Here is a 70,206-nt window from a genome sequence, read left to right as displayed (position 1 = left end):
ATCCCCATCCGTGCCCCGGAACACCAGGCGTCCCGGTACGTCAACAGAAAGGGGTACTTCTCCGTGATCCTGCAGGCCATGTGTGACCACCGGGGACAGTTCACGGACATTAATGTGGGCTGGTCCGGCAAAGCACACGACGCCTGGGTGTACCGCAACTCCTCCGTGTGCCAGCGGCTGCAGGACGGGACCTTCTTCCCCGACCGCCACATCAGGGTCAGGGACGTGGACATGCCCGTGTGCCTGGTGGGGGATGCTGCCTACCCACTGCAGCCCTGGCTCATGAAGCCCTACACGGGGCACCTCAATCCCTCCCGCCAGGCCTTCAATGCCAGGCTGACCAGGTCCCGCATCGTGGTGGAGGGGGCCTTTGGGCGATTGAAAGCCCGCTTTCGATGCCTCCTCACCCGTCTGGACCTGGCCGAGCACAACATCCCTCCCATGGTGGCAGCATGTTGTGTGCTCCACAATTTGTGTGAGCAAAAGGGGAAGGCTTTCCTGCCAGCCTGGATGGCTGAGGCTGACCGCATGGCTGGACACTACTGTCAGCCCCGCACCGCCGCCGTCCGGGAAGCCCAGCAGGGGGCCGTCCGGATCCGGGAAGCCCTGCGGGAAAGCTTCCTGGTGGAGGAGGAGGACTGACCTCTCCCTTGCATGCCCCACTGGGGCCTTCTTCCACCCTACCCCCCTTCTCCTTTCCCCTCCCTACCTACTCTAAAATAAAGATACCTGTTTTTCAACCAAAAACGTCTGTTTATTTCACATAACTGGGGTGGGGGAAGGGAGGAATGAGGGTGGGAGAGGGGAGGGGAAAACCTGGGACGAGGGAGCTGGAAGGGGAGGGAAGGAAGGAAGGGAAAGTAAAGCTCAGGGGTGGGAGTCCAGCTGCCTCTCCCATCTCGCCACACTGCGGGTCCGGGGGCATCGGTGGAAAATGGTTGTGGAGGGGGGGGCAGGAGGGACGGGGGTTGTGGAGGAAGCAGGAGCGGGAGCAGGAGGGGGAGGAGGAGGAGTAGGGGGAGCAGCAGGGGGAGCAGGAGCAGGAGGAATTGGGAAGCGGTCGAGCAGGCTCTGGAGGTGGCCTCGCAGGGCACGGCCCTGCTCCTCCAGGGCCTCCAGACTCCTCCAGCGCAGCCTCAGGTCCTCCTGGACCCAGTGGTCCTGGGTGCGGAGCTGGTGATCCATGAACCGGAGGTGCCACCTCTGGTAGTCCTCCTCATTTATGGCTCTCCTGCTTGCCCGGGCACGGGCAGCTGCTGCAGGCGGTGTGGTGCGCCCTGCAGGCCCAGGTGCTGCGGCTGTGGTACAACAAGACCAGTGGTCAATTACCCCAGGGGCCCAGATGTGTGAAACCCAGCCCCCCTCTGCAAGGCCAGGGCCCCTGCAGGATCCCCAGCTGCTGCTCCGTGGTGGGCAAGGCCCAGGCGCACGGTACCGGGGCTCCCTCTCGCCCCAGCCCCCCGTACACATAAGGGGAGCACGATGATACTCACAGGTGGACGCCTCCCCGGCCCCGGACGACACAGGCGAGCGGCTCTGTGGGGTGCCTCGGGGGTCCCGGGTCCTGGGCAGGCTGCCGGCAGGCTCCTGGCTCTCGGATCCCTCCTCCTCCTCCTCCGTCTCCTGAAGTGGTCCTTCTGCCCCGGGGTCTATCACGTCCCGGGGGGCAGGGACGGCATGAGCCCCCAGGAGGCGGTCCAGGGCGTGGAAGTGGGGGCAGGCCTCCAGGTCGGCCCCTGGCTGGCAAGCCCGGGAGTAGGACTGCCGCAGATCTTTGATCTTGCAGCGCACCTGCTCCCGGCTGCGCTGGTGGCCCCTGGCGGCCAGGCTGGCAGCCATGCAGCCGTAGATGGCCGCGTTCCTGTGGCTAGTGCGGAGATCGTGGACATTGGAGGCTTCCCCCCAAACCTCGATGAGGTCCACGATCTCCGCACTTGACCAAGCGGGCGCCCGCCTCTTGCATCTCCGGGCAGCCTCCTGGGAGCCGCCAGGCTGGTCCTGGGGAGCAGTGGAGGGCTAGGTGTCCTCGGGTGGCTGGCTCATGTTTTGGCAGGTGCAGGGTGTGCTGGCACGGGTGCTGGCAGCCTTGCAACTGGCACATACTGTGTAGCCGGCCCGTGGCCCTTTAAGGGCTCCAGAGCCGGGAGGGGGGCATACATAAGAACGGCCGTACTGGGTCAGACCAAAGGTCCATCTAGCCCAGTATCCTGTCTACCGACAGTGGCCAGCACCAGGTGCCCCAGAGAGGGTGGACCGAAGACAATGATCAAGCGATTTGTCTCCTGCCATCCCTCTCCAGCCTCTGACAAACAGAGGCCAAGGACACCATTTTATCCCCTGGCTAATAGCCTTTTATGGACCTAACCTCCATGAATTTATCCAGCTTCTCTTTAAATTCTATTATAGTCCTAGCCTTCACAGCCTCCTCTGGCAAGGAGTTCCACAGGTTGACTACACGCTGTGTGAAGAAGAACTTTCTTTTATTAGTTTTAAACCTGCTACCCATTAATTTCATTTGGTGTCCTCTAGTTCTTCTATTATGGGAACTAATAAATAACTTTTCTTTATCAGCCCTCTCCACACCACTCATGATTTTATAGACCTCTATCATATCCCCCCTCAGTCTCCTCTTTTCTAAACTGAAAAGTCCCAGTCGCTTTAACCTCTGCTCATATGGGACCCGTTCCAAACCCCTAATCATTTTAGTTGCCCTTTTCTGAACCCTTTCCAAGGCCAAAATATCTTTTTTGAGGTGAGGAGACCACATCTGTACACAGTATTCAAGATATGGGCGTACCATAGTTTTATACAGGGGCAGTAAGATATTCTGGGTCTTATTTTCTATCCCTTTCTTAATAATTCCCAGCATCCTATTTGCCTTTTTGACCGCCGCTGCACACTGCGTGGAAGTTTTCAGAGAACTGTCCACGATAACTCCAAGATCCCTTTCCTGATTTGTCGTAGCCAAATTAGCAATAGAGTTTCCCTGGTGTTGGCCAGAGTGGCCACCAGGGAAACCTGGGAAGGGCTATCCTCCCACTAGTTTGAATTAAGGGTCTACACAGCCCTTAATTCGAACTAGCTAGTTCGAACTAGGCTTAATCCTCGTAAAATGAGGTTTACCTAGTCCGAACTAAGCGCTCCGTTAGTTCGAATTAAATTCGAACTAACGGAGCGCTAGTGTAGCGCCTATGAAAGTTAGTTCGAAATAACGTCCGTTAGTTCAAACTAACTTTGTAGTGTAGACATACCCTTACACAGTTGCAGGAGGTCTGCTTCAGAGGATTCATAGACATTGCACACTAGCAAACATTCCTCTGCAAATTTGGTAGGGTTTCCTGGGGCTTTGGAAAACCTTTTACAATTGAGTGAAGCTCCGTGTGGGTCCAGGGTTTATAGCTTCAAGTGGGACCGGTCTGAGTCTTCTTGGAGGACGGGGTAAAGGGAAGTGCTCAGTCTGGTGGTGGGAGAGGAGGTTTCCAATAAAGCTTTTTACTTATAATTAGAATTTTTAAGGGAGGCGAGCTTTGATTCAGTCCATTTAAGATTTGCCTCGTCCCACCACTGCATGAAGCAATCTACCTCTCCTCTAGCCAATTTACTTTTGGGAAGGCCAAGTTTGTCTTTTAAGACGTCCACTTGGTCTTTGTTACAAGATCCTAACAGTGGCCACTGAGTTTTGGCATCCCCCCAGAGTCAATCTAGATCATTTTTCCAGAAATTTACAGGAGTCCGGACCCTTTCTAAAATATATAAACTGAGCCGGGGTCCCTTTAGAGAACTATCCCTGTTTAGACGTCTAGTTACCCATACAGGAGGACTTCACACACCAATCACGCAAGGAAGAAATTCGGGTTCGTCAGAGCGGTGCCCAGTGCAACACACAAAAGAAGCCCACAGGCTACTGCTTTAATCGCCCTTGCGTTCACTCCAAGGATTTTATCCAAGGTGCGGTGCGGCTGTGATTGTGCAGATTCCAGTCACACAGACCGCGGGGACAGGAGCCCTTTGGTCAGCCAGTCCCCGGACAGGGATGGCTCCCAGACTCACTCACACCACAGGGAAGACAGATAGACACAGAGACAAGACAGTCCTCAGTCCGGACAAAACATAGAAATAATTACCTGACCAGAGTCCTGATGTTAGATCCCGGGATCCCTACCAGAACAGAGCGGGAACCAACATTTCACGAGGAGTAACGGTAGTTCATGCCCCGTGTAGCTGCGCTGCACGGGGTTCGAACCAGCGGGGTTTTAAAAATGGCGGCGCCCCGCTTATGCAAATGAAGCCCGGGAAATTCAAATCCCAGGCTTCATTTGCAAGTGCGGTATGCCTACATTACCCCGCTAGTTCGAACTAGCGGGGTAGTGTAGACATACCCTCAGGGATCACACAGCCTCAGAGAAGATGGTTGCCATCTTGGTGGAACCTCCAAATTGTCAAAGTCAGACAGGACTCACAGATTTGACAGACCGCTCTGTTTATTTAGCAAAGCTCTGCTAAATGCAACCAGAAAATGTGAGCACCATACAAGATTCAAACCCCTTGATTTATACATTCAAAAGAAAGCCAAATTAACAGGATTAAAAGGAGGGGCAAAACTTCACATGATTAGTGTGAGACTTAGTCAAGTACCTTCATTTCCACATCAAGCACACAGCAATCTCTGGTCCATATCTCCCTGGTTATTTTAATCGCTTTCTGCTTAACACTTAATGTTCCTTTTCCTGTTAACTCAGGCCCACCTGGCTAGCACATTGATCTGCATACCTACAATCAGCATTAACATACTTTTCTTCTTCCTGTTCAGAGACAATCAGTATTCCTTCAACTTATTCAATTATTACAGCACAATTCATCTTTCTCTTACATTATAATTCTTTCTACTTTCACACTGGTTACTCCTTAGTTGGTATTATCTTTTGATGTTAACATCCAAAACACCTCCTAGAGGGTCATCCTGTCCTGGATTGAGTTAATCAATTGTCTTCAGGGTTGCCAACCTCCATCTTAGGGTTATCGATCTGCCCTTCCTTAATCATGGATGCGCGTTGATGGTTCTCTGGCATTGATAAGTCTCGTTAAATTTCTTCACCCCTCCTCTCTTGACTGTCTGGTTTTAACAACCGCCTTCACACCTTATCTTTTTCTGATGCATACATTGCCCATTCGCACCAATGGTCTTTTACAGATACCTTCAAAGGTATACAAACAGCAGTGTTTTATATTGAGCAGTAAAAAAGCATTGTAAATTAAACCTTACTAAATCTTGTAATCAAAACAGTTCCCATTGTGGCTTGGCCTTCAACATTCCTCTAATCTTATTAACATAGACACAATGCAAGATCCTGCCTCTTACTTACTAAACCTTAAAACAAAGAAATGTATATTTAACTAAAGGGCCTAATGGCCTGTCCCTGCCTTAACATCAGTACAGACACTGGCAGTCTGTCAGATGCATTCCTACCAATACCCCAGGGTGCCTGGCAGGATGAAATTAAGTCATACATTACTACATTATTAAACCTGAAATATAAATATGAAATCCTACTCCTACAACCACAGGTGGAGGGGAGGATGGTTGGGAGCCACTTAATGATCAGAGTGAGGGAGAAGGGTTGGGATCCGGGACCTCTGGGTTCTATTTCAGCCCAAGGAGGGAAGTGGTGTCTAATAGTTAGAGCAAGCTGGCTGGGAGGCAGAACTCCTCAGCTCTAGGAGGCTACATCTAGACTGCAAGCCTCTTTCGAAAGAGACTTTTTCAAAACATACTTTCAAAAAGCCTCTTTCAAAAAAGAGCATCTAGACTACAACCAGTACTTTTGAAAAAGCAAGCCTCTCTTTCGAAAGAGAGCACCCAGGCAGTCTGGATGCTCTCTTTTGAAAAAGCACATTTTGCATTACATAGCACCTTTATTCAAAAGAGCACATTCGGAAAAAGGCATTATTCCTCATAAAACGAGGTTTCCCATGGTTGAAAAAAATGCTGCTTTCTTTCGATTTACTTTTGAAACAACATGGCAGCAGTCTAGACACAGAGGACTTTTTTCAAAAAATACCTGTAGTCTAGACACACCTGGAGAGGAATAGAGTCTACAGGATTGTGGGGGCTTTAGGGTTGGGAAGGAGGACTCCTGGTTTCTGTACATAGGAGAACGTTGCTCCGTCTCTATCTCCTGGCACGTCTCAGGGCTCAATGATGAGGTTGTTTTACACCCACTTCACCTTCCCTTGCAGAGCCCTACTACTTGCAGGGCCTACAGACCTGTGAGATGGACAATGCCACCAGTGCTGTCCAAGTCATTGCCAGATATGTGCTCAACAGGGAGGATGTGCTGCGGTACCAGTCAGACCAGAACCACTGGTTCGCGGTGCACTGAGCAGCCTGGCCAGTGGCAAAGCGCTGGAACCGTAAAGGGGACAGTTTTGGTGTGAGGAATGTCCACACTCTGCAGCAATGCCGCACCTTCATCGGGCTCACCTCACCCTTCACCACTCAGAAGACAGGTGAGCGCTCTGTTGGTGCCCCTCAGTCCCAACCCGCAGCCCCCCTGCTCTCCCAGACCCAGTGATAAGTAACCTTTTCTCCCCCACCAGCCCAGCCTACAGTCCATGTGACCCTTGTTCCAGGGACCCAGACCCAGCCATGCCACCTCATCTGCCATGTGACAAGGTTCTACCCCTGTGACATCGAGGTGACCTGGGAGCAGGGCAGCTAGGGGGCCCAGGGGAAGCAACTGAGCAGCGGGATCCTGCCCAACGCTGACCCCACTTTCCAGATCCTGGTGTCCATCGAGCTGGGGCAGGAGAGGGACAGCCCTGCAGAGCACATGTGTGTAGTGAGACACATCAGCCTTGGGGATGACATCCTGAGAGTGACCTTGGGTGAGTACTGGGGGACAGGGCAGGGTGAAGCAATGAGGTGAGGACGGGAATGGGGCACCTACTCATGGGAGGAGCATGGACTCAAGGGGTGGGAGGATGAGAGAGGCTGGAAATGCAGGGAGCAAGTTTGCAGGGCACCAGGGATGGATGGACAGAGAGTGGCACTAGCGGGAGGCAGAAGTGGATTACAGTGCAGTGAGGACCCCTGCTGACCCCTTCTGCCTGCAGGTCCCCCCACTCCTGCTAGGCAGTAGGGTTAGGGCACAGGGGCTTGCACCTCTCCACTATACTCAGAAAGAGCTCTGGGCAAGCAGTGGGGTGAGCCCCTGCACTCTGACCCTGGTCCCAAGGGGTACCCAGTTTTCTAGGGAGCCCCAATTGCCTAGTGCTGCTAGGGGTAGGTGCCGGTGACCCAGTGGAAAATCCACCACTGGGGGAAGGGGAGGTGGCGAGGGTCTTTGCTTGGCTCAGAGGGGGAGGAAAGCAGAGAGCAGGTTGAGGGGTGGCAGAAAAGAGGGGGTAGAGTTGCAGGACATCCACATGGATTACTGGATAGAGCAGACCAGTGGCGGGTAGTGGATGCTGGCCCAGGGCGCAGGCTGGCAGGGGAGGGGCAGTAGTCTCTTCAGCAGGGAAGGACACAAAGTTTTGGAGGGCTCCATGGCTCAGTCTGTCTCAGGGTATTTCCAGATTCCCAGCCCATGGGCTGCGCTGTTACCATGGTTATCGTAGCTGGCTGCCTCCTTGCTGCCCTGAGTGTTGGGGGCTTGGGCTGGTACCTGATGAGGAATCCAGGTAAGTGATGCCCCCTTCTCATGTCTGGTATCTGCACCGCCTACGGTTCCACCAGCTGGCCGGTTCCTGTTCCCCACCCGCTGGGGGAATGTCTGCCCTGGGCTTTGTGGCCAGGCACCAGGGTCCTACAACAGGGCCTCGTCCTAACCCCTGGGTCTCACCCCATCCTGAACCTCACACTGACCCCAGAGCCTGCACCCCTAGCTGGAGCACTCACCCCACCCTATGCCCCAACCCCACACCCTAACCCTGATCTCCCTCTTGCCTTCTGAATCCCTGGGCTCCAGCCTGGAGCACTGTCCTGTACCCCAAAGCCCTCATGTATGTCACAGCTTACCGGTTGTGCCCTCACTGGGGCTGTCTGTCCCCAGGCAAGACCCCCCCCTCCAGTGTGGCAGCCCCTTCATGGGGAGCCCCCTCCACTCCAGCAGCAGTGAGACAACTCCAGTGTGGCAACCCTCTCTAGGGGGACCCACTCTCACCTGGAGGGTCCTCCCCTCTGCCTCCGGGATGGCACCTCTCAGAGCCTCTAGCTGCCTGCCTCTGCCATGAGCCCCCTTGAGGGGGTCCACTCCCTCTGGATCCCCAAGGCCTCCACTCCCAGAGGGAATAGTGTCACCCTGTTCTCTAGACCAGAGCGACTACCAGCCAGCACCCAACAGGAGGGTCTATTGAGCTTTGAACCCAGCAAAGGATCCGTCAGGACAGTAGGCCTGGGCCCCCAGCCCCACATCGGTCTCCCTGCAGCCAGCTGAGCCTTGCCTGCTCTGCCCTGTCCCCCCAAACAACCCCCAGTCTCCCAGCAGAGCCTCCAAGAATCCCAGCAACAGCTCCTCCTCCATTCATTGTCTTCCCCCAGGTAACAGGGTTGCCCGCGCCCCTCTTCTCCGCCCCCTCCCCATCCAATGTTCTCCTCTTGCTGGGACCAATTGGGCCAGTTGCCAGGGTCCCTCTTTGCAGCCCATTGTCTGTCATCTGGCCAGAACCGGCTGCGTCCTTTAAGCAGGGTTGGGGTCACCAGGATCCCAGAAACCACGGCTCCAACTCTGGACTGTTCTCTGAAACAACAAACTCCCCTCCTTTGTCACATTAAACCAGTAACTTCCAAGCACTGAGAGCCCCTCTGCATGCAACCCCCCCCTTTGAACCTCCAGCCTGGAACCCCCCTCCCATACCTCAAATCCCTCATTCCTGACCCCAACCCAGAACCTGTACTGCCTCCCACACCGCAGCCCCCTCAACCCAGAGTGTGGGTGGGGCAGCGAACACTGAGAGAGAAAGAAATGGAGTACGCGGGGAGCAAGGCCTCAGAGGAGGGGGGTAGAGGGTTAAGTTTTGGGTCAGTGGATTGTTGGATATCCCACCACTCAGCTGACCACACCCCTCTATCCTGCCAGCACCTCTGTGGGCTGGGTGACTTGGGGGCCACTTGTGCTTCCTTTTTTAAATTTCCTGGCCATGCTGCTGATTGGTTGTCCTGACTCTCTGGACATGCCCAGAGAGGAGGAGGTGTTCCGACGAATACACACCCATCTATACAGTGGAGAGCCAGGGAGGAGAGACATCAGAGACACAGCGGCCGGGCGTAGTTCACAGGCAAACCCGGAGAGCAGGTGAGATCCACAATGGAGGAACCTCAGCTCACATGGGGGTGGATCTGGATGCTTCCCTGTGGCTACACCCCGGCCCCTCCTGTCAGCAGCCTGACATTGAGGTTTCTGAGGGCCCCTTATGGTCCCAGCTCCCCAGGTGAGCTGTGGTTTGCTGCTGGTGCTAGGAATCCCAGAGGGCCGAGTCACAAGCCCAGGCTCTTTCCCCAGATACTGATGATGCTGAACCTGGTCCTGATGCCGATAACCACCACCTTTCTCCTGTCCCTTGGTACCAGGATTGGTGAGTACACAGGGACTGGGTCCCATAGGGAACAGCTAGGAGCAATCTGGGCTGGCTGCAAATCCTGGCTCCTCCCCAGAGTCAGAGGCTTCTGCCTGAGTGTTCACTGGCTCCCAGGACCCAGGCAAGGCAGGTTTGGAGATGGAGGTGAGGGGGCCTAGGTGGTGGAGCTGTCCTGGTCTAGTCTGGGATGAAGTGGACAACCTAGGCCACAAATTCAGTACAATTCTTAGCTCACACCAGGGGCTTTTGACATCACTTCCCCCTGCAAGATCAAAGCTATAGATTCAGTCCTCAGTCCCATTGGGTATCCAGTGTGGGGCAGAGAGGAGCAGGAGGAGGGATTCAGGCACAGGGCTCTCCCAGGGAAAGCATTACAGGGGTTCTCAGAGCTCCTCTTTTGGATGCAGTGCTTGGTCCCAATTTGGCCAGGGAGATGATGGGACTATTTGTGTGAACCTGGTTTCTCCCCTAAAGTGGGATCATTGGGGGAAGGGAAGCCCGGCCCCACTCAAGACCCCACATGGCCTATCTGAAAATACAAGATGGAGACAAGACTTTTCACTGCGGCGGGTTCCTGGTGTCGAAGAACTTTGTGCTGACGACTGCTCACTGCCAGGGAGAGTAAGTGTCTTTGGGCTGGGATGTGGGGGTGGGTGGGGTCAGTGGGGGAGGGGGAGCTGGGATAGCTGGTGCTGGTGCTGGTGCTGGTGCTGGTGCTGGTGCTGGTGCTGGTGTGGGGGGTAGGGGGTGGCCAGGCTGGGGGAGCAGAACCCAGGGATCTCATCAGCCCAGGGAGTGTCAGCGAATCTCTAGTGGCTGCTGAAACCCACAGCCCAGCCCCAGTGCTGAGTACATCAATGGGGCTACAGCTGGGTCTGGACCATGGCCCACTGTGGGGCAGGCAGAAGTAACAGCCGCAAGGCAGCTGTGCAGGGCACTGGGCTGGGGGTAGCTCGGTACACACCCCAATCTGCGTCAAGCTGGAAGGGCTGTACATGTGGGATGCTGGGACCATGGGGGACAAGGGGAATGAAGGAATCTGAGCCCCAGGCTGCCGTGTCCCCACAAGATCAGATTTTATGAGACAAACCAACACAAGTCCGTCCTTAGCCCCTAACGCCCAAGTGCTGCTCTTGGCTTTTACAGCAGCATCACGGTCACCCTGGGAGCCCATAACATCAACCAATGGGAACCAAGCCAACAACGGATCCATGTGCTCCAGCAGATCCCCCATCCAAAATACAACAGGGAGTCGTTAAACAATGACATCATGCTGCTGCAGGTACCGCCCCCATCCCATCCCCCCCAGCCCCAGTGACCTTACAATGAAGCAGGTACCTCTCCCTTCTCATCCCCCACCCCTAGTGACCTCACCCTGCTGCAGGTATTAAGGATTTTAAAATATGATTAATTGACTAGTCAGCTAGTTGATGGAGCCAGGCGGGCTCTTGTGCATTTCAAAGCCATGAAGCATCAGGTCGGCAGGGGAATCCCCAGGTCATCCCGTTTTGGGGAAATGCAGTGGTGAGCCCAGAATCAGATAGGGAGTCCACAGCTGATCCTAGTCTCCATGGCTGCTCCTTTGAAAGGTGCAGAGGCAGTTTTTAAAGGCGCAGCCACCCCACAGCTGCCCCTTTGAAACACCACTTTTAAGTACCCCTTCCCTGCCCTTTGTTGCCTCTGTCTCATACTTATCAGATAGTTGACTAGTCAACTAGTCTTTTATATCCCTGGCAGGTACCGCCTCATCCCATCCCCCGCCTCCTCTGATCTAGGACTGCTGCATGGCCTTGCCTTGGCTCTAACTTGTCTCCTTGGATTCTGTCTCTTCCATCAGCTCTGAGCTGCATATTGACCTGGAGCTTTTGCTTTTCTGTAGCTAGAGAAGCCCGCACACCTCAACAGCACAGTTGGACTTCTCTGCTTGCCCCAAGCCAACCAGCGAGTGCTACCTTGCACCTTGTGCAGCATTGCTGGCTGGGGTTCATCAACGCTCCGAGAGGTGACATTGACAGTGCAGAATGATTGGGTGTGTCGGAATATTCCTGGAGTGATATGTCACAGATCCACCATGATATGTGTGGGGGACCCAAAGAACAGGAAGTCCTGTTTAAAGGTAAAACTCACCAGCCTCCTTGATAAACTCTTATTACTAGTGAGGTTCTGTCTTTTGCAGTCAGGACCAAGTGCCAAAATCAGAGATCAGGTCCGACTGCACTAGGTGCTGTACCAATGAATTAGAAATACTTGCTCTTCTTACCAGGGGAGACAGAGATCAGTTTGGGGCTGGAGCACATGACCTATGAGGAGAGGCTGAGGGATTTAGGCTTGTTGAGTCTGCAGAAGAGAAGAGGGAGGGGGGATTTGAGAGCAGCATTCAACTTCCTGAAGGGGGGTTCTGAAGAGGCTGGAGAGAGGCTGATCTCAGTGGCGGCAGATGGCAGAATGAGGAGCAATGGTCTCAAGTTGCAGTGGGGGAAGTCTAGCTTAGATAGTATGGAAAACAATTTCCCTAGGTGGGTGGAGAAGCCGTGGGCTGGGTTCTCTAGTGAGGGGGTGGAATCTCCATCCCTAGAGGTGTTTAAGTCTAGGTTGGACAAAGCCCTGGCTGGGATGATTGAGTTAGGGTTGGTCTTGCTTTGGCCAGGGGACTGGACTCAGAGACTCCTGAGGTCTCTGCCAGCCCTGGGATTCAAGGGTTCTACGAAGGGTTCAGGTGTTGCTGAGACAGGCTGGATTGAGCAGACACAGCAGGGGCAGAGGGAAGTGCTCCTCAGTGTTTGAAGAACACGACTGGCTGAGCTGTCCTGCATTGGTGGCTTGTTTTGTGTTGCAGGGTGTCATTGGGGGGCCAGTGGCGTGCGGGAAAGTAGCCCAGGGCATCCTCGCCTGGGTATCTCCCTCTGGGAAGCCACCTGGAGTGTACATCAGAGTCTCTGCCTTCGTCCCCTGGATTTACAAAACAATGAAGGGGCTGAAGTCCCACTGAGAATCGCTGCCAAGGCTGGAGCAGCCCCTCTTCTGTCCTATAGGGCCTACTGAGCTGCCCCTTCTCCCCCCTAAACACCCCACCCATTCAGCACCTAACCAAGGAGCACTAGGCCAAGGAGCCTAGGGGAGTTAGGAGCCAGTTTCAATCCCATTGCTGTTCACTTCCCTGGCAATCCCAAAGCAGACTTTTCTCCAGGGTCAGACATGAGCCCCGGGCTGCCAACTCTCCCGACTGGACAGAACAGATGCCCTTTGTGGCATATGAGTCTGGGGGTATGTCTACACTACAGCACTAATTTGAACTAATTTAGTTCGAATTAGTTAATTCGAACTAAGCTAATTCGAACTAACGCATCTAGACTTAAAAACTAGTTTGAATTAGCATTTTGATAATTCGAACTAGCATGTCCACACTGAGTGGACCCTGAACCAGGCTTAAGGATAGCCGGAAGCAGTGCCGGCAGGGCATCAGAATAGGACTTAGAGCGTGGAGCTGCTGTCTCAGGCTAGCCGAGGGCTGTGCTTAAAGGGTCCCGACCCCCACCCCGGACAGACAGTTCTCACAGGTTCCCCACTTGCAAAGCAGTCCTGGCTTGGAGTGCCCTGAGTGCCCACACTCGGCACATCACAGCACTCGGCCATCAGCCAGGCTGCACTTGCTGCAGGCTGCCATCTGGGGGGGGGGGGTTAATCGGGGGGGCTGCAGGAGAGCTTCCACCCCGAGGAGCCTGCACAGCCACCCCAGTCCTCCCCATTGGGGGCTCGTACCCCATTCCTCCCTCACCTCCTTCCACTTACCCCTCCCTATCCCCCCCTTCCTGATGTACAAAATAAAGGACACGTGTGTTCAAAAATAGAAACTCTCTTTATTGAACAAAACTGGATGAGACTGGGAAAAGGAGGTGGGAGAGGGGAAGAGAAAGGGTGGAAGAGGGGAGGGAAACTAAAATGATCAGAGGTTTGGAACAGGTCCCATATGAAGAGAGGATAAAGAGACTGGGATTTTTCAGTTTAGAAAAGAGGAGACTGAGGGGGGATATGACAGAGGTCTAAAAAGCACGAGTGGTGTGGAGAGGGTGCATAAAGAAAAGTTCTTCATTAGTTCCAATAATAGAAGGACTAGAGGACACCAAAGGAAAGGAATGGGTAGCAGGCTTCAAACTAAGAACAGAAAATTGTTCTTCACAAAGCAAAGAGTCAACCTGTGGAACTCCTTGCTGCAGGAGGCTGTGAAGGCTACAACTAGAACAGAGTTTAAAGAGAAGTTAGATAAAGTCATGGAGGTTGGGTCCATGGAGTGCTATTAGCCAGGGCATAGGAGTGGTGTCCCTGGCCTCTGTTTGTGGAAGGCTGGAGATGGATGGCACGAGACAAATGGCTTGGTCACTGTCTTCGGTCCATTCCCTCCAGGGTACCTAGTGTTGGCCGCTGTCAGCAGACAGGGTACGGGGCTACTGGGCTAGATGGACCTTTGTTCTGACCCAGTACGTCCATTCTAAGCTCAGGGCTCAGGGTCGGGGGTCTCAGTGGACCACCTTGATTTTCATGCAAACCTGCTCCTGTGTGGCCAGGCTGGCAACTGTTCTGCCCTAGACGGCCACTTTTCTGTGCCTAGTGCAGAGGTCGTGGATGAGGTCCACGATGTCCGCACTAGACCAGGCGGGCACCCGCCTCTTGCAGACCTGGGCAGGCTCCCGGGAGCCGCCAGCCTGGTCCCGGGAAGAGGGGGAGGGCTGGGGGGCAGTGGGTGGCTGGCTCGAGCCATGCCAGGTGCAGGGTCTGCTGGCTGGGTGCTGGCAGGCTTGCACCTGGCACGGGCACCGTAGCTAGACCGTGGCCCTTTAAGGGCTCCGGGGCCGGGATGGGGGCAGAAGAGTTTCCCTGGTGGTGCCCAGAGTGGCCACCAGGGCAAGCTGGGGAGGGCTAGCCTCCCACTAGTTCGAATTAAGTGGCTACACAGCCCTTAATTCGAACTAGTTAATTCGAACTAGGCGTTAGTCCTCGTAGAATGAGGTTTACCTAGTTCGAATTAAGCGCTCCGCTAGTTCTAATTAAGTTCGAACTAGCAGTTTGTATGTGTAGCACCTATCAAAGTTAATTCGAACTAACGTTTGATAGATCGAATTAACTTTGTAGTGTAGACATACCCTGGGAGAGTTGCAAACCCTGGGCAGGCCTGTTGGTGTGTAGCTCTCCCCCTGTCTCAGCCTGTTGAGTGGGTGTTAGTGGAGATCCTCCTCATTTCCCATCCTGCTGAGATGTGTGAAACATGCCCCCTGCCCTGTGCTCAAGGGGGCTGTTCTGCCTCTCTATCCCCCCAGGGCAGTCCCGGCCCAATCCGAACAGAGTGGTTCCCTGGAGGCCCTGGGAGCTAATCTACAGGAAATGAATTGAGCCAGGGATGCACTCAACTGATTTCAGGTGCCATGATCTTTCCAAGGATCCCCTTCTGCCTTGCCCTGCTGCGCTTGCTACTTCAGAGCCAACAAGGAATAAAAATTGAATTGCAAAACAGTAAACTTGTGTCTGTCTGCGAGGTGAATGAACAATGCCAGACTTGGAGTCCCCTAGGAGTGGGGGGTCCCACCCCATCCCCCACCCCCAGTGATCTCACACTGCTGCAGGTACCACCCACATTCCATCTTCTGCCCCCAGTGACCTCATACTGCAGGAGGTACCACCCCATCCCATCCCCCCATCCCCAGTGACCTCACACTGCTGCAGTTACCATCCCCTATCCCCAGTGCTCTATAGCTTTCATCACCCTGTTGTTTTGACAGGTGCCCCACTCCTACCCCTCCAATGAGTCCCCAGCCCCACCACTATCCTAGTAGGCCCTCCCCCAACCCCAGTCCTCCCCTCCTCCAACCTGTACAAGGTGTCTAAAAGGGCAGAGCCATCTTGAACGTCTCATAGTAGGCAGGACCCTCTTGGCTGCTAGCTTTCAAGGTGAAGGAAAATGGTATAAAAGATAAGAAATGGAACAAAACAGGAGAAAACTGGGGGGAAAGAAATCGGTGGGAAGAGAAAAAGGAGAGAGAAATGTGGAGGAATGGGGAAACTGGAATAAGTGTGGCAAGAATATTGGGAGGAGAGAAATCGGTGGGAAATTGGGGGAGGGGAGAAATCAGGGGAGAAAAAAGGGCAAATAGGAATAAATGTGGCTAGAAAATTGGGGTAATATAGAATCAAATGAAGCAAAAATCCTAAATGAATCAAAATGTTCCATAGAATCGTTATGGATAACAATTCATTCCTCTAATATGAATATGGCATTAAGAACATATTACCGACCACTATCAGGACAGTAATAGTGATGCTGAAATGTTAAGGGAGATTAGAGAGGCTATCAAACTAAAAAACATAGTAATAATAGGGGATTTCAATTATCCCTATATTGACTGGGTGCATGTCACCTCAGGACGAGATTCAGAAATAATATTTCTTGATGCCTTAAATGACTGCTTCTTGGAGCAGCTGGTACAGGAATCCACAAGGGGAGAGTCAGTTCTCGATCTAGTCCTGACTGGAACGCAGGATCTGGTCCAAGAGGTAACTATTACTGGACCACTTGGAAATAGTGACCATAATATTATAACTTTTAATATTCCTGTGGTGGGAAGAACACCGCAGCAGTCCAGCACTCTGGCATTTAATTTTAAAAAGGGGAATTACACAAAAATGAGAAGCTAGTTAAACAGAAACTAAAAGGTAGAGTAACTAAATTAAAATCCCTGGAAACTGCATGGAAAATTTTTAAAGACACCATACTAGAGGCTCAACTTAAATGTATATTCCAAATAAAGAAACACAGTAAGGGTATGTCTACACTACAATGTTAGTTCGAACTAACGGACGTTAGTTCGAACTAACATTCATAGCCGCTACACTAGCGCTCCGCTAGTTCGAATTTGAATCGAACTAGCGGAGCGCTTAGTTCGAACTAGGTAATCCTCATTTTACGAGGATTAAACCTAGTTCGAACTAGCTAGTTCGAATTAAGGGGTGTGTAGCCCCTTAATTCAAACTAGTGGGAGGCTAGCCCTCCCCAGGTTTCCCTGGTGGCCACTCTGGCCAACACCAGGGAAACTCTATGCCCCCCTCCCAGCCCCGGACCCCTTAAAGGGGCACGGGCTGGCTACGGTGCCCATGCCAGGTGCAAGCCTGCCAGCACCCAGCCAGCAGACCCTGCACCTGGCACGGATCGAGCCACCCACCCGATGTCCCCCAGCCCACCCCCTCTTCCCGGGACCAGGCTGGCGGCTCCCGGGAGCTTGCCCTGGACCGCAAGAGGCGGGCACCTTCCTGGGCTAGTGCGGACATCGTGGACCTCGTCCACGATCTCCGCACTAGGCACAGGAAAGTGGCTGTCTAGGGCAGGAGAGCTGCCAGCCTGGCCACCCAGGAGCAGGTTTGCATGAAAATCAAGGGGGTCCACTGAGACCCCCGACCCTGAGCCCTGAGCTTAGAATGGCCGTCCTGGGTCAGACCAAAGGTCCATCTAGCCCAGTAGCCTGTCTGCCGACAGCGGCCAACCCTAGGGACCCTGGAGGGGATGGACCGAAGACAGTGACCAAGCCATTTGTCTCGTGCCATCCCTCTCCAGCCTTCCACAAACTTTGGCCAGGGACACCACTCCTACCCCCTGGCTAAGACTACTCCATGGAGCCAACCTCCATGACTTGATCTCACTTCCCTTTAAACTCTGTTCTAGTTGTAGCCTTCACATCCTCCTGCAGCAAGGAGTTCCACAGGTTGACTATTTGCTTTCTGAACAACAACTTTCTCTTACTAGTTTGAAGCCTGCTACCCATTCCTTTCCTTTGGTGTCCTCTAGTCCTTTTTTAGGGGAACTCATGAAGAACTTTTCTGAATGCACCCTCTCCACCCAACCCCTGCTTTTAGAGACCTCTATCCTGTCCCCGCTCCATCTCCTCTTTTCTAAGCTGAACAGTCCCAGTCTCTGTAGCCTCTCTTCATCTGGGACCTGTTCCCAACCCCTGATCATGTTAGTTGCCCTCCCCTCTCCCAGCCTTTCTCTTCCCCTCTCCCACCTCCTTTTCCCAGTCTCCCCCAGTTTTGTTCAATAAAGACAGAGTCAATGTTGGAAGAAACGTTATCTTTATTTTGTACATCAATAAGAAGGGGGGCTAGGGAGAGGTAAGTGGAAGGAGGTGAGGGAGGAATGGGGTACGAGCCCCCGATGGGGAGGACTGGGCTGGCTCTGCGGGCTTCTGGGGGTGGAAGCTCTCCTGCAGCCCCCCGATTGCCCCCTCTCTCCAGATGGCAGCCTGCGGCAAGTGCAGCCGGGCTGATGGCCGAGTGCTGTGATGTGCCCAGTGTGGGTAGTCAGGGCAATCCAAGCCAGGACTGCTTTGCAAGCGGGGCACCCCTTAGAACTGTCTGTCCGGGGTTGGGGTCGGGACCCTTTAAGCGCAGCCCTCGGCTAGCCTGAGACAGCATCTCCACGCTCTAAGTCCTCCTCTGATGCCCTGCCGGCACTGCTTCCGGTCATCCTTAAGCCCTGTTCAGAGTCCACTCAATGTGGACTTGCTAGTTCGAATTAGCAAAACGCTAATTCGAACTAGTTTTTAGTTCTAGACGCGTTAGTTCGAATTAGCTTAGTTCGAATTAACTAATTCGAACTAAGTTAGTTCGAATTAGCGCTGTAGTGTAGACGTACCTTAAGAGACCTAACAAAGAGCCACCGTGGCTTAACAGCCATCTAAAAGAGGCCGTGAGAGTTAAAAAGGTAGCTTTTAAAAAGTGGAAGTCAAATCCTAGTGAGGAAAATAGAAAGGAACATAAACACTGCCAAATTAAGTGTAATAATGTAGTAAGAAAAGCCAAAAAAGATTTTGAGGAAGAGATAGCCATAAATTCAAAAAATGATAGCAAAATGTTTTTAAGTACATTAGAAGTAGGAAGCTCGCTAGAAAAGAAGTGGGGCCCCTGGACGATAGAGATATAAAAGGAGCATTCAAGGAAGATAGTGCCATCGCGGAGGGATTAAATGATTTCTTTGCTTCAGTCTTCACGGCTGAGGATGTTACAGAGGTTCCTAAATCTGAGCCAATCTTTTTAGGTGACAAATCTGAGGAACTGTCTCAGATTGAAATGACATTAGAGGAGGTTTTGGAATTAATTGAGAAGCTAAATAGTAACAAGTCTCCAGGACCAGACGGTATTCACCCAAGGGTTCTGAAAGAACTCAAATGCGAAATTGTGAAGCTATTAACAGTGGTTTGTAACCTATCCTTTAAATCTGCTTCAGTACCTAATGACTGGAAGACAACTAATATAATGCCAATATTTAAAAAAGGCTCTAGAGGAGACCCTGGCAATTATAGACGAATAAGTCTAACGTCAGTACCAGGCAAATTAGTAGAAACAATAGTAAAAAATAAAATTGCGAGGCACATAGAAGAACACAAATTGTTGGGCAAAAGTCAGCATGGTTTCTGTAGAGGGAAGTCATGTCTACCTAATCTATTAGAGTTCTTTGAAGAGTTAATAAGCATGCGGACAAGGGGAATCCAGTGGACATAATATATCTAGATTTCCAGAAAGCCTTTGACACGGTCCCATATCACAGGCTCTTATGTAAATTAGGTGGTCATGGGATAGGAGGAAAGATCCTTTCATGGATTGGGAACTGGCAGACAGAAAACAAAGGGTTGGAATAAATGATAAATTTTCGCAATGGAGGGGGGTAACTAGTAGTGTTCCCCAAGGGTCAGTCCTGGGACCGATCCTGTTCAACTTGTTCATCAATTATCGAGAAAATGGGGTAAGCAGTGAGGTGGCAAAGTTTGTGGATGATACCAAGTTGTTCAGGATAGTCAAAACCATAATGGATTGTGAAGAACTTCAAAAAGATCTTGGCAAATTGAGTGATTGGGCAACAAAATGGCAAATAAAATTTAATGTGGGTAAGTGTAAGGTAATGCACATTGGAAAAAATAACCCAAATTACACATACAAGATGATGGGGGCAAATTTAGCTACGACAGATCAGGAAAGAGATCTTGGAGTTATAGTGGATAGCTCTCTGAAAAAATCCACGCAGTGTGCAGCGGCAGTCAGTAAAGCAAATAGGATGTTAGGAATTATTAAAAAAGGGATAAATAATAAGACAAAAAATATCATACTTCCCCTATATAAAACTATGGTACGCCCATATCTTGAGAACTGCGTACAGATGTGGTCTCCTCACCTAAAAAAGATATATTAGCATTAGAAAAGGTTCAGAAAAGGGCAACTAGAATGATTAAGGGCTTGGAATGGGTCCCATATGGGGAGAGGCTAGAGAGACTGGGACTTTTCAGTCTGGAAAAGAGAAGATTGAGGGGCGATATGATAGAGATATATAAAATCATGAATGGTATGGAGAAAGTGAATATAGAAAAGTTATTTACTTTTTCCCATAATATGAGAACTAGAGGACACCAAATGAAATTGATGGGTAGTAGGTTCAAAACTAATAAAAGAAAATTTTTCGTCACGCAGCGCACCGTAAGCCTGTGGAACTCCTTGCCAGAGGTGGCTGTGAAGGCCAGGACTCTAATAGAGTTTAAAAAAGAGCTCGATAAATTTTTGGAAGTTAGGTTAAATGGCTATTAGCCAGGGGCAAAGTATGGTGCCCTATCCTTTAGTCAAGGGCTAGAGATGGATGGCAGGAGATAAATCACTTGATCATTGTCTTCTGTTCACCTTCTCTGGGGCACCTGACACTGGCCGATGTCGGCAGACAGGATACTGGGCTAGATGGACTTTTGGTCTGACCCAGTATGGCCGTTCTTATGTTCTAAGGGGTTAGATAAGCTATATCCCTTGGTTAGACCCCCTCTTCCCACTTGGGACCTCAATCTCGTGTTATTTAGACTAGTGTCACCCCCCTTTGAGCCGCTGGCCACCTGCTCTTTGAAGCACCTTTCCCTCAAGGTGGCATTCATTGTGGCCATTACCTTGGCCCACAGGGTCTCTGAGCTCAGGGCATTAACCATAAATCTACCCTACCTAGTGTTCTCCGCTAGTAATGTGAGGCTCCGCCCTCACCCTGCTTTTCTCCCTAAGGTGGTTTCACTGTTTCACTTGTGTCAGGAAATCTACCTTCCAGTGTTCTTCCCAAAGCCTCCTCTAAGGAGCAGGTTCTTTATTCCCTGGATGCTAGGCATGCACTAGCTTTCTATATTGACAGGACTAGGCCATTTTACAAGTCCACACAATTGTTTGTTGCTATCGCTGATAGACTGAAGGGGCTCCCCATATTGACCCAGAGGTTGTCCAATTGGGTCACGGGATGTATTAGGGAATGTTATGCCTTGGCCAGGAAGGTTCTGCCCCAGGTTACAGCACATTCCACCAGGGCGCAGGCGTCCTCGATGGCTTTTGGTGCGCAGGTACCGATTACTGAGATTTGCAGGGCAGCCACATGGTCATCCCTCCATACCTTTACAGCGCACTATGCCCTGACACAGCAGGTTAGGGAGGATGCAAGCTTGGGCGCTGCAGTCCTCGGCTCTGTTCTGTAAATATGTTATTTATCTGCACTGTTGCACTTCTACGTTGATTTTTGGCTGTTACTTAAATTGAATAAATTTGTTGGATTGTTCAACTTTTGTGGATATCTCTATCTCAGTGCTCCGATCCCTCCTCCTCTGGCTGGGGTTGGCTTGGAAGTCACCTGATCGAATGGACATGAGCAACCACTCGAAGAAGAAAAGAACGGGTATTTACCTGTAACTGTTGTTCTTTGAGATGTGTTGCTCATGTCCATTCGATTCCCCCTACCTCCCCTTTGTCGGAGCATCCGGCAAGAAGGAACTGAGGTGGGGCAGCGCCGGCACGTGTACTTATGCCCCACCATGGCGGCGCCACTCCAGAGGGTGCCCTGCTGGCGTCAGGGTATCGCTGGGAAAAATGCTCCAGATGACGCGGTGCACGCGGTGCGCTCTCCTGAGTCGAATGGACATGAGCAACACATCTTGAAGAACAATAGTTACAGGTAAGTAACTGTTCTTTTCTGGAGGCCTTTTTTGGAGTGGGATGGGGGAGGGGAGTTGCACTGCAGAGTAGGTGCTCTCCCTCCCCCCCTACTCCTCCCTCCCCATACACACACAGTAAGGGCTGAAGAACCGGGGATATGGATGTCCGCTTTTCCCCCGCCTGACATGGGTTTGAAACTGACTCGTTCTCTTCGGTGCCGCTTTCCCCTCTGAAACTGACACGCTTCCCTCTGCAGTACCAGGCTCCGGGCATGTCCCCACCCCGCCTGAAACTGACAGTACCTCCCTGGGGTCCCCCCCCAACTTAAGGGCTACAGAACCGGTGTAACGGCCCTGGTAGGGCGGGGAGGCGTCTTTCAAGAGGGGATCCCAGGTCCCCGCGTGACAGGCTGGAAATGCTGCGGGCTGCGCCGCTACTTTCACTTTCCGCCCGGCGAACGCCCCTGGATCGAGGCGGGGGGAACCGCGGCAGACGAGCGCAGTGAACGACGCCCCCTCGTGTCTCTGTCAGGGCGGGGCCCAGGCTGCCCACGTGTCGGGGTTCGGCAGTTCCACTGTCACTTTCACTTTCGTGTCGAACGTTCCATTGTCCCCGGGACCAAAGGCCGCGGGCTGCGCGGGGACCCTGCGGGCCTGGATCGCCCCGGCGGGAGCGGAGCAGCGGGACCCGGGCCCGGCCCAGCGGCACATAGAGCCCAGGGGCAGGGAGTCCGGCCGCGCCCGGCAGAGCGTCCCGCGCCCGGAGGCTCCAGCCAGGTACGTGCTGCCCCCGGGAGGGGCTGGGCGAGCCTGGGAGCGCGCAAGGCTCCGGCGGATGGTTGGAAACACCCGGCGGCAGCCGCCCCGCGATCGGTGGCTTCCCTCTGTGCTCACCAGGCCCGGGTGCCCCCTTCGGAGAGATTTCCAGTCCCATCCCCCGCAGGGTGCCCCGGGGTGTCACTGCCCGCAGGCTGGGGTGGGATTTCTACCTTTTAACGTGTTGTTCAGAGCAGGGTGCCCGCTCCTGTTCTCCAGGGCGATCTGTGACAAATCCCGCCGGAGATTTCGCAACCAGTTAGGGCAGCAAACTGCAGCTGGTTCTTTCTGCTGTGTGCTTAAAACTGATCTTGTTCCCAAGGGTGTCACTGAGGGGGGACTCCAGGCTACACTAACACAGGGAAATGTATTAGACATTGTGATATGGACGGTTTCTTCCTGTGTGACAAGCCACTGAGTTGCAATATCCTGAGGAACCTATGGGAGGAGAACAGCTCTTCAAAAACTAGCCAATTAGGTGGTCATAAGACGGAATTTTCAGGTCTCTCCTCCACCTCAGTGGTCTTCTCTCCTGAGCCTCCAGTCTCTTGCTCTTGCTCTGTTTCTGTTTCTTTCTCTCTCGCGCTCTCTCTCCTCCTACTGCCTCCCCCCCTCTCTCAGCTCTCCTCCGCCTTCTGCCTCTCTCTCTGTCTCCCTCTTTCTCTTCTCCTCCTCCCCCGCCACCTCTCACTCGGGGGACCATGGAGTCCAAACAGCCATTTGGGCTCCGCACTCCCCGTGGTGCATGGGGAGCACGGAGCCCAAACGGTCGCTTGCGACACTTGCTCCCACATGGCAGCCCAGCTGGGCGGGAGGCAAAGGGGCGGTGTGGTGGTGATGTTCACAGCCAGGGAGTGGGGCCTGGAGCCACTGTCATGCCGCACATGTCAGCCTGTTGCTGCCCCCATATCTCTCACCCCCCTTTGCTGTCCTGGCTCCTGCCTTTCTCAATCCCCTCAGCCCTTTGGGGACCTGCCTCCCTCCCCAGCACCAGCCCTTCTCTTCCCCCTGTGCCCTCTCCTCCTCTAGCCCCACTCTGATCAGCTGTAGCTGCCCCCTTCCCACCCTTCTCCTAACACCTCCCTCTGCCCACCTGCCCTGCCTCTCTCCTCTGGTGCCCATCTCTCCCCTCCACGTGTCTGCTTCACCCCCAACAGTCTCCTGACACCTGCACCTTCCCTTACCCTCCACCTTCCTGGTGCCTCCCTCTTCCCTCACTGCCCCTGTCCTCCTTGTCCCCTTTCTCCCTGGTGCCCACCCCCTCACCACCCTCTACCCCAGTTCTCCTCATGCCCCTCTGTGACCTCACACATGACTTGCTCCATCCCCTGCCTTCCTCATGCCCACCCCTCCTCTCAACTCCTCCTCTCTGGTCACCCACTCCTTCTCTCTCCTCTTCCTCCCTCTTGTCCCCAGTGCCCCTCCCCTCCCCTCTCCTAGTATCACACTGTTCCCTCCCTTCTCTCACTCCCACTGACACCTTCCCTCCCTTCCCTCCCCCACCCTTTTCCTTATTGTCTCCTCTTGGCCCCCTGGCATTTGTCTCTTCTGCACCCTGCCCCTTGGTGCCTTCCCCTTTCTTCTGTCCTGCCCCTTCCCTTGTCACAAGCCCCTTCCTCTTCTTACCCCCCTTCCCTTTAGTTCTCCCCCTGCCCCTTCTCTCATCTTCTGCCTTCCATGTGCAAAGCAGTTTGTGAGCCTGGAGTCAGGCTGCAATGCTATTATTGTGGTCTCAGTCCCAGCTGCTCCTGGTGCGAGATTTGCTTGCTGAGACTGGAGTGGAGGCTGCCCATGGGGCTATTTTTAGTACTGTGGTCTCGGTCCCCTCAGGCTGCCTGAGTCCAGCTGGAGTTAAGTGGCAGTCACATGAGGCCCAGTCTGGTAAGGCTGACCCAGCTGGAATGCACGTCGTGTGGCTGCCGCTTGACTCCAGCTGGAGATGGGGTTGCCTGCAGGGACCTGGATGGCGGTATTAAAAAATAGCACCACAGGTGGCCTCTGCTGCAGTCCTGGCACCTGCCAAGCCCAAGCGTGCCCTGCCCCACAGTGCCGCAGCTCTCAAGGCAGCTAGGAGGAGAAGGATGTGGTACTGTCAGACCAGGACCCCACTCTGCAGAGGCTGTCTGGTGGGGCGGGGGGGAGGGAAGGTGGAGAGGAAGGGGCCGGGTGCCACCGGAAGTTGGTCCAGCTGCCCTACCCACTCTGCTTCAGGGAGGGGAAAGAGGCTGTTGCACATGGCAGAATGCAGTGACTGCGGAGCTAGTGCCCCCAGACACAGTGTCTACACTAGGAAACGATTTCAAAATCAATGAATTTGAATTAATAACTCCCGATTTTACAACATCAAAATAGCATGTTCCCACTATAGGGCGTCCCCACTGTACACCCAAGATACATTCCAAAACATGGGGACGTAGAGCAAAACAAAGTAAAGCAGGCTGTCTTCCATTTGCACAAATTGGTCTCTTTTTTTCTGCACAATGTAAGAGCGGGGAATGGGAAGATGTATAATGCAACAGTTCCTACAAGTGTCACAGACAATAGTGTGGAACTGTTGAATACTGGGAAGATATATAGGGGGATGCCCTGTACGGAGAAGCTTCAAAAATAGTCCAAGGCAGGCTCCATTAATGAGGACGTGATACCTCAACTGAGAGCCCCTGGAAGTCCTGGGGAGTAACTGGTTCAAATTCCTCTGGGGAGCAGTTATTTTGAAATAATGGCACTGGAGTGTCCACACTAATGCTATTTTGAAATAGCTATTTCAAAATTAATGCTATTCGCCGAGGAAAACAGGAGTCCAGATTTCAAAATAAGCAGCCTATTATTTTGAGATAAGGTATTTGTTAGGGTGGATGCTCCACTTATAAAGTCAATCTAAGGGGGGTTATTTTGAAATGGAGCCCTAGTGTAGGCCAGTGCTAAGTGCCTTTCCCGTGTGGAATGTCACAGCACTGGGGGCTGACAGTGACTTGCCAGTGTAGACGTGGCCTTAATGCTAGTCAGTGTCCTGCTCACTGTGGTCAGTTTTTGTTTTCTCCTTCCTGTTGTCCAGATGAAGTTTCAGGGAAGATGAAGGTTCCCTCCATCTGCCACAGCGCCAGAGCCAGCTCCCCTCTGCCTGGTTTTCTTGTTTTCTTCCTGACTTGTTATGTCCACAGCATGGAATCAGGTAGGACTCTGCGCTGGGTCTGCTGTTTCTTAGAGGATTTATTTAACTCCCAGAAGTGTCCTAACAACATGCGCAACTCAAGAGTCAGTGGCATTTCACAGGGTGGCTGTGTCTACCCTGGGCCACTTATTCCGGAAAATCAGCCGCTTTTCCAGAATAAGCTGCGAGCTGTCTACACTGGCCCTTGAATTTCCGGAAAAGCAACGACGCTCTACTGTACAAAATCAGCTGCTATTCCAGAAAAACTATTCTGCTCCCGCTCGGGCATAAGTCCTTATTCCGGAACACTGTTCCGGAAAAGGGCCAGTGTAGACAGCCCAGCAGTCTTTTCTGGAAAAAAGCCCCAATCGCGAAAATGGCGATCGGGGCTCTTTTCCAGAAAAGCGCGTCTACATTGGCCACAGACGCTTTTCCGGAAAAAGGGCTTTTCTGGAAAAGCAGCCTGCCAATGTAGATGCTCCTTTTCCGGAAAAACTGAAAACGGAATAGTATTCCGTTTTAAGCAGTTCCGGAAATTCATGCCATTGTAGACACAGCCGGTGTGTCTACACTGCACCGCTATTTCGAGATAACAAAGCAAATGTCTACACAGACATTCCTTTATTTCAAAATAGTTTCAAAATAATGGGTGGCTTATTCCTAAATCTGTAAACCTCATTCCATGAGGAATAACGCCTCTTCTGAAATAGCTATTTTGATGTGTAGATGCTCCACTGCTGCTATTTCGAAATAGCCCATCTAATATAATAAAACAGCTTTAAATGGAGAAAGCACGTCTATGAGTCTGCCTTGGACTAGTTTTGAGGCTTCTCTGCAGTGTAGACGTGCTATTTCAAAATAAGTGTGCAGTGTAGATGTACACACAGTGTGTAAACATAACACAGCAAGCTCGGTGTAAGCAGCGGGATGGTCCTACTACTGTGGGGAACTCTCCTGGCTTCTGTACTACCCCAGTGAAATGGGTTAGAGACAGGATCCGAGTCCTCGCTCCCACGTCTTTACCCAGGGTATGTCTACACTGGGGAGTTATTGTAAAAGAACTCCCCTTATTCTGAAACAACACGGCGAGCGTTCTCACGTTTAAGAACAGGCACAGGGTTCCTGCGGGACTAAGTCTAAGGGAGGGGCTGAGCTGTCCTCACTCCGGGTGCTGTCTCTGCACTGGGCACTTCCCTGACTCACTGAGCCATGTGTACAGCTCAAAGCAAAGAGACGTTATTAAGCAGCAACCCATTAACGAATAAGTTGAAAAATGGAGAATGTTAAAGGAAATCCCGTCATCCTGCTCCTGGTTGTTCCACAGGGATGCCGTGGGGAAGACACTTGCTTTAGTGGTGGCCATATATCCTCAGGCTCAAGGAGGCAGGAATCTTCTCTCCGGTATTAGCTTTCTCAGCTGCAGTCTCCCTCCAGCCTGGCCTGCAAGGCCCAATGGCTGGTGGCACCTCCTTGTGCCGATCTCCTTCCAGTAGCTTCAGGAAATACAAACTACAGCAAACAGTTTTGTGTGTGCCACTGGCTAAATGGACAAGATCTTCTCTCTGAGCTTTTCTCCCTTCTCTCCTGGGACATTCTGCAGCACAATTTAGAGTGGGGGGACCTGACCGGCCTGTCACAGCCGTGGTGGGGGAGGACATCATGTTACCCTGTCACCTGGCCCCCAGGATGAGTGCTGAGAATATGGAAGTGATTTGGTTTCGGTCCCAGCTCTTCCCATTTGTCCATCGCTATACTGATGGAAAGGACCAGTACGAGCAGCAGATGCCGGAATACCAGGAGAGGACAGAGCTCTTGAAAGATGGTCTGACCCATGGGAATGTTACCTTGAAAATTGTCCACGTCAGACTCTCTGACGAAGGGCGGTACAGCTGTTTTGTTCAAGATGGCACCTTTTATGAAGAAGCAGTACTGGAACTAAAGGTGGCAGGTCAGTAGCGTGTGTCTGTACGTCTCTTCGGGATGGCGCTGAGCGAGTTGAATGATTTGAGCATTTTATGCACGGTCTGTTGCCGAGGTGGCTCAGTTACTTGTACCAAATGTGGAGACAAGTGGAGAAGATGCCCCTGAATTATGATGTCTTCTTCATCAATAATCATCTCACCCTTTCACCTAACACTTTCCGGTTGTGGTAAATGGACCCAAACAGAGACACAAAACCCCGTGTCCCATAGTCACATGGTTTAATCTAAGGCCCAGGAATTGACTTTTCATTTCCTGAGATAATTGGCCAGATATGCAAATGCCCCTTCTATGGGACTGGCTGGGAAGGGTCAGTGCAGGCTGGAGGGAGCCTGGGCAGAGCCCTGGCCCATTGCGGAGAGACTTTGAAAAAGCCGAGCAGGGTGCAGTTTGCTGGGACAGCCCTATAGAGAGAGCTGCCCGCAGAGAGAGTCAGTGAGGCCCTGGCCAAGGAAGGTGCAGGGCCTGGTTCCCTCAGAGAAGGCACCGTCAGTAGAGCAGGGCTGGGCAGGCCCAGGGGGGCTAGAGAGGGAGGCTCCAGCCTGGTCCCTGCCCGGCTGTGGCCTTGATACAAGGCCAGGAGGTGCAAAGGGCCAGATGGGACGTGGCCCAGGGAGCGAGAGGCAGTGGAGGGGAGTAGAGGGCAGGACAAGGCAGCTGCCAGAGGGTCCCTGGATCGGGACACAGAGCAGTGGGTGGGTCTGCATTACTCCTACCCCTATTCCCCTTGCACCTCACCGGCAAGGCATGGCCCATACAGACTGTTGTGTACCCCGAGGCAGAGGGGCTGGGCTTGGAGGCCACAGTTGGCCACAAGGGCAGTAGAGACTCAGCACCACCGATAACCCCAGAAGGGGGGTGAGAACCCATTGGAGTGGGCACTGCTGGAGGGCCGTGTCCTGCAGAGGGAGCAATGTGGGTCTGGAACATGAGCGTGGAACATAGACGGGCGAGACACTGACAGGAGAGGGTGGCCTGCTGAGAAAGGGCTAATTTCCCAGAGCTTCCTGCAGGAGGCACCACAGCCGTGAGAATAACGCCCTTTGTAGTGGGACAGACCTGTGCAGCCTTCACTTCACTTGCAATTAGTTACACAAGGAGTCACAGCTGTGCCGATCAGGAACGCCCATTCAATAGCCTGTGGGCACCAGACACTCTACATCTAAAATACAGATGTTAACATGCAGTTATTATCTTAATCAAGTAGTCGGTGGATTGGTTATCGACTACTCGATTAGTCGATAAGGGTAGGCAGTTCCAGCGTACAGTATGGCTTGCACCCAGGCTCAGCATCACTTTCCCCACTGCTGCTCCACATTGAAAGGTCTCCGAAGTTAGATCTTCTCAAGCCAGCTCCCCTGTCCCTTTCCTTATGAAATAGCAGCGGGGAAAGTGATGCAGACAGTCCCTTCTCCTACATGTCAGAGCCAGTGTCTTTGTGCACTGGCTCCCCAGTCTCTTAACATTGCAGAACTCCGGGGGAAGGGAGGAATGGGAGAATGTGAGTAGTTGATAGTGCTAATTGATTAGCTCCTGCTTATCAGTTAGTCAACTAGTCAACTACTCGCTGACATCCCTAATCTAAAAAAGATCCACATGGCTTACTGTCCTGGGATGCTCTGGAATCACCTGAGAGTCTCTAGGGGTATGTCTACATTACAAAGTTAATTTGAACTAAGGGTATGTCTACACTACAGCGCTAATTCGAACTAAGTTAATTCGAACTAACGCAGCTAGACCTAAAAACTAGTTCGAATTAGCGTTTTGCTAATTCGAACTAGCGCGTCCACACTGATTGGACGCAAGGGCGCATTTAAGGGCAGCTGAAACCGGTTCTGGCAGGACATCAGGTCAGTAGTTGCTTTGTGTGGCTGCTGTCTGAGGCTATCTGAGGCTCGTGCTTAAAGGGACCCCCTTGGACAGCCGGTTCTCAGCTTTTCCTGCTTGCTTGCCAACCTCGCCGAGGGACAGCAAAGCGTCGGTCTCTGTGCCCGTCTGTGTCGGTGCTTCCCTTCGGGGACGCCACCGCAGGTGGCAACATGGAGCCAGAGCTCGCCCTGCACCTTCTGGTGCACTTTCTGGACTTGCTGCTGCAAGCCTGCCAGCAATGGCTGGAGACTGCCTGGCACCACCTGGTGCACGTCAGCCCCCGGCCTCTCCGCCTGACCGCCCTGGGGGCCGTGGAGGAGCCGCGGCGGCGCCCAGATGCCGACGTGCCCCACCGCATCTGGCGTCTGGACACCAGCAGCGACTGGTGGGACCGCATCGTCCTGGAGCGCTGGGACGACAGACAGTGGACCCAGAATTTCAGGATGAAGAGGGACACCTTCCTGGAGCTCTGCGAATGGCTCGCCCGTGCTCTGCAGTGACGGGACACTCGCATGAGGCCCGCCATCCCCCTCCAGAAGCGTGTGGCCATCGCCCTCTGGAAGTTCTCCATGCTGGACAGCTACTGATCCATCGGGAACCAGTTCGGCGTGGGGAGATCCACCGTCGGAGCAGTGCTCATGAAGGTACGGCACCCACCGGCCACTGGGGCGGAGAGGGAGGGGGGCTGCAAGGTGGGGATGGGCTGCCCCAGGGAAAAAGGGGGGGGGAGGGAGGAGGCAAAAGTGCCCCGCACCGGAGGGGTCGGTCTCTCCCGGCCGTACTACACACTACCCGGGGGGGTTGCTTCCGGGAGTAGGGTGCGGGGCACTGCCAGGGCACGAACACTCCCAGCCACCCGGGCGCCCCAGTGATTCGCGCTTTGCTGTGTCTCTCCGCAGGTGGTCAGGGCCATAAACCGGGTGCTGCTCCGCAGGGTAGTACGCCTCACCGACCCGGACGCCGTCATCCGGGGCTTCGGCACCCTGGGCTTCCCCAAATGCGGGGGGGGGGGGCTATCGACGGGACGCACATCCCCATCCATGCCCCAGAACACCAGGCTTCCCGGTACGTGAACCGCAAGGGGTACTTCTCCGTGATCCTGCAGGCCGTGTGTGACCACCGGGGACAGTTCACGGACATTAATGTGGGCTGGTCCGGCAAGGCACACAACGCATGGGTGTACCGGAACTCCTCCGTGTGCCAGAGGCTGCAGGCCAGGACTTTCTTCCCCAACTGCCACATCAGGGTCGGGGACGTGGACATGCCCGTCTGCCTGGTGGGGGATGCCGCCTACCTCCTACAGCCGTGGCTGATGAAGCCCTACACGGGGCACCTCAATCCCTCCCGCCAGGCCTTCAATGCCAGGCTGACCAGGGCCCGCATCGTGGTGGAGGGGGCCTTTGGGCGACTGAAAGCCCGCTTTCGATGCCTCCTCACCCGTCTGGACCTCGCCGAGCACAATATACCTCCTGTAGTGGCAGCATGTTCTGTGCTGCACAATTTGTGTGAGAGAAAGGGGGAGGCTTTCCTGCCAGCCTGGATGGCTGAGGCTGACCGCATGGCTGGCCACTACTGGCACAACACTGTAGCCAGCCCATGGCCCTTTAAGGGCTCCGGGGCCGGGAGGGGGGCAGGAGAGTTTGCCTGGTGTTGGCCAGAGTGGGAAGGGCTAGCCTCCTACTAATTCGAACTAAAGGGCTACACAGCCCTTAGTTCGAACTAGTAAGTTCGAACTAGGCGTTAGTCCTCATGAAATGAGGTTTACCTAGTTCGTACTAAGCGCTCTGCTAGTTCAAATTAAGTTCGAACTAGCGGAGTGCTAGTGTAGCGCCTATGAAAGTTAATTCGAACTAACATCTCTTAGTTCGAATTAACTTTGTAGTGTGGACATACCCTAACAGACGTTAGTTCGAATTAACTTTCATAGGCGCTACACCCGTGGTCCCCAACCCGGTGCCCGCGGGCGCCATAGCGCCCGCCGGGCTCTTTACATGTGCCCGCGGAGCAATCTGGGCTGGCAGGTGCCAGTCCCGGGCGCATGGCCAGTCCCGGCCCCGGGTGCGCCGCGCGTGCCGGTGCCGACCCTGACCCCCGCCCCTGGGTGCGCCGCACGTGCCCTGGCCCCGGCGCCGGCCCCGGCCTTGGCCCCGCGGCGCTTACGGGGGGAGCGCCAGCCCCGGGCGCGCGGCGCTTACGGGGGGGGGCGCCGGCCCCGGGTGCGCGGCGCTTGCCGGGGGGCGCCGGCCCCGGGCGTGTGGCTATGGGGGGGGCCCCGCCCCCGGGCATGCGGCTGGGGAGGGCCGCCCCCAGGCGGGTAAGTGTCCCCGCCCCCTGGTGCCCAGCGGGCGAACGGCCACGCCCCCTGGCGCCCGACAACCTGAAAAGGTTGTGGACCACTGCGCTACACATACAAACCGCTAGTTCAAATTTATATCAAACTAGCGGAGCGCTTAATTCGAACTAGGTAAACCTCATTCCACGAGGACTAACGCCTAGTTCGAAGTACGTAGTTCAAATTAAGGGCTGTGTAGCCACTGAATTCAAACTAGATGGAGGCTAGCCCTCCCCAGCTTTCCCTGGTGGCCACTCTGGGCCAAACCAGGGAAACTCTTCTGCCCCCCTCCCGGCCCCGGAGCCCTTAAAGGGCCATGGTCTGGCTACACTGCTTGTGCCAGTTGCAAGCCTGCCAGCACCCAGCCAGCAGACCCTGCACTTGGCACAGCATGAGCCTCCCACCTGCTGCCACCCAGCCCTCCGCCTCTTCCCAGGACCAGGCTGGCGGCTCCCAGGAGCCTGCCTGGGGCTGCAAGGGGCAGGCGCCCGCTGGTCTAGTGCGGAGATCATGGACCTCATCAAGGTTTGGGGGGAGGCCTCCAACGTCCACGATCTCCACACTAGCCACAGGAACGTGGCCATCTACAGCCGCATGGCTGCTAACCTGGGCACCAGAGGCTACATGCCGACCCGGGAGCAGGTGCGCTGCAAGATCAAGGACCTGCGGCAGTCCTACTCCAGGGCCTGCCAGCCAGAGGCTGACCCGGATGCCTGCCCCCACTTTGAGGCCCTGGACCGCATCCTGGGGGCTCACGCTGTCCATGCCCCCTGGGTGGTGATCGACCCCGGGGCAGAGGGACCCGTTCCTGACACAGAGGAGGAGGAGGATGCAGAGAGCCAGGAGCCTGCAGGGAGCCTGCCCAGGACCCGGGACCCCTGAGGCATCCCATAGACCACATCGGCTGTGTCGTCCGAGGCAGAGGAGGGCTCCACATGTGAGTGCCATCATGCTCCCCTTATGTGTATGGAGGGGTGGGGGGAGAGGGAGCCCAGGGACCGTGCGCCTGGGCCTTGCCCACCATGGAGCAGCAGCTGGGTGTCATGCAGGGGCCCTGGCCTCTTCCCCACATGCCGACCTCGCCTTGAAGAGGGGGGCTGGGTTTCACCCACTGTGTCCCCAAAGAGAACTGACCACTGCTCTTGTTTCACCACAGCCGCAGCACCTGGGACTCCAGGGTGCACCACCCCTCCTATAACAGCCACCCACATCCAGGCCAGAAGGCACGCCAGGAAGCTGGAGGACTACCAGCGGCGGCACCTGCAGCTACTGGAGCACCAGCTCCGCACCCAGGAGCACTGGTTCCAGGAGGATCTGCGGCTGTGGCAGCGGAGCTTGGAGGCGCTGGAGGAGCAGAGCCGTGACCTCAGAGGCCACCTCCAGACCCTGGTGGACAGGTTCCTGCCTCCTCCTGCTCTGGCCCCTGCGGCTGCCCCAGCTCTCGCTCCTGCTCCCATTCCTGCTCCCCCTCCCGCTTCCTCCGCACCCCCTATCCCTCCTGCCCCACCCTCTACACCCACTCCCCCGATGCCCCTGCACCCGCAGTGCTGCGACACGGGAGAGCCAGCAGGACCCCCAACCCTGAGCTTTCCCTTCCCTTCCTCCCCTTCCTCCTCCTTCCAGCTCCCTCCTCCCAGGTTTCCCCCTCCCCTCTCCCACCCTCATTCTTCCCTCCCCCTACCCCAGTTATGTAAAATAAAAAGAGATTTTTGTTTCCAAATAGGTGTCTTTATTTGACATTAGGAAGGAGGGTTAGGGGAAGGGGGGAAGGGTGGAAGAAGGCCCCAGTGGGGCATGCAGGGAGAGTTCAGTCCTCCTCCACCTCCCGCAGGGCTTCCTGGATTTGGACGGCCCCCCGCTAGGCCTCCCGGACTGCGGCGGTGTGGGGTTGCATGTACTGGCCAGCCATGCACTCAGCCTCAGCCATCCAGGCTGGCAGGAAAGCCTCCCCCCTTCCTTTCGCACAAATTGTGCAGCACACAACATGCTGCCACCACGGGAGGGATATTGTGCTTGGCGAGGTCGAGGTGGGTGAGGAGGCATCTAAATTGGGCTTTCAGTCAGCCGAAGGCCTCCTTGACCACAATGCGGGCTGTGGTGAGCCTGGCATTGAAGGCCTGCCGGGAGGGGCTGAGGTGCCCCGTGTACGGCTTCATCAGCCAGGGCTGTAGGGGGTAGGCTGCATCCCCCACCAGGCAGACAGGCATGTCCACATCCCCAACCCTGATGTGACGGTCGGGGAAGAAGTTCCCGGCGTGCTGCCTCTGGCACACAGAGGAGTTGCGGAACACCCTGGCATCATGTGCCGTGCCGGACCAGCCCACATTGATGTCCTTGAACTGGCCCCAGTGGTTAGACACAGCCTGCAGGATCACGGAGAAGTACCCCTTCCTATTTATATACTGGGAGGCCTGGTGTTCTGGGGCATGGATGGGGATGTGCGTCCCGTCGATGGCCCCCCGCTCTCCAGGGGGGTCCCTTTAAGTCCTTCATCAGGAAGGAGAAAATTTGTTCCTCTTGGTTTCTGAGGACAGGACAAGGAGTAATGGGCTTAAAGTGCAGCAGGGGAGGTTTAGATTGGACATTAGGAAAAAATTTCTAACTGTCAGGGTGGTCAAATATTGGAATAAATTGCCAAGGGAGGTGGTGGAATCTCCCTCTCTGGAGATATTTAAGAACAGGTTAGATAGACATCTGTCAGGGATGGTGTAGGTGGAGCTTGGTCCTGCCTTGAGGGCGGGGGGCTGGACTCGATGACCTCTTGAGGTCCCTTCCAGTCCTATTATTCTATGATTCTATGATTCTACGAGTCTCAGATAGCTTCAGACAGCAGCCACACAAAGTAACTACTGACCTGATGCCCTGCTGGAACCGGTTTCAGTTGCCCTTAAATGCGACCCAGCATCCAATCAGTATGGATATGCTAGTTTGAATTAGCAAAATGCTAATTCAAATTAGTTTCTGGGTCTAGATGCGTTAGTTCAAATTAGCTTAGTTCGAATTAACTAATTTGAACTAAGTTAGTTCGAATTAACGCTGTAGTGTAGACATACCCTGGGTTTCTGGAGAACACAACACAAAACTTAGAGGAGGAAGAATTCATCCCGTGTTGGGCTGTTCTCTACTGATTTTCATCAGTCAGGCAGTTGAAGATTGTGACAGGAGCTGGTGACAGATGACCCGTTGGAGGTTCCTCTCGGGTGCTGACATGGCCACTGCCACTCAGCGTCCTGGTCTTTGGGGCTCCTCGCCACCTGGTCCTGCTGGGCCAGCTCCCTGGTCTCCCCCAGCCAAGGGCAGTTAGGGAGGTCCTAAGACCATCCACTGCTAAGACTGAAGGACAAAAGGTTGTTTGCATACAATTGCCCAGATACTGAGGCATCCCAGCATTGGAAACACCCTAGATGGCACACTGAAACCATAAAGCCATTGCAGGCCCCATATGTCTAATTTTACACACAAGAACAATACATACACCAAAATAAGATAAACAGATCCAGCGGAGTACAACAAGAAATTTCAGCAAGGGAAGGTCAGGTATGACATTATGAAAAGCCTCCTACCTTTCAGAGCGGTGAATCACTGGAATAAATTGCCTAGAGAGGTTGTGGAATCTCCATCATGGGAGATATCTAAGAGCAGGTCAGACAGGGTATGTCTACACTACCCCGCTAGTCCAAACTAGCGGGGTAATGTATGCATACCGCACTTGCAAATGAAGCCCGGGATTTGAATTTCCCGGGCTTCATTTGCATAAGCGGAGCGCCGCCATTTTTAAATGCCCGGCTAGTCCGAACCCCGTGCCACGTGTAGCCACACGGCAGGGACTAGCTAGTTCAGATTAGGCTTCGAATCCGAACTAGCTGTAAGCCTAATCTGAACTAGCTAGTCCCTGCCGTGCGGCTACACATGGCACGGGGTTCGGACTAGCCGGGCATTTAAAAATGGCGGCGCCCCGCTTATGCAAATGAAGCCCGGGAAATTCAAATCCCGGGCTTCATTTGCAAGTGCGGTGTGCCTACATTACCCCGCTAGTTCGGACTAGCGGGGTAGTGTAGACATACCCACAGACACCTGCCAGGGATGGTCTAAACAGTGCTTGGTCCTGCCAAGAGGGCAGAGGACTGGACTTGATGTCCTCTCAAGGTCCCTGCCAGTTCTAGGATTCTGTGATTCTGTGAAGATTGCTAGTTTGCATGAGATGATTTGTCCAAAGCACCCTTGAGTTAGGCATATCGGTGTCCAAAGGTCCATTTTCTAAAGCATGGGGTGAGGTCTGTCACAAAGATGACTATACTCAAATTCTGCATTTATAGAACCAAATAGAAGAGCTTCCATAATCAAAGAGGTGACGAAGGCACATTTGAAATACAAGGATTAATGTTCTTCATTTGTTCACAGATTCTGTTAGTGCTAAATTAAAGGATCAATTAAAGGGTTTCCTATCGTCCAAAAATGGCATGTCTGTGTGGATGTTGGGAGGGAACAATATTGAGGAGAAAGTTTTCCATCCCCTCCATGAAATAATTTTTTTCTTGTTCATCTATTTCCCTGAGTCCATGGGCATTTGAGAATAAAGGGGAAGTTTAATTTCTTATTCTCTAGGCTCAATATGTACATAAATCAGCATGGATTTACGCATTTGTCTCTAGCTTCAGGCTCTGCTCCTCATGTGTCGATTGAGGATTACCAGGATGGAGGGATCCGAGTGGTGTGCCGGTCGGCTGGGTGGTACCCAGAGCCCAAGGTGACGTGGAGAGATCTCAATGGACAGACCTTTCCTTCAGCCTCTCAAACAAATTCCCAAGAAGCCAATGGACTGTATGGAGCAGAAACTTCTGTAGTGATAATGGAAAATTCCAATCGGAATTTGTCCTGTGTGGTCAGGAACACCCGCCTCAGCCAAGAAAAGGAATCAACATTATTTTATATATCAGGTCAGTGACCATCAAAAACCACACACTGAGCAGCAACAGAAAAAAAAGGCAACTACCTCCTCATCAGATTAAATACGGCGTCTATTTAAAACAAACTTACAAGCAAAAAAACTCCAAGAAATCTTGTTAACTAATGGTGTCATCTTTTTTGTGCATATAAATAATTTAAGTCTTGTCTACACTAAGGAGATGTTGCCAGTATAGCTCCACTAGTAAAACATTTCTAGTCCGGGCCAATGTTCTCTCTCATTTTTTTCCATCCATGTACAGAATACATTTTGTTATGTGCACCATTGAATGTGCAGATGTAGAAACACATACTGCTGGCTGAGGGTGCTCTGTGCACTCTACTCATCAACTTGGTGGTAACTGAATCTCTCCTAAGTGGCCGCCCAATCACACTACTTACTGGGAATGCTGGTGTGGACATACTATACTGGCTAAGCTGTACTTTGCTCATCTATCTTACACCAGAGTCACAAATAGACATAACCTATCTGGGTATGTACATGCAGGATTTCCAGTATAACTGTGACTGCAGTCGGGCGTTTGTCAGAATAACTCTGTTGATAAAACATCACAAGCCCAACTCACATGGCTCTGCCATCAGAAATGTTTTCTGTTGTAGACTAGACATTAGGCACTTTTAAAATTCCCGCCTATACTGTGCAGAGTAATCAGACCAATCTAATTACTGTATGTCTCTGCCAGAAATGCCATAAGGGAGCTGACCTGGCTGAAGGATGTGTTATGTCCTGCATTTTGCTTCAGCTACCCCAGACTAACACGGCTACATTTCTATCACTGTGTTATGTTCTGTTTGCTTCCTTTGACTGAGGAAATTTCAAATGTCTCACCTGAAATCTTGAACTGTATTTGACTGAAGAGTAAAGGGAAGGTTCAGGAGACAAAGAGCCAAACATCCTTCTGCTCCTGCACAGATGTACAATTGTTAAAAATTCAATTGACCATTTATGGGTGAAAGAACAACTCTTCATTCTATTGCAAGGCTCAAACTCCAGGTAAATCTCTGGCCCACTGAAGTCAATGGCCAAGCTTTGATTGAGTTCAGAGTGACCCAGATTTCAACACTGCCAATATTTCGTTTCTTAAGCCTTTGACTGAAATGGTGATGCTCCCAGCTTAAAACCTGCCTAGACACTCTCAGGTTGCACCATTGCAAAGATGTCTTGGGGCAAAACCAAAAGGAAGACAAGTTGGTGGCTTTCTGGGTCTTGGCTGAAGTGTTTTCCACTCTGCAGGGCAGCATCTGTGAAAGTCCTGTGAAACATACCTTGTTGCAGATGCTTAGAACAGGGGGACTGATATTGGCACAATCAATTAACTGAAGCTGGCACCTGGCCTTGTGGTGCTCTGCAGGGTTGGTAGGTGGGGTGGCCACACCTGGAAGGGTGAAGACAGGAGGTTCATGTCTTATTCTTTGGGAAAGGGAAGCCAATGAAGGGCTGTGAAGTGACCAATAATGCAGTCAGAACAGTGAGATGGTGGCCCAGGTATTTTGCTTTGGTTTCATGGCAGGGAAGGGGGAGTAATGTGGCCATGGAGGAGGAGGGTGCAGAAGTGAAGACGTGAGGTGTTCCAGGTTCAGACCAGAATTTGGCAGTGTGGGCAGAGAAAGAAGGTCCGACCTGAGAGACATTGCACAGTTAATTCGAGAGAAGTGATTTAAATCGGACTGCTGCGTCCACACATGGCAAGTTACATTGGGCGACTGGCATTTTAAAATCGCAACCAGCTGCAAATATGCTAATCAAGTGCAGGATATTTAAATCCCGCACTTGATTTGCAACTTCGGTATGCTTCATTTGCTTCCCTACTTCGAAGTAGGGGGCAAGTGTAGACGTACCCTTAGATAGATTGTCTGAGACAGTAGCCCCTCTGTGCTGCGTACTTCCACAGACTGACAGTCGGTGCCTGCTACAAAGAACAAGCATCTAAATAATCAGGACCCCACAAAGGCCGGCCAGGAAATGGAGCCACAGAGAAGGGAAAGGGCTTGTCCAAGTTCCCTCGGCAGATCTCACAAGCCCCCTCCTGCTGCCCCAGGGACTGGAGAGCAAGTGTTGTCTCTCACTGCACGCCAAGCTAGGCTCACTCATACACCAATGTGGTGTCTCTCTTGGTTGGTTTGAAGTGTTTGGTGCAGTGCCGATAGGGCCAAATTCCCTCCTCTGTGTCAGACTGGTCCCACGGGGGATGCCTTACACACAACGGAGTCATCAGAGCTGGGTCCCTGCTTACTGAGTAATGTGGGTGGGCTTGTGTTTTTCAGATCCCTTTTTCCCAAAGGTGAATCTCTGGATGGCGTCTCTGGGAGTGATCCTGGTGGTTTTGCTGGGTGCCTTTGCCCTGATTGTTTATCTCTTCAAAATCAAAGGTAAATGTTGGAGCAGGAAATGCAGGGACATTCACAAGGGATTTCCTTCAAACCCGTGCGCACAGGGACAGATCTGACACTTGGCCTGGCATGATGGGAGCTTAGAACCGCCCCATCCCCGCAGCACAGGGATGGAAATGCCACTGAGGTTCCCCTCTGTCCGTGGGCTGACCGTCTGCAGCAGCCCTTGGCTGCAGGCTCAGGGGACTACTCTCCAGTACCTGACGGCAGCGCTGGAGGACGGAGTGAAAAGCACTGCTCTGGCCCTCCCCCCCCCCCCCCAATGCCACAGCAAGGAGCCAGGGAGCCCAAGCCTGGGACTACGGAGGTTTCATTCTTCCTCACTCCATTGTGTGGGTGGGCTGTGCCAGACACAGGCTTGTCCAAAGTGCAGCCGCCAGGTGGTTGGCACTTACAGACACACAGGGAGGGATGGGATTGGAAGAAGGCAATTAGACATGGGGCCGGACTAGAGAGCCAGATCACAGCAGGAATCTGCATCCTGCTCACTCTTCCCTCTCCCCATTCTCCGAGGTCACTCCCGTCTGTCTCTGGTCTCCCTTTGTTATGCTTATAATAAGCACACAGGATCTTTTTCAAGGGAGAAGGCAACATACCATGTTTATTAAGAAGACAGCAGGGAAGCAATTAGCATATGCTTTATAAACACACACACACACACACACACACACATATATGTACGTACTCACACAACTGTATAGAGTTTCAGACAAGAGTTTCCTGATGTCAGAGACACATGCTCATCCAGGCCCCACCCCCTGGCTGTTCCGTCTGGGCGGCGCTGTTGCCTCCCACCGTGGCACTCGGCTGACGTCTGCACCGCTCAGCCAGGCTGCCACATGGAATCATGCGGTGCAAGTGGCCGTTCGGGCCCCGCACTGCCCATGCAGCACCCCCATGCTGCATGGGTACCGTGGCACCCAAACGGATGCTTGTGCCACTTGCTCCCCTGTGATGGCCCGGCTGAGTGGCGCAGAAGTCAGCTGAGTGCCATGGCGGGAAGTGAAGGACGTGACTCAGGCAACAGCGCTGCCCAGAGCGAACAACCAGGGAGGCAACAGTGCCGCCCAGAGGGAACAACCAGCATTTCAGCATTACAGTCACAGGCATGGGGCTACTATATATATGACTAGCCAATTAGCCCCTCATAAGACAGGATTTTCAGGTCTCTCCTCCATGTCGGTCTTCTCTCCTGAGCCTCCGGTCTCTCGCTCCATCTCTCTCTCTCTCTCTCTCCTCCTCCTCCTGACTCCCCCCCCTCTCAGCTCTCCTCCACCTTCTGCCTCTCTCTCCGTCTCTCTCTTTTTCTTCTCCCCCTCCTGCCTCTCACTCTCTCTACACTCTCCTCTGTCTACATCAGGGATGCATGCTCGTCCAGGCCCCGCCCCCTGGCCGTGAACATCCCCGCCCCCCTTCGCCTCCCGCCATGGCACTTGGCTGACTTCTGCGCTGCTCAGCCAGGCCACTGTGCAGGAGCAAGCAGCCATTTGGGCCCCGCGCTCCCCATGCAGCACACCCATGCTGCATGGGGAACATGGACCCCAAACGGCCACTTGCGCCGCTTGCTTCCGTGCGGCGGCCCGGCTGAGCAGTGCAGAGGTCAGCCAAGCACCACGGCAGGAGGCAACAACGCTGCCCAGAGGGAAAAGTCAGCATTTCAGCGTTACAGAGTCACAGACATTGGGCTACTATATATATGATATGAAAGACAGAGAAAAGGAAGTTATAAGCAAGTCATTACATTAAATCATTATGCTCATACTTATAATCTTATAAACAATATTAAAATATACATTTTTGCTACACCTTCCCACATGGTGCTGCCAAGCCTGGTTTCTATACTTAACATTTTTTTTTGCTAATTAAGTGCCTAAGTGCCATACACCCTTGTGCTGCACTAGTGCTCCTTGAGGAACAGCCAATGGGCTATGTAAATAAATGTGTTCTTCAATGAGGAAAAGCACTCGGAGCCATTTCGTAAGTCTCCTTCTTCCTCTTTCCATAGGTGATATTGTTGTACATTCTCATGTCCTTGTAGCAGTGTGGAGGAGGGGGTGGGGATGGTGTTTCCTGGTTCTTTTGGAAGATTTGCTATTCACATTTTTTAAAACTTAGGACACTTTAAGGACACTTCTGTGCTTACCAGACACTTGATGCTCTGGAGGTCGATCTTCTGGCACTTGATTTAGCACATCTAGTATAGAAGCATAAATCAAATGCTCAGGACAGCCCCTACCAGCACCAGGTGCTCCGCTTTTTCTGAGAATTAAGGGAAACTGATGGGAGCATTTCTTCTTGTCAGCCTCCCACAGCGTGACCGCCCCCGACACTTGGCATAAGCTGACCCTCCCGGACCTACGAGTGAGAAATTGCATGTCAGGGTATGTCTACACTACAGAGTTAATTTGAGTTAACTTAATTCGAAGTAGCTTAATTCGAATTAAGCTACTTCGAATTAATGCATCTACACACAAAACCTATTTCAAAATAGCGTTTTGCTATTTTGAAATAGCGCGTCCACACTGAGTGGACCCTGAACCGAAGTTAAGGCTGGCCGGAACCAGTGCCGGCAGGGCATCAGATTAGGACTTAGTGTGTGGGGCCGCTTCCTGAGGCTAACTGAGCTCCATGCTTAAAGGGACCCTACCCCCACCAAAGCAAAGCAGTCCTGTCTTGGAGTGCCCTGAGTGCCCACACTTAGGACACCACAGCACTCGGCCACATGGAGCCAGAGCTGCCTCTGGGCACGCCAGTGCATCTTGTGGGGTCGTTGCCATCAGCCTGGCTGCACTTGCTGCAGGCTGCCATCTGGGAGGTGCGTCAGGGGCTGTCAGGATCCAGGAGGCCCTGTGGGATAGCGTCCACCCCAAGGAGCCCTCAAAGCCACCCCAGTGCTCCCCACGGGGGGCTTATGCCTCATTCCTCCCTCATGTCCTTCCACTTACCCCTCCCTAGCCACCCTTCCTGATGTCAAACAAAAGACATGTATGTTCAAAAACAGAAACTGGGTTTATTGAACAAAACTGGGGGGTGGAGGATGAACCTCCAGGGAGACTGGGAAAAGGAGGTGGGAGAGGGGAAGAGAGAGGGTGGGAGGTGGGGAGGAAACTTGGGAGGAAGGAGCTGGAAGGGGGAAGCCAGGGGAAGAAGGGGAGGGAATGCCCAGGGCTGGGGGTCTCGCCAGACCAATTTGATTTTCATGCAAACCTGCTCCTGGGTTCGCATGCGGCCTTTGGTGGCCAGGCTGGCAGCTATCCTGCCATAGATGGCCGCAATCCTCTGTCTAGTGCGGAGATCATGGATGTTGGGATATCCCCCCCAAACCTGAATAAGGTCCATGGTCTCTGCCCTGGACCAGGAAGGCGCCCACCTTCTCCAGCCCATCAGGCTCCTGGGAGCTGGCAGGCTGCTCCTGGGGAGCGGTGGAGGGCTGGCTGCCAGTGGCTTGCTGGCTCATGTTTTGGGGCCACTGGGTCAGGAGCCCCAGTGGCCACTGCTGGCTCTGGGCTGGCAGGCTTGGAGCTGACACAGGCACTGTAGCCAGGGTTTACCCCTTTAATGGCTCCAGGGCTGGGAGAGAGGAGAGTAAGTTTTCCTAGTTGTGTCCAGAGTGGTCACCAGGGCTCCCTGGGAAGGGCTGGAGGACCCCTATTTCGAATTAAGTGTCTACGCAGCACTTAATTCAAAATAACTATTTTGAATTTAGTGTTACTCCTCGTAGAATGAGGTTTATCAAATTCGAATTAAGCGCTCCGCTATTTAGAATTAATTTCGAAATAGCGATTTGCATGTATAGATGCAATTCAAGTTAATTCGAAATAATGGCTGTTATTTCAAATTAACTTTGCAGTGTAGACATACCCCCAGGGTATGTCTACACTACAGCACTAATTCGAACTAACTTAGTTCGAATTAGTTAATTCGAACTAAGCTAAATCGAATTAGCGCATCCAGACTTAAAAACTAGTTTGAATTGGCGTTTTGCTAATTCGGACTAGCATGTCCACACTGAGTGGACCCTGAACCGAGGTTAAGGATGGCCAGAAGCAGTGCCGGCAGGGCATCAAATTAGGGCTTAGAGCGTGGAGCTGCTGTCTCAGGCTAGCCGAGGGCTGTGCTTAAAGGGACCCGACCCCCACCCCGGACAGACAGTTCTCAGGAGTTCCCCGCTTGCAAAGAAGTCCTGTCTTGGAGTGCCCTGAGTTCCCACACTCGGCACATCACAGCACTCGGCCATCAGCCCGGCTGCACTTGCCGCAGGCTGCCATCTGGGGGGGTGGTCAATCGGGGGGGCTGCAGTAGAGCTTCCACCCCAAGCAGCCCGCAGAGCCACCCCAGTCCTCCCCATTGGGGGCTCGTACCCCATTCCTCCCTCACCTCCTTCCAATTACTCCTCCCTAGCCCCCCTTCCTGATGTACAAAATAAAGGACACGTGTGTTCAAAAATAGAAACTCTCTTTATTGAACAGAACTCAGGGAGACTGGGAAAAGGAAGTGGGAGGGGGAAGAGAGAGGGTGGGAGAGGGGAGAGGGGAGGGCAACTAAAATGATGAGGGGTTGGGAACAGGTCCCATATGAAGAGAGGCTAAAGAGACTGGGACTTTTCAGCTTAGAAAAGAGGAGACTGAGGGGGGATATGATAGAGGTCTATAAAAGCATGAATGGTGTGGAGTGGGTGCATAAAGAAAAGTTCTTCATTAGTTTCCATAATAGAAGGACTAGAGGACACCAAATGAAATGAATGGGTAGCAGGCTTCAAACTAGTAACAGAAAGTTCTTCTTCACAAAGTAAATAGTCAACCTGTGGAACTCCTTGCTGCAGCAGGCAGTGAAGGCTAGAACTAGAACAGAGTAGTACCTAGTGTTGGCCGCTGTCGGCAGACAGGCTACTGGGCTAGATGGACCTTTGGTCTGACCCAGTACGGCCGTTCTAAGCTCAGGGCTCAGGGTCGGGGGTCTCACTGGACCACCCTGATTTTCATGCAAACCTGCTCCTAGGTGGCCAGGCTGGCAGCTATCCTTTGTTGTGGATGATGTCCGCACTAGACCAGGTGGGCGCCCGCCTCTTGCGGACCTGGGCAGGCTCCCAGGAGCCGCCAGCCTAGTCCCGGGAAGAGGCGGAGGGCTGGGTGGCAGCGGGTGGCTGGCTCGTGCCGTGCCAGGTGCAGGGTCTGCTGGCTGGGTGCTGGCAGGCTTGCACCTGGCACGGGCACCGTAGCCAGACCGTGCCTCTTTAAGGGCTCCAGGTCCGGGAGGGGGGCAGAAGAGTTTCCCTGGTTGTGCCCAGAATGGCCACCAGGGCAAGCTGGGAAGGGCTAGCCTCCCACTAGTTCGAATTAAGTGGCTACATAGCCCTTAATTCGAACTAGTTAATTCGAACTAGGCGTTAGTCCTCGTAAAATGAGGTTTACCTAGTTCGAATTAAGCGCTCCTCTAGTTCGAATTAAGTTCGAACTAGCGGTTTGCCTGTGTAGCGCCTATCAAAGTTAATTCGAACTAACGTCTGTTAGTTTGAATTAACTTTGTAATGTAGACATACCCCCAGAGAGTAATGACCAAACCTCACCAGCAAGAGAAAAAAAGGGAAGTTTGTCTAGAAATAACCTCTTAGGTCAGATGATCTGCTGGTATAAATCAAAATAACTGTTGAAATTAGTGGAACTAGACTAATTTCCATAAGCCCAGGCCCACAAAGGGATTTGGGTTCTTCTTTGGGCGATGTCCCCATGGGCACTCCACTGTTGGTGATGGGTCATCCCTGGGTGAGTAACTTCCTTTTAGCCACCAGGCAGGTTGCAATCCTGCTGTAAATCTCAGTGTTCCTCCTGCTGGTTCTAAGCTCATTCAAGATGGTTTCATCTCCCAATACCTCAATCAGCTCCAAGATATTCTGGACACTCCAGGCTGGTGGTCCTCTGCACCCCTGGGAACTGGAGTCTGTGGGAGTAGAAGAGCTCGCAGTCATTGCAGTGTCCGATGGAACTTTACGGCTGCAAGGGACAGGCCATTCTACGGTTTCTGGGGCTTTGCTGAGTTCAATGGGAAAGCAGTAGAGGTGGAAGTTGTGGCCAGAGCGCTCAGAGGGGAGAGCTGAGGGAGACCTCTCAGACCAATAGCATTAAATTTCAAGAAATGCTGCAACTACGCCAGCGTCACTTCGACCATGCAAGGTCAGGAGTAACCCTGTCTATTTTATTTCCCCTAGGCTACGTGTAGACTGGCATGATTTTCCGGAAATGCTTTTAACGGAAAAGTTTTCCATTAAAAGCATTTTCAGAGAAGAGCGTCTAGATTGGCATGTAGAATAGTGATAGAGATGTAGCCGTGTTAGTCAGGTGTAGCTGAAACAAAATACAGGACTATGTAGCACTTTAAAGACTAACAAGATGGTTTATTAGGTGATGAGCTTTCGTGCGCCAGACCCACTTCCTCAGATCAAATAATGGAAGAAAACAGTCACAACCATATATACCAAAGGATACAATTTAAAAAAAAATGAACACACATGAAAAGGACAAATCACATTACCCCTTCCCCACCTCTAATATCATTAACTCACTGGCATTCACCTTCCTTCCCCCCCCCCCCCACATCCCCCTTCTGTTCTGTAATGTGATTTGTCCTTTTCATGTGTGTTCATTTTTTTTTAATTGTATCCTTTGTATGGTTGTGACTATTTTCTTCCATTATTTGATCTGAGGAAGTGGGTCTGGCCCACGAAAGCTCATCACCTAATAAACCATCTTGTTAGTCTTTAAAGTGCTACATAGTCCTGTAGATTGGCATGGATGCTTTTCCACAAAAGCACTTTTTGCGGAAAAGCGTCCGTGGCCAATCTAGACGCGCTTTTGCACAAAAAAGCCCCGATCGCCATGCGGAAAACAAATCTCAGCAGTCTACACACGGGACTTTTGCCCAAACGGGAGCAGAAGAGTATTTCCGCAAAAAGCACTGATTTCTTACAGTAGGAAGTCAGTTCTTTTGCGGAAATTCAAGCGGCCAGTGTAGACAGCTGGCAAGTTTTTCTGGAAAAGCAGCTGATTTTCCGGAAAAACTGGCCAGTCTAGACATAGCCCTAGAGAAACATCTTAGCACAATTGTTAAGTTTGATTTTTCCCATTGCAGCCTTTTCTGTGCACTGTTGTACTCTTTCATTGACTAGAAGATTTCCCCGGCCTTGCTCAGATCTTTAACTGAAATCATTTGTGTGTGTGTGTTTGTTTTTTTTAATTGAAAGCCTTGCTCTGGGGTAGGGCTGGGCTGAGGGGTTCAGTTTGCAGATTGCCTTAGCAGAGAGATCAGCCTTTGTCATTGCAACAGTTTGGGGTCAAGTGAGAAGCACCATACTGAGAAGCACAAGGGAGCCACAAGGGCTTGGGCAGGGAAGAGTTAGAGGCATGCAAGAGGTGCGTGGCCTTGTGGGGCTCGGATGGGGGCAGGTGGGAGCCCTGGGGACTCGGGTGTTGGGAGGGGCCCAGGAGTTGTGTGGCCTTGCAAGAATTGGGATGGCACGGAGGACGCACATGGGAGCCCCAGAGCGTCGTGGAGGTTCCAGTGGGGGAGGGGTGCACAGGGATATGTGCAGCGTCAGTGGTGGCTCGGGGGCAGGTGGTGCATTGGAGCCACACAGCCTTTCCCTTCGCTGGGGAAAGCTGGCACTTCATGGCCTTCCCCTTCCCACCCCGAGGGAGAGGGCTGGGCACCCCGTCCCTTCCCCTCCCCTTCCTTCCCAGCCAGAGTGAGGGGGCTGGGTGCCATGCCCCTTCTTTCGATCTCAGTCCCTGCCAGAGAGAGGGGGCTCAGTGCTGCACCCCCTCCCGACCAGAGGGAGAGGGGCGGGCCACAAATGCAATGTTTGACCAAGTTACACAACTGCTCATATTGTTATTGGTTTCTCTGATTGGCCTTGTCATTTATCTGTTTACACTGAAAGATTATGTCAAAGTTAGACTCAGGACTCACAATTTTGTTGACCACTCTGTTTTATTAGCAAAGCGCTTTGCTAATACAACCAGAAAAGTGAGACCCATCCCAAACCCAAGCCACTTTATTTATACAGATAAAAGGATTGAAAAAGGGCGTGAACTGACAAGGTTACCTGGGGTCAGTCAAGTATCTCATTTCCTTATTAACTCTTACCAATCTCCTGTTAATGTCTCACTATCACCCTTAAGTGGAACCACTGTCCTCTGCCTTAACATCCTTCTTCCTTCTTACACACAAACAACTTTACCTTCACATCTCTCTTCCTGCTAGAGGAACAAACATTTCTTTAATTCATTCTACTTTTATAATATAATTCAATCTACTTTCACAATGAGTATCAGAGGGAGAGTTTATTGATAGTGCAGGATGGCAGAAGAGGGTGCATAGTAGATGGCAGGAGAGGGGATAGAACAGGAGAGCAGAGTCTGGGGAAATAGAACTGAACGAGAGACTCTGACCATAGCAAACGTCCTTCCTCTCCTGCTCCGGCTAGTTCTCAGGGGGTTAGTTACCACTGTCTGTCTCTGGTCCTAGGCTTTAGGCCTGGCCTCTCATCTGTACTGCACATCCCTTTTGCTATTAAAGTGTAGCTCACCCCAGCAATACAGAGCTAGGACCTAGGGAGAGGTATATCTGCAAATAAACACATTTGTTCCTAGGGTAATAAAAATAACCCCATATTCATATAACTCTTATGTGTTGGTGAGGCCACATCTGGTGTACTGTGTACAGTTCTGGGCCCCCACTACAGAAAGCCTGTGGACCCATTGGAGAGGGGCCAATGTAGGGTGACAAAATGATGAGGGTGCTGGAGCTCATGACCCATGAGAAGAGGCTGAGGGATTTGGGCTTGTTTAGTCTGTAGAAGAGAAAAGTGAAGGGGCATTTGGGGGCAGCCTTCAACTTCCTGAGTGGGATTCCAAAGAGGCTGGAGAGAGTCTGTTCTCAGTGGTGGCAGGGGGCAGAACAAGGAGCAACAGACTCAAGTTGCAGTGTGAGTGGTCTAAGTTGGATATTAGGAAAAACTATTTCACTAGAAAAGTGGTGAAGCACTGGAATGGGTTACCTAGGGAGGGGCTGGAATCTCCATCCCTAGAGGTGTTTAAGTTCTGGCTTGACAAAGCCCTGGCTGGGTGATTGAGTTGGGGTTGGTCCTGCTTTGGGCTGGGGGCTGGATCTGATGACTCCTGAGGTCTCTTCCAGACCTGGGATTCTATGAACTCAGATGCAGCTGTCCAGGTGATCTTCATCCAGAGGGGATCTCTGCTGAATGTCCAAAGAAAGCCGACATCTTTCCTAATGGATTGTGTCACTATAGGTTGTCGCCTCTAACACTGTTTAATGAAGCAAGGGGCTGATAAAATCATTGTCTTTTATTTCTGTACTTTTCAGGGAAACTTACTGGAAAAGTTGTTAAGTTTCAAATGGCCTTTTCGCTCTGTAGCTTGGGCTAGGGACAGGGCAGCCCCAGGTGCTCGGGTTGGGGGGAGGGAGGGGCTGTGCACTATTCTTTGTGGAGTGATGAAGAAAAGGATTCTCTCTTGTTGCTTACTGTGGTCACACCCCAAGTACCAGCCCCCCAGAGCCAGGGAGAGGATGTTGTGGAGCCCATGTAGTCACAGTCACCCCCTCAAGGCTAGTTCATAGGTCACTGAGGTTAGAGCTACACGGCAGTTGCACATGCACAGCTGACCCCTGCCAAAAAACTCAGGACTAGCAGGGTCCCAGAGCTCGGGCCCCAGTTTTACAGCCCCTAGCCCATGTCCCATGAGCCTGTGTCAGCTGACACAGGCTGGTTGTGGATGGTCAGTTGCTATATAACAATCTCACGGGGCTTCACAAGGTGCTCCGTGCTCTGCCTGTGGTTTGACCAATGGCTCTTCTCCCCAGACCTCTGGAGCTGCCCCGACCACAGCCTGGATCAGTGGAGTTGGGAGGGGCAGGCGGCCTGATGGGAGGGGGGTTACCTCCGTCCTGTGAGAGGGGCACTTAATGAGTGTGTGTGTGTTTCTCCTCCTGTCTTCCCTAGGGGAGCTCCAGAGAGAACTTGGTAAGTTTCGTGTTTCTCGCATGCAGCCTTTTCCGCGGTGTTGAAACGATCCCTGGGTCGATCGATCTGTCGCCTTCTGCCGGGTGGTGGGGAGCAGCAACGAGCCCTGGGTCCAATGCCAGGGGGCTCTCCTGAGCAATTCCAGACAGAAACAGGCTGAGACCCAGCCCCTGATCTGGGAAAATTCTCACCCCTGGGTCCCTTGAGGCAAACGGGCTCCCCAGGGTTGGATTCTGTCACTGCCTTGCAGGTTAGAGCCAAGGCCTTAGTCTGGCCACAGCCCAGCTGCTGGCTCATGAGTCTCTGTGGCCCTGGGTGGTAGTATTCTCCCCCCCCCCCCCCCCGGCAAGTCCAGCCCCTGCTCTGCCCCATCCTGCCTTGCTTCGTCCTATCTCCAGGGGCGGCCCGTCCATATAGGTGAACTAGGCGGTCGCCTAGGGCACCAGGTGAAATGGGGCACCGAATGGTGGCGCAATATCATTGAAGAGTTTGGAGATGGGGGTGCCGATTGCATGATTCTCCTAGGGCGCCAGTTGCTGGCAGCTGGTCTAGGGCTGCCCCTGCCTACCTCTGCCCTATCCCTTCCCTCAAGCCCTTCCCCCACTAGGGGAATGTATGGGGCAGCATGGAGACTGGCAGGCAGGACCAGTAGATGCATGGAGACCCCGCCATCCCCCCCCCAGAGCCCTGCCAGGGGGGTGGCCACTGGCCACTAGGAGGGGGTGAGGCCTGCAACTGGCCTGAAGGTAAATTAACTCTGTTACATCTGCTTTAGACACTGGTGCTACCTCGTTCTCTGAACCAGGCTGCGGTCTGAGAGGGTTGGACCTTTGTGTCTCTTCGGCAAAGGGGGGCTGGGCACATTCGATGGAGCGAGGGGCAAAGGACTTACCTAGCGCAGCAAAATGGGCCCTTGTTTCTGAGTCATGTGGCTCTCGCCTGGGTTGAGCTGTTCCTCATCCCACAGCCCATGGAGGGGGGGGCAGCTGCCTTTCCTAGCTGAATTCTCAATCCTCCCTGTGCTTAGTTTCAGCCTGGAGAAGAATCATGACAGCTCCTGTGGAGTCAGTCCCTGAAACCCCCTGCCCTGGGATTGCCCGTCTCAGGCAGAGCCTCTCTGCTCTGGCCCCTTGGGACGGGGGCGGCTCTGTGCTGAGGGGGAAAGGCGCAAAGGCTGCTGGGACCAACATGGCTGGTTCGAAGGCCTAAAAGTTTTCTCTGGGTGCCCTGGGGGGGGGGGGGAGCTGAAGCTCTGGGGAGGCAGGTGGGAAAGGGCTGGGCCAGGGCTCGGTGCTCGTGTCAGTTCTCTAAAACCCGACATTTCTGAGAGAGGGAGAGGACAAGGCCATGTCCCCTGTCCAGCACTGGGCACAGTCACGTCCAGTTCTGACCCAGTGCCGGGGAGCAGACACAACTCTCGCAACGATCCCTCCGTTTGAATCCCGGCGAGCGGCCTCCCTCTGCACCGCCTTGACCTCTGCTATTGCCTTGCTCTGGGGAGCTCTCATCTCTGATCCCGTGTTGCTTTCAGGGCCAGGAAGAGCTGCGCTGTTTGTACTAGAAGGTAAGTTCAGGGTCTGTCAGTGTCCCAATGCCAACTGCTGCCAGAACAATTTGCTTCTTTCCCTAGTGACTGGGGGAGGGGACTTTGTTGCTCAGGGCGGAGCTCACAGGCAGATTTCACAGCAGGGGATGAAGGCGGGTTGTGCAGCCAGGGCCGGACATGCAGCCCTGAGTCCAGATTCCAGGCACCGTCTTTCCCCCGCCTCCCTGGGCCGTGCGACCAGCAGAGCTTCCTGGGCACACGCCCAACCTGGCTGCAGAGGGCCAAGAGAGCTCTCCTCCTACCCACCAGCTCCCCGGCTGTTCCTGCTCTCACACCCTCCATGCCCAGTGGGAAAGTCAGGGGAGTGCACAGAGGGAGACACGTCAGGATGGGGAAGGGACCAGCAGACTGAAGGAGGGGGCAGCATTTGGAAGGGGCTGGAGGGCTGGCAATGCCTGATAGGACCGGGAGAAGTGGGGAGAGCAACAGGTGGCAGCAGAGAGGGGCTAGAGGGGAGGCAGTGGGCGTGGGGGCGGGTGGAAGGGCTGGAGGGCTGGTGACAGGGGCTGGTGGGAGGCAACTGGCAGTTGAGTTGCTGGTTTCAGACTCACACAGCAACTCCCTTGAACCTTCTCTTGCTGCTGCCCTGGGCCTCCCCATCTCCTCATCCAATGCGGGTTGCTCAGGGATCCCCCCTCCCTGCCCCTCAGCTCACTCTCCTTCCAGCCTCCTGCTCCTTCTCCCCCACCTGTCCCTTGCTCTCACTCAGGCGACGTCAGGGATGGGGGCATCTGGTCTCTCCCCACAGTAACAGTCTCCAGCCTGGGAAGACGGGTGGGAGATGGGAACTGCAGGCAGCAGGGAGCTGTGTCAGTGAGCAGGAGTGGAGGGAGCTCAGTGGCTCACCACTCTGTGAGGCTGCCCATGGTCCCTGGATCTCCAAGTGCCCTCTGGAGAGATGTGCAGCAGAACATGAAAGAACCTGAATCCCAGACCTGGCTCAAGTGACGTCCTTGCTCCATGGCTGGCCCAGCTCAGCCAGGGGTGTGACTCTTTCCTGCACTGGGCTGAGACCTCAGGGCTGCTCCCCACTCAGAGCCGGGCGCCCCTGGAGGCAGGAGAGTCCCTGAGTCACTGCCCAGCTGGGGCAGATTCTGTCCCTGACGCCATTGACCTCCGCAGGGCCGAGCTCTGCCCCTCACGCTCTGATTCTCTCCCCCCAGCCAACGTGACTCTGGATCCAGACACGGCGAATTCCCGGCTCGACCTGTCAGAGGATGGGAAACGTGTGAGCTTGGCAGAGACACGGCAGCCACAGCCCAACACCCCGGAGAGATTTGATTTTAATTGCTGTGTGCTGGGCCGTGAGGGCTTCACCTCAGGGAGGCATTACTGGGAGGTGGAGATGGAAGGTGGGAGCGGCTGGGCTGTGGGGGTGGCCAGAGAGTCTGTGAGCAGGAAGGGACAAATCAGCGTGAGCCCCAAGGGGGGTATCTGGGCTGTGGAATGGAAGAGGAATAAGTTCCAGGCTCTCACTGACCCTGCAACCCCTCTACTCCTGAGTCTCCCCAGCAGGATCCGAGTGTGCGTGGATTGTGATGGGGGGCAGGTGACATTTATCGATGCTGGTAACGAGGGTCAAATCTTCACTTTCCCGCCGGGCTCCCTCCCTGCAGAGAGAATCCGACCCTGGTTCCAAATGGGGAATAAATCAGGAAACTGGATCTGGGAATGGAGCCCTCCTCAGCACCTCCAGCTGTACCCCTGAAATCAGCCAGTGCAAATACCCCTGGGGCTACAGCAGGAGGAAAGAGGCAGAGGTGTGGGATGAGCAGGGACAGAACTACCAGCCAGTCTGGGGACAGGCAGAGGAGGGGGCTGGGCAGGGGCAGAAATAACAGTGGGGCTGGGGACAGGCAGAGGTGGGGGTTGGGCAGGACCCAGAATTAATGAGAGTCTGACTGTGAGTGTCACATGCACACACTATGGGAGAGGGGAAGGGATGCTGATAGACCAAAAACCTAAAAAAATTAATAACTGGGGTAGTCTCATGAAGGCTCTTTTTAAATCCGGAAGTTGGCAGCTCTGGGGCAACCAGGCCAGAGGGAATTAGAAAGAAGAAGAAAAAGGCAAATTAAAATAAAAGCCGACTGAAGGCTGATCCCTGGCGAAATGGTGCCAAACAGAAGGGAAGCAGGGCAGGTCGGTGTCTGTGGCAGGGAAACCAGCCGGGGCAGCCAGAGGTACGGTGACCAGATGTTCCATTTTTTCTGGGACAGTCCTGGATTTAAAGGTTCTGTCCTGGTGTCCCGATGAAGGAGGCAAATGTCCCAGAAAACCCATTGAGATCCGACTATAAACGGCACCAGCATTTCCCTCCCTTGCTGGGACACCCTCACAGATAGCCAGGGCTAGCTTGGCTCAGCAGCAATTCCCCGCCTCCACCCCGCATGGAAGCGGCTCCCTTGGTGTTTTGCGCGGGCAGCCAGGGCCGCGTCCGAGCTTTTGTGCAGCACGAGCCACTGTCCAGCAAGCCCCCACTACCGCGTGGCCCTTCCCTCCCGCTCAGGGCCAGATTAAGACCTTTAGAGGTCCTAAGCACTGAAAAGATTATGGTGCCCCCCCATATGTAATTCAAAATAAAAACAATACTATACCGTAAAATCTCTTTTTTTTTTTTTGGTGCCCCTGCTTTGCTGGTGTCCTAAGCACGTGCTTAGTCTGCTTGTTGGGTAATCCAGCCCTGCTCCCGCTGCAGAACGCCTCCGTCGTGTGCAGCTGCCAGCCTGGCCACACAGCCTCCTCCATCCACAGGCAGCCGCTTGTTCTTTGTACAGCAGCCGCCACCACTGCCAGAAGGGGAGGGGCATTGGTTCAAGGATAATCCCAGTGAGCTGCTTCTTGGAGCTGCCACTGGAGTCCCTGCAGAGACCGCGCCAAGTCCAACTGGAGTGCTGCAGAGCGGGGTACATTTGGTCTCTGCTGCTGTGCTCTGTGCATGGCTCTTTCTCCTCCTGCCCCTTCCCACCCTGCTGGGAGACTGGCAGTGCACGGACCCGCTCGCTTGGCCGCGCTCCGCAAGCCGGGTCTGGCGGGGTGGGGGCTTTCTTCACACCCCTCCCTCCCCCCCATGCTCCTCTTAATGGGAAACCAAAGCTGGTGCTCCAGCCTTCTGGCCGCATGGGCTGCCCACAACAGGACTGAGCTTCCTCCCCCTCCCCACCCTGCTGGGAAAATGGCAGCACGTTGTACAGAAGTTTTCCCCAGTGGCAGGTGTCATGAAGCCAAGTAAGCATCCCGCGCCCTCTTGCCCAGACTCCCACAACTCAATCACCCTCACTCACTCACTCCCCTCCCCCTGCCAAGACTCCCTACCCCCAGCTTGCACTGACACCCTCTGTTGTTTCTGCACCATTCCCGCTGGCCAAACACCTACCTCCACCCTGCTCCTTCGTCCACAGTTCTGCACCCTCCTTCCTGGCCACACATTGCACCCTCCCATGTTCCTGCCACCTCCCCCTGGCCAGACACTCTGCTTCCCACCCAGACCTTGCAACCTCTCCCCCTCCTGCACCCCACTTCCCTCCCAGATCCTGCTCCCCATTCCTATCCCACATGGTAGCCCTGTCCCACATGCTGAACCACTAATTTTTGTCCCTACACCAGAGGATAAGGGGGCCTATAAAATCCACTAAGTCTGGAACCACAGAAAAGTAGATCTGGCCTATAGGGAAGACCTGAACCTCAGTCCTCCATGTCCCTTCCACTCTCCCATGGGGCTGCAGCACCAGAGGGGTGAGTTCTCTGAGTCAGGGGGCCACTTCATTAAATGTTGGAGTTTTTTGGAGGTGGTTTTTTGCTTCTCACTTTTGTGCCCCCCCACTGATTTTTCTATGTGTCAGTGGCCACTGACCCAAAAAAGATTGCCTACCCCTGCCATAAGTAAGAAAACGTTGAACATTTTGTATTGGTCGTAAATTAATATTTTACTTTATTTAAAATGAAGTTTGATAAACTAACATGAGAAAGTTAAAACGCTTCATCTGTTTAATAATGTAAATTAAACCATTCTCCCCAGCTGCAGCACTAGCAAAATTGCTCAAGCGTAATTGTGTAATTAGCGGTGAGTTTCCATTACCAACTGGTGGTTTGCAGAAAGTTTGCACTAAACCATGGGCCAAAAAGTTTGAGAACCACTGAAATAGTGGCCCCCTCAGACTCTCCCCCCAAGAGATGGCTGCAGACTCCCTGCTGCTCCACAAGAGCCCACAGAGAGATCAGGTCTGTTACCACAGTGGTGAAATCACCGTGTCACTCCTGTGTGGGTGATGGACAGACTCTTTGTGAGTCTTCCTCATCCAAGCAATTGATGATTTAAACAACCTCTTATGATGCCTCGTGAAAACCTTTGGTGCATGCACAGAGAGGCAGGATGTACCCTGATTCTACAGAGTGCATTGCTATGACTTGTGTGTCTGGGTAAACAAGCCTTCTGTGAGCTCTGTGAAGAGATGAGATGTTTTGACTTCCAGCTTCAAGGGATTTGTTCTCTTTGGGCTGCATATTATCTAGTCCTGAATGTAGTTAGTTGTGACAACACATTTTTGAGTTATTCTGACACCCAAACTGAAACCTGTGCTAAAGACCCCACATCCGGTGAGAGAAAGTGCTGCCAGAAGTCAATTCAAAATCTGTCCAGTTTTCTTCAAAGATCACCTCTACCAAGCAATGGGGCTTCTACTGATTGGTCCCTTATATTTCTGAAGGGTGACTAAATGTTAACTGGATATTCTCAAGTAATATCAACAAATTGCTTTGGGCCCAATCCTAGCTTAAAGTTTAAACTAGATCAGGCCTTTTATAAGCAGGTTGGGAAGTGGTCTCATCTGGCAATTAAGATTAGGTATTATTTACATAATATAGGCATTGCCATAACAGTATTGACATGTCCATTTCGCAGTAGCTTTACATATAAAATAGCCCAGCCCCATTGACCTCTATGGGAAATGTACCTTTCAACCATGGTAGTGAGCGTTAGTGACATGGTCTTCTCCACCCTGTAATTGTCATGCTTAGTTCAGAATTGTGGAAATGCAGGACACTTGATAGTTTTGTAGTGACTTCAAAAAAGGCAGTTGCAGTCCATCACTTTAGAGACGTAAATCCCAATTCATCAGTTAACCGGTTAATATTAGGTCACACTGTGGCTACCGCGGCTCCCAGGCCCCTCTGGAGCAGTCCCTATGCACAGCCAGCTGGACTCCCCATAGAGAGAGGCTGCTCTGGATGCTGGTGCAGCCCCTGCCTGCTGGGACCCCAGGTTCCCCACAGACAGGGGCTGATCCAGTGTGGCATAGTGGGGGTGCTGTCTGCTCTGTGACCCGGGGTGTGTGAGCTGCGGTGTAATGGGAGATTCTCACTGACTCTCCCAAATGTGTATTAACCCAGACATCCAGGCTCAGCCTCCCAGGGAGGGAGAAAAAGGAAGGAGGGCGGAGACCAACACCTGGCTGGGGGGCAGGGCTGGGAGAGAGTTTTAGTTTTCTGTCTGGTATCATGGAGGAAACAGCCTAAGCAAGGGGGCTGAGATTTAAGGGCCCAGTCTCTCCCATCTCAAGGGGGGCTGAGGCATCCTAGGCCTGCCCTGGAACCAGATTACATCTGTGCTGTGCTGTATCCTGGAGAAGCAATAAACTCCCTCTGTTCTACTGGCTGGTGGAGTCTGTTCGTGCCACTACGGGGTGCAGGAGGCGGGGGAACCCAAATGTGCCATCACATCCAGACAAGAGCAACCCCTGTCTGCAGCAGGCCCTCTGTGGGGATGGAGCAACCCCCTGTCCACAGCAGATGGGAAACTGCTCTAACCCCCTCTGATTACCTGTTAACAGATTATGCTTACCAGTGCCAATTAAGAAGACTAAGGAAATTGTCCCATGAAGTTGGGAGATAGTTCTGGATGATTCCCGGGCCCTGGGTCAAATGGGGCTGCATCTACACAACAAAATAATAGGTCTCGGATCCTTGAATTGAGGCTGGACACCTAGTGCTTTGTTGTCCTGAGACCCTAGGTCTGGGGTCAGGGTTAATGCAATGGCAGTATAGTTGCAATGGGGGGGGGGCTCCTCTAGTTCCCAAAACTGTCCTTATTGGTAGAGGATGGTGGGAGGAGTTTTAGAGGGGTCACATGACACTTTATTTCCGCTCATGTCTACATCTTGTCTACATCTTGACCCCGGAAATAATACTCCCAGGGGAGGGACTTTCTGTGGCAGGTGTGTGGGGCGTAAGGGCCCAGGGGGTGTGGCTAAGGTGTTCCTATTTTTGGTTCAGAAAATATGGTCGCCATAGCCAGAGGGGAAGGGTAAATTGGAGGAAAGGGGGGAGCAGCCAAGGGTCATGGTCTGTGACAGAGCAGGCCGGATAATGGGAAAGACCCAGGAAAATGAACTGGGCTGGGAACTGAGGGGTAGAGAAATGCTGAAAATCAGAGGACATGCCCAGAAGGTCTGGGCAACGTGACCCCAGCTGTGACACTGCAGGGCCCAGGCTAGGGGTGGCGTGTACTGAGATTTCACTCCCCCATATCCAGTGTGAACCTATCATACATGAAAACAGCCTGAGTAGTAATAGAAAGGTAGACGTGTGAGTCTGATCTTGCTAAAACAAAAGGAAAAACTATGTAGCACTTGAACCATCTTGTTAGTCTTTAAATAGGACATCAGCCAGGCCCACTTCCTCTATGATCTGAGGAAGTGGGTCTGGCCCACGAAAGCTCATCACCTCTTTAACCATCTTGTTAGTCTTTAAAGTGCTACATAGTTTTTCCTTTTGTTTGGACATGGGAGGTGGGAGAAGCTTCTCCTGAGGGGGGTGAGTTCCCTGGCCCATCTCTTCCACCCACCTCTGCAGCTGCCCCTTCCCGATACACCCCAGGCACTGCCCTGCTCCCCTTCAGGCCCTGCCCCTACCTACTGATTCTCCCCCTCCCTTCCCACTGCACCTGTCCTGCCCTGCCCCTGTGAGTGTGGAGGCTGGGAAGGGACACAGCAGGTGCTGGAGGGTTCCAAGAAGCAGGAGAGCTGAGGAGGGAGGCAGGGGGATGGTGTGAGGGGCCTACAGGATGGGGAATGACTGCACAGGAGGGATGTGAGAAGAAAAGGGCGAGGGGTTTTGTGGGCAGGGGCTGGAGGAGAGGGGGGACACAGCAGTGGGGGGAGGTGTCTCACAGGTAGGTTGGGATGACAGGAGGGAGGGATGTGGAAGCAGGGCCACCCCTAGGGGGGTGTGGGGCCTGGGGCAACCCCACTACCACAGGCTCCACCCTGCCTCTGCTCCACCCCTTTCCCTGTGGTCCACCTCCGCTCTGCCCCAGCTGCACTGCTTCCTGCCCCTGCTCTGACTCCTCCTCCAGGCAATGGAAGCCTAGCGATTATCGGGGGCTTGGCATAGGGGGCACAGAGGTCACCCCCAGTTCCTCACCCCAGTGGTGGGAGCTGGAGTAGCCTGGAAGCCTGTTCCTCTCCACCCTGCACCCTCTCCCCCTTGTTCCTCTCCACCCTGCACCCTCTCCCCCTTGTTCCTCTCGACCCTGCACCCTCTCCCCCTTGTTCCTCTCCACCCTGCACCCTCTCCCCCTTGTTCCTCTCGACCCTGCACCCTCTCCCCCTTGTTCCTCTCCACCCTGCACCCTCTCCCCCTTGTTCCTCTCCACCCTGCACCCTCTCCCCCTTTCCAGGCCTACTGGACTCTGTTTCTCCGTGGGGAGGAGGGACTCTGAAGGGCCGGGAGAGAGGGTCCATGGCCCTGCTAGACACAGAGTCACAGACAGTCCTCGTTAGGGTTGCCGGATACTAACACGGTGGGGAAAAAAAATGGGGTGAGCAAAAAAAAAAAGGAGACCAAACTTGTTGCACCTTTAAATTCCCATGCTCCCCACTCCCCCCACCCTGCCAGACACGGCAGAGGGAAAATGTGCCCACCGGCCTTCCATCCATGGAAAAACAGTGAACACCGGACACGTAAAATGTTTTTTCTGGGGTCCCCCTCCCGGACAGAAGACACAATTACCGGACTGTCTGGGCGAAAACCGCTCTGCCCTGGCACCTGGACACGCCGGCCTCTGTGATCGATGGCTCCTCACACCACAAATCAGCCCAATATTCTGCTTCTGCCCAGAGCCACAGACCAGTCACTTCCGCAGGTCCCTGGTGTGGTGCTGCATGAATAGGGGAGTCGTGTGAGGCTCCTGCTCACCCCAGTGTGATACAATTGTCAGGACTCAGACCAGAGCAGCCATGCGAGGTGTCTGCACACACGGGTAGGTGTCTGTAGGTTTGTGTCCCTTTTGCACAGGGAGCTGTGGGGCTGCTGGGTGTCTCTGAACGTCGCCCTGGCGCTGTGCAGCAGGGTCACACCCCACACAGAGCGGCATCAGCCCGGCCTCCCTGCTCGGGGCTCCAGCCAGGGACATGGGCTGTGCCCCAGCCCCAGGGACAGACCAGGGATGGCACAGCTGGGCCAGCGAACCAGGGGGGCCTGTGCGGTGACGCTGGTTTGGGACACAGGAAGTACCAGCCTCTGGCAAAGAATGGAAAAGGCCCCGGCAGCCCCTCGGTTTGGTCTCCGCTCCTGCGCCTCCCTCGGGAGCAACCCGGCTACAAACCAGCCTCCGAGGGGAGCAATGGAGGGAGGGGGGGGGATTCGGGATCCTGTGGGGGAGGGGACCAGAACAGGGGCAATGGGCCACCCAGGCCCAGCACTGGCAGGGGAGCCTTTCCCGTGTTTGGGGACCAGTAGCCTCCAGAGCTCTGCCCCAGCCGGCCACTGTCTGACGGGTGCACGGCCCCGGGCACGACGGCCGGTGTCCCCTTTGGGCCCTGCTCCCAGGCAGTCGGCAGCCACAAGGGCTGGGTCAGTGTCTGGGGCTCCCCTGCTCCTGGGCCCCAGGACAGGCCTCCCTCCTCAGCCACGGCAGGGCCGGTCCTGGACTGGGTTGGGCCAGAGCAGGGGAGACACAACAGGTGTGAGAAGACCGACCATGGCTGGGTTCAAGCTAGGTAGAGGGGGTCTGCCCGGGCAGGTCTGGGCCTGGGGATTCGGGCTAGGAAGGGGTGACCGGCCCATGGAAGATCCCAGCTACAGCAGGATTGGGACCAAGGGTGAGGGAAGGGTCATGTCCAGGCACCCACAGGTCCCGGTGTATTGGCTGCAGCTGGGTTCGGGCTGGGAGCCCCCAAGCCCTTCCTCCCTTCTCTCGCTCTGCCCAGCCAGGAGAGGGAAGACACGCTCACCTTGGAGCCAGAGTCCAGCCAGCCCCCGAGGGTCACTAGCTGAGCGCCCGCTACAGCCCTCGCTCTGCCGGCAGGGCTATGGAAGGGCCTGTGGGGGCTGCCACTGAGCAGGCAGCTCAGGTTTAATCCTCAAGCACCAGCACAAACCCTGCAGCCAGGCCCTGTCACTTGCCTCCGCACAAGCTGTGACGGACCGGGCCGTGTCTGGGCACAGCTGAGGGCGTCCGCTCAGGGTGAATTGCTCGAATCCGGGGTTCCTTACAGCCCCCAGACTGGTGACCTCTCCACACAGGCCACAAACCAGTCCCACAGAGCGCTTCAGCAACCTGCCTGAAGCCTCACGAGCAAAACCCCTCCGACACTCCAGCAATAACCGTGCCCCAGATGGCCCCAGACCTCATACACAGGTGGGGGGTCCTAGCACCCAATCCCACCTACCCCGAATAAGTTCTGTCCAGTTCCAGGAAACCAGCCATAGATCTCTGGCCAATTTATCCTTTGGACCTTACCCACAAATCACGCTGGGCCAATCCTTTAGCATCTAACAACTAAAGGTTTATTAACACAAGAAAGAAAAGCATGAGAGTAAGGTTATTAAAGTACAGTACGTTACATGCACTGAATCTCCCAGTTCTCGGTGCAGGCTCTAGCAGAGATGTTGCAGCTGCTGGTTTAAAAGTCCTTATTGCGCATCCTAAGATCAGGATGGGTCCACAGGTCTTTTGGGCCCTTCAATCCCTGCAATGCTGCCTCTGGGATGAAGTGCTGAGCTGAGGACAAAATGGCATCGACCACATGGCCTCTTTATACCCCCTTCCTGGCCTCTTCTGGTCTCAGCCGGTCACCTGGTCCTCAGCCTCTCTTTGCTGGCAGCTCTTAGGTCTCCGCCCTCATGCTTTAGGTGTGTCGTTAGCCCATTGAGTGCCATTGTCCCACAGGGCTTCGCTACTCAGCCTGTCCATAGCAATGCTTAACCACATTCAGAGAAATATTCAGCTTCCACACAGATTACAGATTCCTATCTACTCACCCAGGGTACGTCTACACTACAGCGCTAGTTCGAACTAACTTAGTTCGAATTAGTTAATTCGAACTAAGCTAGTTCGAACTAGCGCATCTAGAACTAAAAACTAGTTCGAATTAGCGTTTTGCTAGTTCGAACTAGCGCGTCCACACTGATTGGACGCAGGGGGGCATTTAAGGGCAGCTGAAACCGGTTCTGGCAGGGCATCAGGTCAGCAGTTGCTTTGTGTGGCTGCTGTCTGAGGCTATCTGAGGCTCGTGCTTAAAGGGACCCCCCCCGGACAGCCGGTTCTCAGCTTTTCCTGCTTGCTTGCCAACCTCGCCGAGGGACAGCAAAGCGTCGGTCTCTGTGCCCGTCTGTGTCGGTGCTTCCCTTCGGGGGGGACCGCCGCAGGTGGCAACATGGAGCCACAGCTCGCCCTGCACCTTCTGGTGCACGTTCTGGACTTGCTGCTGCAAGCCTGCCACCAATGGCTCGAGGCTGCCTGGCACCACCTGGGGAACGTCAGCCCCCTGCCTCTCCGCCTGGCCGCCCTGGGGGCCGTGGAGGAGCCGCGGCGGCGCCCCGGCACCGGCGTGCCCCGCCGCATCTGGCGTCTGGACACCAGCAGCGACTGGTGGGACCGCATCGTCCTGGAGCGCTGGGACGACCGACAGTGGACCCAGAACTTTAGGATGAGGAGGGACACCTTCCTGGAGCTCTGCGAGTGGCTCGCCCCTGCCCTGCAAAGAAGGGACACTCGCATGAGGCCCGCCATCCCCCTCCAGAAGCGGGTGGCCATCGCCCTCTGGAAGCTCTCCACGCCGGACAGCTACCGATCCGTCGGGAACCAGTTCGGCGTGGGGAGATCCACTGTCGGAGCAGTGCTCATGCAGGTACGGCGCTCGTTGGCCACCGAGCCGGGAGGGAGGGGGGCTGCGAGGAGGGGATGGGCCGCCCCAGGGACAAAGGGGGGGGCGGGAGGAGGCGAAGGCGCCCCGCACCGGAGGGGTCGGGCTGTCCCGGCCGTACTACACGCCGCCAGGGGGGTTGCTTCCGGGAGTGGGGCGCGGGGCACTGCCAGGGCACGCACGCTCCCAGCCACCCGGGCGCCCCACTGATTGACGCTTTGCTGTGTCTCTCTCCGCAGGTGGTCAAGGCCATCAACCGGGTGCTGCTCCGCAGGGTGGTCCGCCTCGCCGACCCGGACGCCGTCATCCGGGGCTTCGGCGCCCTCGGCTTCCCCAACTGCGGGGGGGCCATCGACGGGACGCACATCCCCATCCGTGCCCCGGAACACCAGGCGTCCCGGTACGTGAACCGCAAGGGGTACTTCTCCGTCATCCTGCAGGCCGTGTGTGACCACCGGGGACAGTTCACGGACATAAATGTGGGCTGGTCCGGCAAAGCACACGACGCCCGGGTGTACCGCAACTCCTCCGTGTGCCAGCGGCTGCAGGACGGGACCTTCTTCCCCGACCGCCACATCAGGGTCGGGGACGTGGACATGCCCGTCTGCCTGGTGGGGGATGCCGCCTACCCACTGCAGCCGTGGCTCATGAAGCCCTACACGGGGCACCTCAATCCCTCCCGCCAGGCCTTCAATAACAGGCTGAGCAGGGCCCGCATCGTGGTGGAGGGGGCCTTCGGGCGACTGAAAGCCCGCTTTCGATGCCTCCTCACCCGTCTGGACCTGGCCGAGCACAACATCCCTCCCGTGGTGGCGGCATGTTGTGTGCTCCACAATTTGTGTGAGCGGAAGGGGGAGGCTTTCTTGCCAGCCTGGATGGCTGAGGCTGACCGCATGGCTGGACACTACGGTCAGCCCCGCACCGCCGCTGTCCGGGAAGCCCAGCGGGGGGCCATCCGGATCCGGGAAGCCCTGCGGGAGAGCTTCCAGGTGGAGGAGGAGGAGGACTGACCTCTCCCTGCATGCCCCACCGGGGCCTTCTTCCACCCTACCCTCCCCTTCCCCTTTCCCCTCCCTACCTACTGTCAAATAAAGACACCTGTTTTTCCAACAAAAACGTCTGTTTATTTCACAGAACTGGGGTGGGGGAGGGAGGAATGAAGGTGGAAGAAGGGAGGGGGAAACCGGGGACGAGGGAGCTGGAAGGGGAGGGGAGGGAAGGGAGGAAGGGAAAGGAAAGCTCAGGGGTGGGAGTCTGGGTGCCTCTCCCGTCTCGCCACACTGCGGGTCCGGGGGCGTCGGTGGGGAATGGTTGTGGAGGGGGGGGCAGAGAGGACAGGGGGTGTGGAGGAAGCAGGAGCGGAAGCAGGAGCGGAAGCAGGAGGAACAGGAGGAGCAGGGGGAGCAGGGGGAGCAAGAGGGGGAGCAAGAGGGGGAGCAGGGGGAGCAAGAGGGGGAGCAAGAGGGGGAGCAGGGGGAGCAAGAGGGGGAGCAAGAGGGGGAGCAGGGGGAGGAGGAAATGGAAAGCGGTCTAGCAGGCTCTGGAGGTGGCCTCGCAGGGAACGGCCCTGCTCCTCCAGGGCCTCCAGACTCCTCTGGCGCAGCCTGAGGTCCTCCTGGACCCAGTGGTCCTGGAGACGGAGCTGTCGGTCCAGGAACCGGAGATGCCGCCTCTGGTAGTCCTCCTGGTTCCTGGCTGTCCTGCTTGCCCGGGCGCGGGCGGCTGCTGCAGGCGGTGTGGTGCGCCCTGCAGTCCCCGGTGCTGCAGCTGTGGTGCAAGAAGACCAGCGGTCAATTACCCCAGGGGCCCAGGTGTGTGAAACCCAGCTCCCCTCGGCAAGGCCAGGGCCCCTGCAGGATCCCCAGCTGCTGCTCCGTAGTGGGCAAGGCCCAGGCGCACGGTCCCGGGGCTCCCTCTCGCCCCAGCCCCCCGTACACATAAGGGGAACACGAGGGTACTCACAGGTGGACGCCTCCCCGGCCTCTGATGATGCAGGCGAGCGGCTCTGTGGGGTGCCTCGGGGGTCCCGGGTCCTGGGAAGGCTGGCGGCAGGCTCATGGCTCTCAGAGCCCTCTTCCTCCTCCTCGGTGTCCAGGAGCGGTCCCTCTGCCCCGGGGTCAATCACGTCCCGGGGGGCAGGGACGGCATGAGGCCCCAGGATGCGGTCCAGGGCATGGAAGTGGGGGCAGGCCTCCGGGTCAGCCTCTGGCAGGCAGGCCCGGGAGTAGGACTGCCGCAAGTCTTTAATCTTGCAGCGCACCTGCTCCCGGCTGCGCTGGTGGCCCCTGGCGGCCAGGCTGGCAGCCATGCGTCCATAGACGGCCGCGTTCCGGTGGCTAGTGCGGAGATCGTGGACATTTGAGGCTTCCCCCCAAACCTCGATGAGGTCCACGATCTCCGCACTTGACCAGGCGGGCGCCCGCCTTTTGCGCCCCCGGGCAGGCTCCCGGGAGCCGCCAGGCTGGTCGTGGGGAGCAGTGGAGGGCTGGGAGCCCTCGGATGGCTGGCTCATCCTGTGGCAGGTGCAGGCTGTGCAGGCACGGGTGCTGGCAGCCTTGCAACTGGCACAAAGTGAGTAGCCAGCCCGTGGCCCTTTAAGGGCTCCGGGGCCGGGAGGGGGGCAATAGAGTTTCCCTGGTGTTGGCCAGAGTGGCCACCAGGGAAACCTGGGAAGCCTTAGCCTCCCACTAGTTCGAACTAAAGGGCTACACAGCCCTTAGTTCGAACTAGCTAGTTCGAACTAGGCGTTAGTCCTCGTAAAATGAGGTTTACCTAGTTCGAACTAAGCGCTCCGTTAGTTCGAATTAAGTTCGAACTAACGGAGCGCTAGTGTAGCGCATAGGAAAGTTAGTTCGAACTAACGTCCGTTAGTTCGAACTAACTTTCTAGTGTAGACATACCCACAGACATTATACACTCACAAAAATAGCGTACACAGGATCAGCAAACAACAAGCTCCCATTCAATACCCCACATGGCCCCCTTCTATATCATTGTTGGGGCCAGCACCCCCACCTATGGGTGCAACCATGAACCGGCTGCTTCCCTCAAATTCCAGTAACGTGACACAAGCTCAAAGGGGAGGGGGAAGCCTTGTTAACTCAGGGTGGGGGGAGGAGACAGGAGGCCCCATCTCTCCCATCCTGGCTCTTTGTTTCTGTCACGGGCTGTGGGGGGGTCACTGGCCTGCACCCCCATCCACAGCCAGACGTGACTCTCAATTGCAAGTCGAACTGAAGGTTTATTTGAAACAAAATACAGGACTATGTAGCACTTTAAAGACTAACAAGATGGTTTATTAGGTGAGGAGCTTTCGTGGGCCAGACCCACTTCCTCAGATCAAATAGTGGAAGAAAATTGTCACAACCATATATACCAAAGGATACAATTAAAAAAATGAACACATATGAAAAGGACAAATCAAATTTCAGAACAGAAAGGAGATGTGGGGAGGTAAATGTCTGTGAGCTAATGATATTAAAGGTGATAATTGGGGAAGCTATCTTTGTAATGGGTATGGTAATTAGAGTCTTTATTTAAACTTAAGTGTAAAGTATCGAATTTGAGCATGAATGACAGTTCAGAGGATTCTCTTTCAAGTGCAGTCTTAAAAGGCCTTTGAAGCAGGATGCAGGTGATCAAGTCGTTGAGACAGTGTCCTTTCTGGTTGAAATGGCAAGAAACTATTTTTTCTTTGTGATCCTGTCTAATATCTGTTTTGTGGGCATTGATCCTTTGGCAAAGTGTCTGAGACGTTTGTCCAATGTACATAGCAGACGGACACTTTCGGCACATGATAGCATAAATTATATTTCTGGATGCGCAGGAATATGTGTTCTTGATCTTATAACTCGCTTGGTTAGGTCCAATAATGGTATCAGCAGAGTGACTATGTGGACAAAGCTGGCAACGGGGTTTGTTGCAAGGGAAGGTACCAGGGTTGGTATTAGTGTGGTATTTCCTGTGGTTGTTGGTAAGAATCATCTTGAGGTTAGGTGGTTGTCTACAGGAGACTATGGGTCTGTCTCCCAGAGCCTCTCGGAGTTTAGTATCCTGTTCCAGGATAGGCTGTAGTTTATAGCTAATGTGTTGGACAGGTTTAAGTTGGGGGCTGTAGGTGATGACAAGTGGTGTTCTATTGCTGGTTTTTTTGGGTCTGTCTGAAGTTGATGGTTTCTAGGTATTTGTCTGGCTCTTTCAATTTGCTTTTTTATTTCTCCGGGTGGGTAGTTGAGATTTATAAATTTCTCCCTGCCCGCTCCTCTTGGGAATGTCGGGGGAGATTTCGCTGGGGGCCGAGGAACCGAGAATTCTCTAGCTCCGCACGACCATGGCCCCCGACCCCACTTACCATCCACATTCTCCTGGGCGCTGGGTGCTGCAGGGAGTGTCTGACCCCCCGGATCAGCTCTGGCTCAGGGCGGGAGAACATCAGCCGGGTGCAGCTCCCCCTCGGCCTGTGGCTGGACAGGACACAGCAGGGAGCAGTGACCCTGTCGCCCATTGCAGCCTGGCCCTGAGAGCTGGGCCCAACGTGGGAGGGTGCAGGGGGAGCCCCTCAGCAGCCATGGAGAGAAGCCAGGCGGGAGGGCAAATTGACCCTGAGCCTCGTACACCCTGTACCACCGGGTCTGGTGGGGGGAGGAAGTGGAGGGGGGGCTCTGTCTGTGGGGCACAGACTGGCAGTTAGTCGGGGATGTGGGTTAGGAGGTAGAAAGGGGGCTCTATGTGTGGGGCACAGACTGGCAGTCAGGGACATAGGATAGGTGCTGGAACGATGGGCTCCCTAGGGCACAGACTGGCAGTTAGTCAAGGATGTGGGGCATGGGCTGGCAGAGGGGGCTCTGTGTGTGGGGCACAGACTGACAGTCTGGGATATAGGGCAGAGATTAGCACAGACTGGCAGTTTTTCAGGTACATGGGGGGTTGGTGACTGATAATATGAGACTAGCTGGTCTCATGGGGGTGTCTGGGTGGGGAAGTTTCTAGGCTGCGGGAGACGGGGGTGGGGTTTGGACGGGGGGCACAGGCAGTGCTGAGCTGTGTGTGCACTGGTGATACAGGATGCAGAGTTAACGGGTAGAAAATCTTCACCCCCGGCCTGTGTTTCGGGGGCAGCTGGACCAGCCGACGTGGTTTCTGGTGCTTCCTTTGAGCATCCCCCCGGGAGCAGGTCGGGGCTGTTGTGTTCACTAGTCTGATGATGATGATGGAGGAAATGTTGCCGTTCAGCTGAGAGTGAGCAAAAGCAACACACACGCCCAGGAGAAACCACGTCCTAGTTCCAGTGCCCAGTGCACCCCCCACATCCCTCTTCTAGCCTCTAGGCCTGGTGCTCCTGGGAACCTCTCCTGGGACCCCACTCTCTGCCCCTGTGCAGAGTCCTAGAATCACTGGGCTGGAGGGGCCCTGAGGAGTCAGCTCGTCCTGTTCCTGCTCAGAGCAGGGCCCAGCCCAACTCACTCACCCCAGCCAGAGCTTTGTCAGGTCTGGCCTTAAAATCCTCTCAGGACAGAGATTCCCCCACTTCCCCAGGCCTCCCGCTCCAGCGTTTCCCCAGCCTCAGTGAAATCGTTTCCCCTAATACCCACCCCAGAGCTCCCCAGCTGCAACTCGAGACAGTCGCTCCTTGGGATCTCCTCTCTGGCCATGGACAGACCCTCTTAGGCCTCTGCCTGGCCTGCATCCTCTGCCTTACCCACCCCCAGCACAACCGGCTGTGATCCCCAGGCCGGACCTTCCTCCTCAGCCCTCGCTCTGCTCACACAACAAATGGCCTGGGAGCACTTTACAGACCAATAAAACATGCAGGTGGGATCATGAGCTTTGGCGGGCTCAGCCCCCTGCTTCAGATGACCGGGAGCTGGGGGGGCATCAACCCTGCCCTGAGAATCAGCCCCCCCGTCCTGCTGGGCCTGCCCCCCGAGGGAGCGGAGTAGAAAAGCCTCTGGAGCCGCTCAGGCCGGGCCGACTGCAGGAGGAGGAGGATGCGCAGGGAGCTCCGGGCCCAGGGGAGCCGAGGGGGCAGGAGCCTCCAGCAGCAGCCGTGGCCAGGGAGGCCCTCGGACGGGCCGTGCCCACAGGCCGCGTGAGGGGAGAGACGCCAGGGCTGCTAGGAAGGGGCCCAGGGCAGGGATTGTTCCTGGGGGCTCAGCGTGTGGCTGTCGGAGTCCCTGCTCCTCGGCCAGCAGGGCCCAGGGCTTGGGCCCAGGGACACGGGGGCTCAGGCGACGGGGCGGGAATGGGAGCGTTTGTGCTGCCAGCTCCCATCGGCGGCCCTTGGACTGACATGGGTGGGAGGAATTGGACCGGCTGCCCCGCGCTCCGCAGAGGGAAACGGGGGCTCCCCAGTGCTGAGCTGCTCCAGACAATTCTTTCCCCACCGTATGGCTGGGGGCTCCGGCCAGAACACGCCTGCTCCGACTGACCCCGTGTTGGGGGGGGAAGGGCTTGTCAAAGGGCCAGAGGGGCAGAACCCGTGGGGGTTGGGTGGATGCGGCTGCTTCCCTCTGCAGAGTCCCGGGCTGGGTTCAAGTTGTGCAATGGGGGATTCTCCATCCCTTGATATGGCTGAGCTGTAATGTGAGGGTGTCAGTAACAGCCAGGGCGAGTGGGGCTGGGGCCGGAGGGGTGGGGGAGGTTCTGGGACCTGCAAGGTGCAGGGGGTCAGACCAGATGACCATGATGGTTCCTCTGGCCCTTCAAGTCTGAGCCCAGGAGACCGGCCTTTGGGCTGCTCTGGGACTCCTGACCCCACCTCTGACCCACAGCCCCTGCTCTGACTGCTAGGCATGACTGCTCCAGCCAGGAGTCTGGGAGGGCTTTGCCTGGGGAGAGGCTGTTGTGACAGCAACAGAAACACCCCTTCTGTGCTTGTGGGCTCCATCCCAGTGAGGGGCTCTGCTGGCACCGCTCTGTCCCCACAGGCCCATCCCCCTTGGCTGTCATGGTAAAAGTGTTTCAAGTCCTCTGGTTTGCAGGGAATGGCTGAGACCGACCCGCGCGTGCGCTTAAGGCCGAGAAAGCAAGGCTCATACAAACAATGATCGGTTTATTTCTCTTCACTCTCTTTATTTTAAATCAATCTCACAATTTGTTTACTTGGCTCCTGCTGTTGCTGCACCTGAGCTGGGTGGAGATTTTGGCACTGAAGGAGCATCTCTCGGACACCACGAATCACTTCTCCTCTTCCAGGCCATGCAGGAGAAGGCAGCAGGGACTCCAGAGTCAGCGGGAGGCTGGATACATCTGGGCTGGCCCCAGTGTCTGGCAGACACAGAGTTTTGGGCCTGGCTGAGCAGCAGGTTTCTTTTCACACCCGTCGGTTCCCAGGAGTCTCTGACCACTCCCTGCCGTGGGTGCTGCTGTGTGAGCCCTGCCCTGGCCCTGGGCGTTCCTGGCCAGGCCCTCCCTTTGCTCCTCCACTCTCCATCCAGGCAGATCTCTGAGTTGGGGAAACCTCCCTTGAGAACCTGCCGCCTCCTCCGTGGAAGTGGTGGGAAAGGGGCTGCCGGGAACTCCTGGCCGTGGTGGCCCTCGGGGTCGTAGAGGAATCCCCTAGTGCAGCGTTTCTCCCCCTGGGGGTCCCTGCCCAGAAGGGGGCGGCAAGGCGAGGGCAGGAGGGTCGCTCACGGGGGCACCGGACGTTTGGGCTTTCCCAGCCGTGGCCTCGTGTTCAGTCCCCAGGTCCCCATCCCGGCGGAGTTTGGAAATAAGAAGAAATGTCCCTGATCTCTCCTGGCCTCCCCAGCTGGACGGCTGGAGGGGCAGCTGCTCTCTGCCCCCAACCTGGCCAGCAGCGGCGCAGACGGAAGGGTGGCAACGGCATCGCTGCCTCCACTTCTTCTGCGCTGCTGCTGCTGCTGGCACTGACCCCACAGCTGGGATCCCGCTCCCTCTGGCCACCCAGCTTGGAAGGGAGCGATGCCCCCAGCAGGGGGCAGAGGGAATGATGCAATGGCAGCCACTCCCCCTTCCTTCTGCGCTGCTGCTGGGAGCGGAGCTGCCCTCCGAGCTGGGCACCTCCCCTGTGGCCGCTGCTCTGTGGTCCCCAGCGGAGAAGGCAGCCCTGCCAGCAGCAGTGCGGAAGGAACGGTGGCAACAACATGCCAGGCCACCCTGCCTCTGCGCTGCTGCTGGGGCGGCGTTGACTTCTGAGCTGGGGGACCCGTCAGTGACCACCCCTCGCTCGCTGCTCAGTGGGGCCCCCTCCGATCTGGGCCCCACAACCTGCTCTGCTGCCGCCCAGGTCCAAAGGCAGCGCCACCGCCTGCAGCGGCACAGAAGGAAGGGCTGAGATACCAGACCAGGCCTCCCCTCCTCCTGTGCTGCTGCTGGTGCTGGCTTTGCAGCTGGGTGTCCT

The 70,206-nt window shown here is 54.5% G+C and overlaps 1 protein-coding gene across 1 annotated transcript; it reads left to right on the top strand.

Moving 5' to 3' along the window:
* Window positions 1–27,182: 27,182 nt before the first annotated feature.
* Window positions 27,183–53,304, top strand: LOC149522222 (butyrophilin subfamily 1 member A1-like). Its single transcript, XM_089770631.1, has 6 exons — window positions 27,183–27,469; window positions 36,355–36,639; window positions 38,933–39,037; window positions 47,118–47,138; window positions 47,972–47,985; window positions 51,830–53,304. The coding sequence occupies exons 1-6, from the start codon at window positions 27,208–27,210 to the stop codon at window positions 52,406–52,408; spliced, it is 1,266 nt and encodes a 421-aa protein (XP_089626757.1). The 5' UTR covers window positions 27,183–27,207; the 3' UTR covers window positions 52,409–53,304.
* Window positions 53,305–70,206: the final 16,902 nt, after the last annotated feature.

The sequence above is a fragment of the Pelodiscus sinensis genome, chromosome 19 (genome assembly GCF_052426305.1).
Source record: "Pelodiscus sinensis isolate ZL-2025 chromosome 19, ASM5242630v1, whole genome shotgun sequence".
Classification (NCBI taxonomy): domain Eukaryota; kingdom Metazoa; phylum Chordata; order Testudines; family Trionychidae; genus Pelodiscus; species Pelodiscus sinensis.
The sequence above is the reverse complement of the archived record's forward strand: the minus strand, read 5'-3'. Positions and strand labels throughout refer to the sequence as shown.

What these genes read in the sequence shown, in the direction of transcription:
- LOC149522222 (XM_089770631.1), top strand. Translation starts at nt 27,208, where the DNA reads ATGAGTGCTGAGAATATGGAAGTGATTTGGTTTCGGTCCCAGCTCTTC. An exon ending in ACTGGAACTAAAGGTGGCAG is followed by an intron (nt 27,470 to 36,354) that starts GTCAGTAGCGTG and finishes ATTTGTCTCTAG; the next exon opens with CTTCAGGCTCTGCTCCTCAT. An exon ending in TTATCTCTTCAAAATCAAAG is followed by an intron (nt 39,038 to 47,117) that starts GTAAATGTTGGA and finishes TTATTTATACAG; the next exon opens with ATAAAAGGATTGAAAAAGGG.